We start from the raw sequence: 67,210 nt of genomic DNA, 5'->3' as shown, positions 1-67,210 counted from the left end.
GCGTTTGTTATTCTATTTCGCTTCCGAAAAAGAACGAAATTGATTTGATATGTTGAAAATGAAGAAAGTTCCAAGTGATATACAGTTTTAGGTGATCATGTATTGGAAAATTTGTTTGTAGCTTCATGTGATGGAAGTGGTATTTTGTTGGATAAATCTCGTTTTTTTGGCTGAGTTCGATGTATTTTTGTGGGACAGAGGACGATATAATGCACATAATGTTGCAAAAAAGGGATAAGGGACAGACATGGTCTTCGCCGATAGCTGGTCAGTCTCAGCTTGACCCTTACGCCACTGATCTTGAACAGAAGCGGCTTATGCTTGAGAGGTTCCAGGAGGAGGTATGTAAAAAGAGCTGCTTTACTCTTTTGGTAAAATGGTTTAACTCTTTTGCACTTATAGTTATAATAACAAAGCTTTTATTGTTGATGTGCAGAACCCTGGTTTTGATTTCTCCCAAGCTCAATTCACCGGAAACTGTCCTGATCCAAGGACCTTCATGGGTGGTATTCGCTCCGACTAACAACCTCTAGTGGTGTATGCTGAACCGATCACTTACGTTATTAACCTTTAAACTCGTGTAAATTAAACTATCAATTGTGAAAGCTCGGTTTGCTTTATTCGTTGTTCCTTTAGTCCATGCAATGATCTGTAATGAACGAGACATATGTTCTGTTCTGCTCCCTGGTTTGTTTACATATGATTTGGTATTGTAGTTTACCATTGTGCTACCTTAGTTGTCTGTCCATTGTCGACAAGTTTCAACTCTTGGCCGTGATTGGTGGCCTAGATTGTCAGTAATCCATACAAATCTTGCAAATTTGTATAAAGACGGTATTCTTTGTGCTGCAACAAAATGTTCATGCTTGAGACGAGATTGAAGTTAATAATACCGAGAGAATCGTTGTCTTTTTGCAAAACCAAGACATCAGTAATTCCATAATGAAGCCTAATAAGACATAGAGCATCAAATGCTGGCATTTTGGAATACAGAGCAGAGCAGGCAGCAATTCGCACCCCAAATTTCCCGGCAAAGCCACTTAAAGATGGGAATCCATTGTACCTGACAAGTACTGTAGTTATCTCCGGCCAACTGATTTACTCGGCAACAGAATTAGCGAAACATAAGCCTCGAGTTTGTCGAGATGAAATGTTATCAAATGATAAGTAACTTCACTCATGGAATATGCTCCCTCCGTCTCTAATGTCACATTTTCTATATAAAATACATAAAAAATATGATAATTAATTACGGACGGGAGGTAGTAGTAAATAGTATCATCAGTAAAATTGAGCAGATATAGGAAAATCGAACAATTCCTGGCATATGTAGTATCACTATTTCTGGCAGTTTGGCCAAGCGGTGCATGAAAACAAGATGCGGACGTCAACGTCGTCATGAACTTCCGTCTCCGTATTAACGTCCGTGTTTCTAAAATAATGACGAAACTTTATAACGTCCGTTTTTTACAACGGATGACGTCAGGTCCGTTTTACAAAGGATGACGTGTAAGTTGTAACGTCCGATTTTTTGTATATCTGAATTTCTGAAAGGATAAACAGAAAAGAATCAATGGCTACTGTGTTCTACAACGAATAAAGATTTTAGCTTTCTCTGCTAATACAATCCATAATCCCGACTAAGTGCTCATTGTTTGCAATGCTAATCTCCTTAATTCCATTATCTCTCCAATCTAATATCTCAATACATCAACGAGAACTTCCCTCAAAATTAACCACTCCCCATTTTCTTCATACTCGAAAATGGCGGACACTTGCTTCAACAACACGAAAAGAACATGAATCTCTTACAAAACTGACAAATACCCCAGAAATAAGTAGTGGGTACTTTACCGAAGGTAAAAAGTTGTTCGCTTGCTTCATTCAATGGACTTTACCAACCCAGTTGAGTGCACTGAAACTTACGCTTTACTACTTCAAAAATGCAAAAAGAGTAAGGATTTGGTACTGGGTTTACAAATTCATGCTCTTTTAATTGTTTATGGAGTTGAGTTATGTGCTTTTCTTGGTAGCCAAGTGTTAGAATTGTATGCCAAATCCGAGCGTGTGGATGAGGCTCGCAAGGTGTTTGAGAAATTGTGTGAGAGGAATGTTTTTAGTTGGACTTCTATGATGGAAATGTATAATGGGTTGGGTCAGTATGAAGAAATAATCAATTTGTTTTATCTGATGGTGGAGGAAGGTGTTAGGCCTGATCATTTGGTGTTTCCAAAGGTGTTCAAAGCATGTTCGAAGTTGCAAAACTATGGAGCGGGAAAAATGTTTATGATTACATGTTGAGTATTGGCTTTGAAGGGAATGCTTTCGTGAAAACTTCTTATCTTGACATGTTTGTAAAATGTGGTAGAATTGATGTAGCTGAACAGCTGTTTCAGGAGATGGAGAGTAGAGGTGTTTTCATGTGGAATACTATGATTTCAGGTTATGCGTCGAGAGGAATGTTTGAGAAGGTTTTGAAATGTATCGAGGATATGAAAGCAGAAGGTATAATGCCTGATCAAGTAACATGGAATTCCATTATTGCTGGGTATGCTCAACACGGACGGTTTGAGGAGGCTTCCAAGTACTTTGTCGAAATTGGGAATTCAAATGGTTTCAAGCCGAACGTCATCTCTTGGAGTGCTTTGATTTCCGGGCACGAACAAAATGGTCGGTTTCCTGAAGCACTGAACTTGTTTAGGCAAATGGTGATCCATGGAGTGAAACCGAATTCAATAACCATTGCAAGTGTCATCTCAGCCTGCATGAATTTAACTCTGGTTCGCCATGGCAAAGAAGTTCATGGGTATTGTGTAAAAACAGATCAGTTGGTTTTTGACTTGCTGGTGGAGAATTCATTGGTTGGCTTCTATTCTAAGTGTCGGTCCTCACATATCGCATATCGAATATTTAATAGAATGAAACAGAAGGATTTAATATCATGGAATGCAATATTAGCTGGATGTGCTCTGACAGGTAGCCGTGAGGAAGCCATGAAACTTCTCGATGAAATGGAGTTGCAGGGAGTGGAAACCGACATCATCACTTGGAATGGACTCATCACCGGCTGTTCCCAAAATGGAGATGGAGCAACAGCTCTTGAATTCTTTTGTAAAATGCTAGAGGCAGGAGTTCGCCCAAACTCAACTACAATATCGGGGGCTCTTTCGGCCTGTGCTCAAGTTAAAGATTTAAAGATCGGTAAGGAAATTCACTGTTATGCTCTACGACACCAAATTGAGCTATCAACAGGCGTCGGAAGTGCTCTACTTTCAATGTACTCTGCCTGTGATTCATTGGAAGTCGGATATTCTGTATTCAATGAACTCTCCGAACGAGATGTCGTTACATGGAATGCAATTATAGCTGCCTGTGCACAAAATGGACAGGCACTTACGGCTTTGAGCTTGTTAAGAGACATGGTAATTAGTACTAATCTTGAACCAGACACAGTAACCATGGTTTCAGTTCTTCCTGCATGCTCAAGATTGGCTGCTCTAACCCAAGGAAAAGAAATTCACCAATTCATCGTAAAGCGTGGGCTTAATACTAGTAACTTTGTCCAGAATGCTGTTATCGACATGTATGGACGGTGCGGGGCAATCCATGACTGTCGGAAAATTTTCGGTTTGATGCCCAACAGAGATATTGTCTCTTGGAACGTGATGATATCGGCTTACGGGATGCACGGGTTAGGGATGGATGCCATGAACCTTTTCGAACAAATGAAAAATATTGGAGTGAGGCCAAACCATGTAACGTTCACAAATCTCTTAACTGCGTGTAGTCATGCAGGATTAGTTCAAGAAGGTTGGAAGTATTTTGAGGCGATGAAAAGCGATTACTCCATGGAACCAGAAATTAATCAATATTGTTGTATGGTTGATTTGATGGCTCGAGCTGGCCAGCTAGACGAAGCTCTAGAAATTATAAAGAATATGCCTTGTGAGCCTAATGCTGCTGTATGGGGATCGTTACTGGGTGGCTGTAGGATTCATTGTAACCCTAAACTGGCTGAATATGCTGCAAAACAGGTTTTCGAGCTCGAGCCGGAAAGTTCAGGGAATTATATACTTTTAGCTAATATTTACTCTGCAGCTGGGAGATGGGAGGATGTTGCTAAAATCCGCTGCTTGATGAGAAATCGAGAAGTTATCAAATCGCCGGCTTGCAGCTGGATTGAGGTAAATAGAAAAGTTTATAGCTTTCTCGTTGGAGACAGTACACAACCACTGATGGATGAGGTATTGTTGAAGTTGGAAAGCTTAATTTCCGAGATAAAGAAGATAGGTTATGTCCCTGATACGAAATATGTTCTGCAAAATGTGGAAGAACATGACAAGGAATTCAGTCTATGTGGACATAGCGAGAAGTTAGCGTTAGCGTTCGGTTTGATAAGTACTTCGGCCGGAACTCCTTTGAGAATAATCAAGAACTTGAGGGTTTGTGGTGATTGCCACTCTGCTATAAAATATATATCAAAGATTGAAAAGAGAGAGATTTCTATGAGGGATGGTTATAGGTTCCATCACTTTGTAGATGGTGTATGCTCTTGTGGGGATTACTGGTAGAATTAACAAAATGAATATTGTACAGAAACAAAGAGAAGCTGTATGTAGATTGTGAACATGTTGTAAATATACACATGGACATGTTATTCATCTTAATTTAGAAATATAATCATATTAAAACTATATCAAGCTTTTCAGATTTAAATTCTTCTGAATCCATTTCATGATATTTTGCCAACTTTTATATTTTAATACATCATCAAATTTTAGCTAAATATTAGTATATCCAATATATGTATTTATGGATAAATTAAAAGAACCAACACACTTCAGAAGTCCCTGTGTTAAAAAACAATGGTTCAAGGGTCCTGTTGTTGTTAGCATTGTGGTTCGGAGGTCCCTATGTTCGTGTGCCGTGGTGGAGATATGGTGGACGGGGAGATATCATAGGAGTAAAACCTTTATTCCTGCCATGTGTCTCAGCTTGATCGATCCTCATTGAACTTGAGTAAAGTTAATAAGACAGCTGCCACGTCAATTTTCCGTCTGTCGCATCAGGCTAAATAAAGGGCAAACGAATAAAGGGACCACAAAACCAGAGTTTTACAAATACAGGGGTCTACGAACCGATTTTGGACACAGATTCTTCTAACGTAGGTTTGATGATTACAGGGACTTATGTATCCCAAATAAATATTACGAGCCTTCGATCTCATTCATTAATGAAGTTGGTGTGGGCCGTGGGGGGCACTAAAATGTATTTTATCTTAACATTAATATAATCCAATATTTTTTTTATTTCTTTTTGATAATTAATTAATATAGCCTATCGTCAAAAAAATAATAATTTAATTAATATAGTCCATTTAAAGTTTTGATAGGAAAAGATGCTTAGACTTTAGGGGACAAACGTCAACAGATTTTGCATCTTATTCAAGGACTAAAATGGAATATGCCTCCATAGTGCTTTTTCACCTCACCCATTCCATTCATCAACCACTTTGATATTCGGATAACTACATCAAGGGCTCTTAAACTATGGTTCCATCAACGATTGGGTCCCCGAACTATCAAACGCCACACACACACAACTCAAACTATGGTCCTTTGAGCTTCTGGGTCCATTCCGGTTAAGTCATAACATGTGCTTTAACGGCTTCGTTAAAGAGCGGTAGTCGGTAGATACGCGTTTATCCAGCTGGCGAGGGTGCCCCGAGTGATATTTGATAGTTTGTGGACCCCAAGCGTTGGTCCGATCATAGTTCAAGGATCCATGTGAAATTATCTCAAATATATATCAACTTTTTTTTGAGGTTAATTCATTAAGAATTTAATTTTGTACATCATTTACTATATAACTTTATGAATAGCTTCATTTATTTATTTTTGAAGGTTGGATAGCTTGATGTTGAAAGTATTATTTTCCATAGAAGAAATGTCCTTGTCCCATTTACCATTTTAATTTTTAAATTATTAACCTGAAAAATAGCTTCATTGGATTTACAATATTTTTTTAAATTTTTTTTGATAATGATTTACAATATTTTCTCCAATTTGTAAATATAGCTTGCATTAGTTGTTCTCGTTGAGAGTTCCTATATTCATGGAGCTTTTTCCTATTATGGGATGAAAAAAATAATAATTGTCAAGTTTGTAAAAATTCTAAATTTAAAAAGAAAAACATGGACTTCTTCATTACCAAATAATAATACCCCTACATTTTTTTCTGCTTCCCCTTGACCACTCTTTAAAAAGTAAATTAGAACTAATTAGTTTTAACAAAAATTTAAATTTCTTCATAGAAATTTGATGTCAAAGAAAAAGAAAAATTGAGAATTTTATAGATAAGTGAGGTGACCCCACAATTTTTTAATTCATCATCATCTTCTTCTTCTTCTTCATTAGACCTCTCTCTCAATAATACTAATATACTGGTTTTGTCTTTTTGGGTGCAAAGATTGGTTGTTGGTATTGGAACCACCTTATTAAATTAAAGTGTGTTTTCAATACCAACTCCCAAAAGATCTGTATTAAAAAAGGATTGAAACTTTAACACAGAGAAGAGATTTTTAGGATATGGGTCTCTGCATCTAGACTTTTGAAGTTGTTATCTTTGAGATTTCCAGGTGTCAGTGAAAACCCATATCAGATCTTTAAAGCTCTCCACAAAAAAAAAACCCCATTACCACACTTTGTTCATTCATCTTAAAGATTTGATTTTGTTTTTGTTTTGTAGTGTTGAGAAAGTTTGTTGTTTGAAAAGATTGTACAAACACCGTACATCCTTCATTTATGTTCTGATATACACTAAAGAAGGAAGGTGGAGGCCCACTGCTAGGGTTTGGTGGGCTTCTACAAACCAATCAGAAAAAGGAAAAAAAAAAAAAACCCTTAATTTATCTTTTGTTTTGATTTTATGATTTTATGTTTATAAGGTGTTTGTGTTATTGAAGATCACATATTGTTGCCATTGTTTGAAGGTGGTGGGGGGAGTTGAGGATTGTGTGAGATGATGAGAGGATAAGAGAAAAGAAAGAAGACAATTTGAGGTTGTACTCTTTTATGAACCATTGCTTTTATTTTTCCCACAATTGGGATTTTTGTTTTTTCTTTTCTTTTAACTAAAAAAAGGAAAAACAAAAATTTAAACTTGTCCACAAATCAAGAAAAAAAAATCCTTCTTTTCTGTGATGCTACTTTACTTGTTCTTCACTTGTGTTCCATTCCTCTTCTTTTTCAATCCACTCTCTCTTATAACTCTCCCACAATGGACAAATAGTTTGAGCTTCTTGTCTCTCTCCTTCTGGAAATCATTATCATCATCAGCTCATTTCATAAGCAGCAACATAGATTTTTCCTTTTGTAGCTTGAGTACTAGAATTCCAATTCCCTCTAGAATGTCTCTGAAGAAGAGAACGTATTGTTATCTTCGAAAGTAGAACACTTTGAGGAGAATGGTCAGTTATCCATTCTAGACATACCTGATTTGGCCTTAGAATGTATTCTTGAGAGGCTGCCTCCTTCAGGATTGTGTAGCATGGCTGGTGTTTGTAGCTCTTTAAGAGAGAAATGTACTAGTGATCATTTATGGGAAAAGCATATAAAGCAGAAATGGGTAGAGTTATTGGTCATGCTGCTTATAGAGGCTGGCATCGCCACGTTAAGGATTCTGGCAATGATGACAAACCAGGCAAGCACAGTGGGTTATTGAGACTGATCTCTCTAGTTCGAACATTTTCTTGGATTAGATCAAGGATTGATGATAATAACTTCAGCAAGCAGAGCTCTTTGCCGGTTGATTCAATCATGGGTTGGTATATTGCTCTTGAGACTGGCAAGTTTTGGTTCCCTGCCCAAGTCTATAACCGGGAGGTAGTATGCTTTACTATTGAATTCCCTTTTTTGGTTCTGTTTTTGTCCAATTGTAAATTATTTCTTCCTGTTATGCAGAATGGGCATGTTGGTTTCATGCTGTCATGTTATGATGCTGAGGTCAGTTATGACTCTCGAACCGATACTTTTCAGGCCAGGTAATTTGGAAAGATGGTACCTTTAACTTTCCCTGTTATGTATAATAGTATTGTCACCCCTCAAGACAAAGAAAGACATATTATTGATCAAGTATTTTGTTAGATATTGATTAGGAAATGAATTTAAGGCATATTTGGATTGAAAATTTCTTCATTTTTTCTGAATTTCAGGTATCCACCCCATGGAAGGAGAGCAATTGCTGTAGAAAACTGTGTGCCATGGGAAAGGCTAAGAGCACCACCTGTTGAAACTTCACCCCACGATCTTCATATCTCTGATTGTTTGAATGAGTTAAAACCTGGTGATCACATTGAGATCCAGTGGAGAAGAAACAAAGAATTCCCTTATGGTTCGTTCCTGATTGAACTTTTTCCTAACTTAATTTATCGGAGTATGCCTAAGTGAGCTAATTAATGTCACCAATACTAAGAAATAGGTTACCTTTTTCAGTGGCATAGTTTACATTCGTATTTTATGCCATTCTTTGCAGGTTGGTGGTATGGTGTTGTTGGTCACCTTGAATCATGTGATGGGAATGAACATTACTGTCGTTGTCATAATAGTGGTGAGTTATATTCATCTCTTCTAATTATTCTGCATGATTGCTAGATGGAACAAAAGAAAATAGAATTTGGAATCTTAATATAATGGGATGCTTTGCTTGCTCTTGTTTATCAATGATGGACAATATTCTAGATTTTTCCCCTTGATGCTTCAAAAATACCAAAAAGGTTTCGGTCAAACCACGATTTACTTCTTGCTGTCAGCATGCTTTTCCTTCAAATATCTATACTACTCTTCAATAAAATAACGAAATAATGTGTAAAAGGTGTAAACATCATCATTTCACAAGGGATTTTAGTCTTTCATAGTAATCAAAGAAGGGATTGATTGCGATGTTATGAAATGCCTGGAGGGTAAACGTAGAAAATGGCAAACTCAGATGCAATATGGTCACTTAACTGACATAAAACCTACTGAAGAGTGAAGACATGTTTGCTTAACTTAGGGAAAGTATGAGAAATAATGATTGAGGAACTAATGATGCAGTATACATTTGTGATAAGTTTTAATTATCTTTGAAAGCAACAATTACCTCTTTTGAATTGTGGATGAGAAGAATGTCAAGTTTACTTTCAAAGTTGAGTCCCCATCTTGGACAACTTATCTATCTAGAATCCATAATTTTCCATATTATGGCTGTATGGGTCATCTCTTTTGCCACTTAACGGGTCCCCTAGACAAATCACTGTCATGTGCCACGATATCTACCAACATCATCATAACTTGTGTATCAGTGGAATGTTTATGACCAACCACATTGAAAGAAAAAATCCAAATGGTTTTAACAAGTCTGTTGGATTCCTTTTCTCTGTGTGGGGCTATTCTGAATGTCATATTTCCAATTTATTCTGTCCTGTCTGCAACCATGATAAGTTCTAATGCATTAAAGCTTATGACAATGGCACGTCAAAGTAACCCACTAGTCCTGTTACATCACTTGAAAGTTAATATCGTCTTGGCATGGCTAGCTATGATCAAAAGAAAGATAAACGTGAAGAAATAGGTTTAAAGATAGGAAACTTCTCCTAAAGATATTCTTTAGTTAATGATTCATTCATCTATCACTGTTGACAAAGAAGTAATGTATATGCTAACCAGGGTCGAAATTCTTAATGGCCATACTGTGTGTATTCATCTGAGTTTTGTTTGTATGAGTATTCACAGACACGGTGATGTTGGAATTTAATCAGTACACCCATGGTTCACGATGGAGACTTATGACCATAGACAGGAAAGAACACAGAGAGGAAGGAAATGAGGCAGATGGTTTTTATGGCGGAATCAGAAAGCTTAAGAGTGAAGGGAGATTTCTATCTGGAAGAGACTTTGGCCAACTGAAGTCTTGGAATAAACCATTTTTCGTGGATGAATGAATGATTTCATTTCACAGCAATTCTTTGGATTGCTCGCCGCTTACTGATTCCGGACGTTGCAAGAATATTATTGTAGGGGTCGCTTAGTTGTCTTAATTTCCCGTTTTGATTTTTTGGATGGAGCTAGATTCGATCTGCAGGAAAGCCGTTCGTTAAATCCCTATCCATGTAAAAAAAATGTACTACACCATGTACGATTCCACTATAATTGAAATTTTAGTTCTTGATTTTCAATCAAGGAAATCCCTTAATTTGTTCATGTAACAATGCTTTCTGGAAATCCCGAAAATTGTTTGTTCACATTCGACATTAGATTGCAACGTAATCCAAACACCCGACATTGTTTGTATGGGCTGGTGAGTTGTATTGCCAAACAAAGCTTTCGCTAGCCTTAGTTACAAGTTTTCTTTTTTTGGTTCCTTTTTCATTTCTCTAGAATAATCCAGTTTCTTGACGGAGAAGTTATGTGGGATAAGAATCTGGAATACAGAAAATGCGGACGTTGACAGCACTAGCGATCTAAAGTGCGGGCATTCTTGAAAATGCAGACGTTGGCGTCATCAACCTTCGAAAATGGCGGACGTGATGTCATGATTTACAAATTGCCAGACGTCGCATCTGACAGACTTCCAGAATCATCTTCTCCACAAATTCTGGTTTAACTCTACACTATTTTAGGCTCATATAATGCAACTTTGTGTGAAATTCATATTTCTTTGTCAGCAAGCAATTATTTTCTTTACGAAGGTGAGAAAAACGACATTTAACTCCGGGACACAACATTTTAAGTGAAAAACAGAACACCAAACCCAATTCATTAAGCTTCCCACATAATAGTGTCCACAATAAGTACAACCTAAGATAAGAGAGTTCACTTGTTTTCTTATTTTGAGCTGCCTTTTGGAGTCTACCCTACACAAAAAAAGAACTCATTCCTAGATGACACGTTCTGAATCCCTGCAACTAATATCGAAATTAATTAGACAAGAGAGCTTCTTAGCTTATAGATGTCTATAGGAACAAACTTTTACTTTTGATAACAGAGGTATGAACAATCAATAGGAAAGTTTAGGTAAGGGAAATTGCAAATGCAATGCCCGGACGAAACAAGTCAAGAAATCATGGCTGCATATACTAATGATGGGAATTTAGTCAGATGTACCTATTTGCAAGCCCCATAATATTTAGATGAATCACGCGTCTTGGCTTTGTTCCGGTTCATTCGCCCTCACAATGTAAACCTACCAGGACAAGTTTCAATATTATTCTTCCCCTAAAGTTTCCTCACCAAAGAAGTATGACAATTGGCAAAGTCATGGCTTTTTAAAAAGAGCAGTATATAAATAAATACCTTAAGCCTGGTTGGTCCGATAACTTGGAAAACAACAGCATCCCCATCTGCCAAATCATGAGCAACCGCAAAAGCCTTCCAGCCGCCGCTAAGGCCGGTTTTCCGGGCCAAATAATTAGCTTCGGATTCATCACCATCTTCATCAACCAAGGTCACATAGCCATCGTGCTTTGGGAGGCTCGTTCTACAGAAATTGACTGAAAGGCCCTGTTCGTTTCTCATCATTTTCAAACTTCAGTCATCGCCACAAAATACATATCATGAAAAGTAGTCAACTTTGCTGATAAGCAAAGTTCAACTAGTCACTGATATAGCTACTAGAACTAAGAAATCATAAGGCAAAGGAGCACTTTACACTTGCCAAAATCCAACATGCAATATGCTAGCTGGATCGTCGGAACATCAAGTACCCCTTTCCATCTGAAAACTTAGAAAGTTAAGTAGCTATATGCAAATTTGATCAAAGTTTGGTTACACTACAATAAAAATGACTAAAGCTCAGCCTATTAGTACTAAAGAACCACTAAAATTCTTTTCTTAAATAACAAAAAACTAGATTGAACACACAATGAGAATGTCACTAGCCAAACACTAAATGAATACAATAGTAAGAAAGGGGAATGCACAATCAACTTTAGTAAATTTATTTACCAGCCAAAATCCACCAGAAACATGAGATTGAAGCATTGATTTAACAAGAGTAGGGAAACCAGCTGGTTCCAATTCTGACTCTAACTTTTCTGCTCTCTCCATTGCATCCGCTCTAGCCTCATCGGATGCATACAACCGATTCGACAAATCCCTTGTTGATCTTCCACTAGAAACCCTTCAAAACACACAACATTTAAATAAATACTACTCCCTACATTAGGCAGAAAATTGCGATAAAGGAACAAACTTTTTACAAATATCTGGTTTTTGATATACTACTACCTTCTAGTTCTAGGTTCAATTTTGACGATTTCTTTATAATCGGGTGAAGGGTTATTCGCAATACGACCAGACCTCCTGACCTCCACCACTTGTTTCTGAACTGTAGCATTACGAGGCTTCACCTTTTTCATCTGTCCAAACCAAAATACAAATAAAAATCAGTTTTTTTTATTTTTTTATTTTATAAATTCCTAATACAATCTACCTATATTTCCAAAATCCACTCCTTCAGGAACCGAAAGTCATAACCATTTGGCCACGCCTGGTTGGCAAAATGAGTTTTTTTAATTTCATTTAATTTTTGTGTGTTTCGGGGAAGGAAGATGATCTTACGAGAGATGTCTTAGGGGAAGAGTTACGGAGAGCAAGTGAGAGTAATGGAAGATTAAGAGCTTCCATCCTCTTCTTGTTCTCTTCCACTCTCTTCCGGCGAAACTCCTCGTATGAACATGACTTTGAAGCTACCATTTTGACTTTGAGAGAGTCTCTACAAGGAAAATTGGATTCGAAAAATAAAAGGTGGACAAATTTTTTTAAATAAAATTTGAGGTTAACCCATATGGCCTACCCGGGAATCAGGCTATTTAAATGGCATTAATTAATGATTAATTGGGCTTTAATCATGTTAGGAATTCATTTTTTCGGACAGATACGTCCAAATTAATTTTTTGAAAAATAAATTCTCAAACATGCCATTCATATCTTCCTATTAGAGTTCGAGACTATCCATGTATCGCACATTTTGACAGAGTCTCTACAAGGAAAATTGGTTCGCACAGAATAGACGTCATGATTAACCAATAGCCATATTATACGATTCTTTCTTTCCCGAGTTACAGGCTTGTTGACAACTCAAAACGCAGCCGTTTTTGGATCTTCACATTTGCTTTGGGCGGCAATGCATTTTGGGCCTTGTTATGGCCTATTGATAATTTGTTTAGTGAGTCTTCTTCCTCAGCTGTCTGCTATAAAACGGGCTTGAAAAATGTCTAGAGTATGTACTCACAAGTCAATTGTAGGTTCCGCTTAAATAGTTATTTTTGAAAATTATTTTTCCTATATCTTTTATTTTTTTAATTTTAGAAAATTAAAAAAATAAAAAAGTATGGGAGAGTTACTTTTAAAAAATAAAATCGTTTCAATAGTCAAAAGTTAAAAAAATAAAAAAGTATGAGAGAGTTACTTTTTAAAAATAATCGTTTCAATAGGTGAAACAAATTAAGCCATAATCAAATAAATTTTATCCGTCGATGTAACTTTTTTTTTTCTTTCGAGAGTTTCGATGTAACAAATATCATTTCTTGTAAAAGAAAGTAAAGGAAAAAATAATGATCAATTCCTTGTAAAATAAAATAAATGAAAGAATACATCATGCCCATAATCAAAAGGGTCTTAAATAATTTCCTCACATACCAACTAATCATATACTTTAGTTGTGGAGTGCTTATTTGTGCTCTCAGACACAAATAAAAATTCAAAAAAAGAAAAGAAAAATAATTTATGATACAAATATATGACCCGAAAAAAACCCAAAAATCGAAGGGGGAGAAACAAAAAAAAAAAATTGATTTTTGGTTAATTTTTTCACTTCACATATTTCATCCCAGCATGTCCTCCCATGCAAAGGAGAGCTTAAGTTGCTTATATTGACTGAGGGCCATTTGATGATGATCTGATTTTTCATCCTCTTCTTTGATTTGGGTCAATTTGACTGTAAATCGGTTCAACTTTTTCGAACCGGTTCTGATTTGACCTTTTTGCTTGTTATTCTCGTAAATAATCTTTAGCAAAAACTTTTTGATTTTACTACTTCCACTACGTTTCTTATTACTTCCACCGTGGGCCCCACATCCAATTTCAATATTATCACCGCTCTTCTCCAATCCGCCGCCGCCACCACCGCCACCCATCAATATTGTAGTTGGTTTCATCCATTTTGACTTCGTTGACTTTTCTTGACCGACTTTGACTAGCCTCGTCCTTCGACAATATACAACGCCACGTGGCTCGCTCAACTTCAATAATGGGCCTGAGTGTTCCTCTTTCGTTGGGGCCATTTCGTTATTGGGCTTTTCGATCAAGTCTTCGTTGACTTGACTTTTGGAAGAAGTAGTTCTGTAATAAGATCGTAAAGGAAACATTGACCGAGTCCGTCGATGTGTTTTCTTCTTTTTATCCTCTTGGACTGTTTCTTTAAGGCTTCCATGAAAGGGTCATAATTGTCATTCCACAAATTCTGACGCATGAACGGAAACTTAAACACCGACGTCGGAGATCTCGGACTTCCGACAAAGTGAAGACACGGAGGTGGTTTGACCTGTATCTTTTCGAGCTCCACGTCAGCGAATGACATGGCAGGTAGTGACTCTCCACGTGGCCTCTGCCTATACCCATTCCAAGCCTTTACAAAACTCTCATTCTCTTGATCAGACGAAGAATTGTCATTCTCTTTACGCTTAATTGTGTCGAATTCGAGCGGATCGTCTTCGAAACCCCAACTGATCTCGTCGGAATTCGACTCCTCTTCGTCCGATGATTTTAGAGGTCTTTCTCGGATTTGAATTTCCTTTGGCGACGGAGGTGCACTGTGATGGAAGAAAACTTTTTCGTGCTTTCTTGGGCTTGAAGGTACACTCATGTAGCCACAATTGTCAATCGTGACGTGAAGAGGAGATAGTGCCATTTTTTAAAAGTAGAAGATGATATATACGATCGATCAATTCCTGAAAACAAATGCGAAATAGAGATTAGCCTCAGTTAATTGAAATTAAGGAAAATTTATTAATGATCTTATAAAATAACTAATTAATTTTAATCACTTATATAGGAAATATTTCGTACTCGACAAATATTTAATTAATATGCCTAATATTGGATGTGTTTTGGATCTCAATGATCCGAAGACTAATGATTTGTCTTTATGTAATCAAATAAAACACATTGGATTACATATAAGATGACAATCTAGCTCCAAGATGCTTGACATTGTAATGTTCTCCAATTAATTAATTAATTAATTACCTCATTAAAGAAAGAAAGAAAAAAATTGATGAATGAATAAACTTTTAAAATTCAACGAATATGACACACACCTACATATGTCGCGATTTGTCTCGAATTATCAAATAATTTGAGACGATGTTATTTGATTTATGTCACCACCATCAAATATTATGGCGGATGATTCTAATATATATATGAATTTTGGGGAGGCCACACCTCGAAAACTTAATTTATGAGGTTGGACAATGAGGTTGGACAATCCCAAAGTTCATATATAAGTCCTACTCTGAACTTTTATGTCTTTTGCTATGTGAAATCAAAGATACCATAGAATTGCAATTAAGCTTGTAATAATCCTAAAACGTGAAAAAGAAAGGCTCGAAAACCTTCTACAAGAAAATAATTTCTGGTTTTTTCTTTGTCCTCCAAAGAAGATAATGAAAAGGGAGATTTTATTCTAGATGACGATTAAAAATTAACTCCTATTAATATATTTTTTCTTTACCCTATTTATTTAAGTAGATAGAAACCAATGAATTAACTGATTAACAACCTCAAAACAGTCTTCAAATAAATAACGATGGATAATTTCCAAAATAGTAATTTGCTTATTTAAGTATGTTACTAATTATTTTTAGTTTTCCAACTATTTATAAATCGTAAAATTAATTTCCATCAATCCAATTCACGTTTGCATGCATGATGATCTATCAACGTACACAATAGTATATATATGGCACAAGTTTGGCCCTTGATTATTTTTCTTGATAGAATTTTAGACCATTAATTAATTAACAGAAAATGTTTAACTGTATTTCAAGAAATTCTCGAATACACATTATGTATCATGTCATAATTTATACATACAAATAAAAACTTGATATGTATAATTTTGGGATGCATAATAGATTTAATTATATTTATAAATTTTATAAAGAAATTGTAAACCTTGATACGACGGATGAATTTGATGTTTTATTTCACACGAATTCCAAATATTATACAAATCAAATTTTGATATGTAGGTGTATTAATGTTGACGTATATGTACACAGGAATTTCTCCCGTATTTCACCATAAAAAATAATTCCCAAATCAATCCTCTGAAATCTGATCCGGTGGGCCTTTGTATCATATGGGGCCTTTTGACAATGGTGGGCCTTGTAGATTTTTATGAGCATTTTTTTTTCGTTTTTTAACTTCAGATTGTATAGTAGTATTAAAAAAATATCGGGTCGGGTCATCATATACTCGGATCCTCTTCATCTTTGATTTGCTATAGTACTCTTTTGCTTTGCTGTTCGTTTATTGAGAGAGAGAGAGAGAGGAAATTCTTTTAACTAAACAAAAAAAAAAAAAGAGAGAGAATGGTACATCTCTGATTTGATTTGATTTCAGACTAACATTTGCTTCGCCAATCATCTTCAATCTGATCTAGAGCTACTCTGATTCAATTTTCAACGCTTCGATCTATTGACTCACGCTCAATTGGTCGATCGGATTCGAAGCTTGAAGCAGAAGAAACAATTCCCTGTTTGTTCGGCGATTTCTCTATTCTCAGGTAATTTTCGTTGTGTTTGATCACCTATAGTAGCAGGCTAGATACGCGTTTTGTGAATTTTGAAGGCTCCGATTAATTTCGTGTAAGAGTTATAGGGCTGATTTTTTACCAGTGAATTCTCATAACTATTTGTTATACCTTCTTATTATTCTGATAGATGTATTGGTGCTTATGCTTAAGTTTAGTTGTGATTTATTGTTTCACTTAATTGCTTGAGTTGTTAGGTCGTATTAGAAGACTTGGGCAGCTTATCCTAGGGTATTAAGCTTATCTCAGCTGTTCTTTTGGATTTCTGAAGCATAAGAAAAATATGATTAAGATACATATTTTACCTGTCTTCGTTGTTGTTTTATTGTCCTTTTTGAGAATTTGTTTGGATAAGTTTTAAAGTTTCATATATAGGATCTGAAGATGATGTCTGAGCTGTTTTCAAGTCGTGTAGTATATTCTAGGCACGTTCTGAAGTCTGAACTATGATTTATGATTGTGTATCCATTTTCTTTAGGATCTGTCTCATTCATAGAGTTTTTCTATTGTCAGGTTTGTATATGGGAGTGTAGCCATCATCACAAGCTGATTAAGTGGACAATAGAAAAATCATGGGGACTGAAAATCCTGGTCGTCCAAGTTTTCCAGCAAGACCTCCACCAATGACGCCTTTTGCATCATCAGGTCCAGTGATTGGATCAGGGGGGTCTGCTTTCAGACCTACCCCACCTCCTCCTGGCCAGAATCCTTTACCGTCCCCATCAATTGGACCTCAGATGGGATCTGGCACGCCTGCTTTTAGACCCAGCCCACCTGCCAGGTTCAACGATCCGTCAGTCTCTGCTCCTCCTACTGCATATGCTCCGCCAGCAACTGGACCTTACCAACGTTTTCAAACACCGCAATTTCCACCACCTGCTCAAGTCGCACCTGGACATGGACCACCCTTGCAAGCTCCCGGGGGCTCGCCGCCTAGCTCTTATCGTCCACAGACTCAAGTCTCCTCATTGCCTATGGGAACTCCCCCTCAAAGCGTAAATTTTGTTCAACCTGCTGGCAGTGTTCCTAGACCAAACTTTCAGCTGCCTTTTGCTCATGCTGATTCTTCTTATCCTGGTCCCAGAGCTAATATGCAGCCGCCGTTGCCTGGATATGTAACTAACCAGCCTAATCCTATGACACAAGCTCCTACTATGGCTTCTTCTTTTCTTTCTCAACCAGGAGGTTTTTCACCTGCTCCACCAACATCATCGCCTCCTTTTCCAGCTCAGCCAGGAAGTTTATACCCACCTTCTTCTGCAGCTCCCATGGGTGCTTATTCTAGGGACCAAATGCAATATCCAGGGTCTGCACCTCCATTAGCTGGCATTCAAGGGTTGGCGGAGGAGTTTAGCTCGCTTTCTCTTTCCTCTCTTCCTGGATCAATTGAACCAGGTCTTGATCTTAAGGCATTGCCACGGCCATTGGATGGTGATGTGGAGCCAAAGTCATTTGCTGAGATGTATCCTCTGAACTGTAGTCCTAGATTTTTGCGGCTCACTACTAGCGCTATACCCAACTCCCAATCTTTGGCGTCTAGGTGGCATTTGCCCCTTGGAGCAGTTGTTTGTCCTCTTGCGGAAGCTACAGATGGGGTTGGTATATTTCACTTTTCAAAATCTATTAATATATGTATATGGCTATTTTAGTGCTAGACTCATTTGCTTCTATCTGTTTTGAATATTCTTTTTTCAGGATGAAGTGCCAATAGTCAATTTTGCTGGTGGCATTGTTCGTTGTAGAAGGTGTCGGACATACGTGAATCCATATGTGACCTTTACAGATGCTGGAAGGAAATGGCGTTGCAATATCTGCTCTTTACTTAATGATGGTAAGGCTCGGAACTGAAAAATATTATGCTGTTTTGAGGTGTTTGAAAGCTTCATGCTTGCAATAAGTTGTATCTTCAAAGTGAAATTTGACAGGTGATGTATTGGGATTTTCATTTAATTCAGCAATGGAGAGATATTAATATTTGTAACACTATTATTTTCAGTTCCTGGTGAATATTTCGCACATTTAGATGCCACTGGCAGAAGAATAGATTTAGATCAGCGGCCTGAGCTTTCAAAGGGCAGTGTGGAATTTGTTGCTCCAACTGAGTACATGGTGCGGCCGCCGATGCCCCCACTATACTTTTTCCTTATTGATGTTTCAATGAATGCAGGAAGGAGCGGTATGATAGAGGTAAATATTTCTGGCTGACATTACATTGTAACTGATCTACCTTTTCTCAAGGCATGCCCTGTTGATTTTCCGTTAATGTGAAAAATTTGTAATGAAAAAGTAGGTGACGGGTTTACAATGTAGCCCTTTTCTTTTTTGTGCTCTGCTCCAAAGAATGTTGCTTGTCACGTTTAAAGCTTAGATGTTCACGTTAGTGACGTATTTGTTGTATTTTAGAGCTTTTTGTGAAAAGAAAGACTAGACTTTTCTCACCTTGTTCTGGTAAACTGAGATCTCTGAGCATACTTGTATAGATAGTAGCGTTTAGGTGGTAAAGAGGTGCATTTTAAAGGAGAGAAGAACAAATAAAAGGACGACTTGACACATGGCATCCTTTTTTGCAGGTTGTGGCCCAAACTATTAGGTCGTGTCTTGATGAACTTCCAGGCTACCCCAGAACACAGATTGGGTTTATTACATATGACAGCACAATTCATTTTTACAATATGAAGGCAAGTGCCTTTTTTTTGTTTATGTGGGAACTTTTCTCCCCTTGTATCATCAAATGTGTTAATAATAACGCAAGTCACAATTCTGCTTTTGCACGTACAGTCCTCGTTAACACAGCCTCAAATGATGGTGGTTTCGGATCTGGATGACATGTTTCTTCCATTGCCTGATGATCTCCTTGTCAACTTGTCTGAATCAAAAAGTGTGGTGGAAACATTCCTTGATAGTTTGCCTTCCATGTTCCAAGACAATGTGAATCTAGAATCTGCCTTTGGCCCTGCTCTTAAAGCCGCGTTCATGGTTATGGTGTGTCTCTTTTCTAATGCCATGAAACAGTCATTTTTGAATTTATTCCCCTATTACAGAGAAACGTAGAATTTTCGGATCATATTTTGACTTCTTTGTTTATCTTCTGTTCGTCCATGCAGAGCCAACTAGGTGGAAAGTTGCTGATTTTCCAGAATACTATGCCATCTCTTGGTGTTGGACGCCTAAAATTACGTGGAGACGATCTTCGTGTTTATGGAACCGATAAAGAACATGCATTAAGAATAGCAGAAGATCCATTCTACAAACAAATGGCTGCTGATTTCACCAAATACCAGATTGCAGTGGATGTATTTGCATTTAGCGACAAATACATTGATATAGCCTCCCTAGGTATATATAATTAGGTCTTCGTGTGGTGATTTGTGCTTCTAGTTGTTGGTGCTTACATTTGTATGGTTTTGTTTAGGAACACTTGCCAAATATACTGGAGGTCAGGTGTATTACTATCCAGGCTTCCAATCAGCTATTCATGGACAGAAGTTGAAGCATGAATTATCTAGAGATCTTACCAGAGAAACTGCCTGGGAAGCTGTCATGCGCGTTAGATGCGGGAAAGGTCAGCCTTTGCCTGTTTCGCTAAAGCAGTCTTTGTCATCATATGCACCAGCTAGTCTGCGTACATGATTTTTTTAGGGGTATGCTGATTTTATTTTTTGTCTGTTACACCCAGGAATCCGGTTTACAACTTATCACGGGAACTTTATGCTAAGGTCCACAGATTTGCTAGCACTTCCAGCTACGGACTGTGATAAAGCATATGCAATGCAGTTATCACTTGAAGAGACGTTATTGACGACTCAGACAGTGTACTTCCAAGTTGCTTTGCTGTATCCTTTGAATGAAAAAATTTCAGTACCAATGCATTTCTCTTCGTGCATATCTGAATTTTGTCCAGAATTGTGTTGGTATGTCATATTTCCTTGTGACAAGGAAATTAATTTAGCCATTTAAATGTTATAATGTGCCGTCTTCCCTGGGTGAATATCCGGTGAATATCCAATTCACTTTTCCATTTAGTTTCTATCAGACTTATGTTTCTTTTCCTGATGGGTTTTTTCATTGATTTCTCTATGCAAGATTTTGTTTTCTCCCCCATAGAAAATATATTTTCTATGTTTTCTCCAATATGTAGCTGACAGAATACATTTTTTCCCCCAAACTCCGTTTTTCCTCTCTTTATCTTCTAGTATGAGGTTTGCTACTTTTACTTTGAAGTTTTAAAAATATTGTTACCTGAGAAATTCTGGGACGGAAAAGAATACAACTGTGGATGAAATTTCCTTAACAGCAAAAAGATACACCGCATCTTGTGGAGAGAGGCGGATTAGAATACATACAGCAGCAGCTCCAACAGTTGCAGATCTAGGGGAGATGTACCGTCAAGCTGACACTGGTGCAATTGTTTCTTTATTTTCTAGGCTAGGTAAGTACCAAACAGTACGTTCATTTCTACTTGTGGATTTTGATTTCTCACATTTAGTTATCATGTTATTATGTTTTAATTGATTCAAATGTTGGCAGCAATTGAGAAAACATTAACCACTAAGCTGGAAGATGCTCGAAATTCTGTACTTCTAAGAATTGTAAAAGCTCTGAGAGAATATCGTAATCTCTATGCCGTTCAGCATCGCTTGGGATCTAGAATGATATATCCAGAGACTCTGAAATTTCTGCCTTTGTACGGATTAGCCCTTTGTAGATCAACCCCTCTTCGAGGAGGGTATGCTGATGCTCAACTTGATGATCGATGTGCAGCTGGTTTTACCATGATGGCGTTATCTGTTAAAAAAATGTTGAAACTTTTATATCCCAATTTGGTTAGACTAGACGAGTATATTTCAAAGGTAAAAACTACATACCATTCTGTTGGATCATTCCATGGAAATGATAGTGGCTAAAGCTTTTGATCTTATCCTTTCTGATATATGCAGCCTTCTTCGCAAGCTAATGAATTCGAAGACGTTGTGAAGAGGTTACCATTGATGGCAGAGAGCTTGGATTCTAGAGGCCTGTATATTTATGATGATGGTTTCCGCTTTGTTCTATGGTTTGGTAGAATGCTCGATCCTGAGTTATCTAAGAGTCTTCTTGGACCAGACTTTGCAGCTGAGTTATCAAGGGTATGCTTCCTCGTTTTACAGTATGCTTCTTCTATTAGTATAAAATGTCCTTGAGTTGCTAAAATCTTATACTACCTCCATATCATAATACCAAGGATTGTTAGAACATATATTCATGGCTTTTGTTAAGTTTGAGGAAAAAGTAAAATGTTCTAACCTACCAATTGCTCTCTATCCATTTTACCCACAATGTTTTAACTCTGAAGGAACTTAAAAAATCCTTGAAATGTTGTTCTTTTTTCTGGTGCTTTCTGATTGACCGTGTGAATCTGTGTTCCTAATCAGGTAATACTTGGTGAGTATGACAATGAAAAGTCGAGAAAGCTAATGAAGATACTCGAGAAATTTAGAGAAAGAGACCCATCATATTATCAACTTTGTCATCTTGTAAGACAAGGTGAACAACCACGAGAGGGCTTCTTTCTTCTTGCCAACCTTGTTGAGGACCAGATTGGGGGTACAACTGGTTATGTTGACTGGCTTCTACAAATTCACCGACAAGTTCAGCAAAATACTTAAATCACAGGTTCTAGCATGGATGCCTTTCTTTTTTTTTTTTTTTTTTTTGTCGTGGATCTTTGGCTTGATAAATCATAATGAAGCTAGATATTAAGCATGTCCGTGGTACATAAACATTCCTTGTTTTGATTCTGCAGGGTGAACTTCATTTCTTATGATAGGCGCACGAGGGAAGGGAATTATAGTGACTGTGTTTTGATTCTCAGTATTCAGCCAGGTGTGGTCATGCAAAGTCATTGAAGGTCGACTACTTTATATGATAAAGCACATTTGTTGGTTCATTACAAGGTTCAAATAAATATGGACACATGTATTTTAGCGAACTCATTGTATTTGTCCCTTCATTTCATATTGAAAAGCTTAAGACCGATCAATTTTGTATGTGATAGCTTTTTGGCCAACAGATTTTGCTTCTTTTTTTAATTTTTCTTGTGTACCAATTTTTATTTTATTTTTTAATTTTTTATTTGGGATATAGTAGTGTTATTTTGAAGTTCCGTGGATGAATGATCTGTCAACTTTGAATCATAGTAAAGAAATTTCAAGGCAAAAGTCGTAGTTAATTTGATTTATCAATGAATGCATCGAGGCATGATTAAGAATTCACAATTCCACGAATTCATCGAAATTATTAGGCAAAAAATAGGAATAAATGATGTAATTATCCTATATTTTGCCCGGTCGATGAATTAGCAAGTTCGGTTATCATTTCTGTTTATGGGAAGCCTGCAAGATTTCGCAACTCGGGCGAGTCAGCTCACTGAGTCGACTTTTTTTCATTATGCCAGATTATGTTCAATGTTTTGACTTAATTAATTTAATCCTAATGGAGTGAGAGTGAGAGTGAGACAATGCTTCAAAAAACAGTGCAAGAAGAAGAGCTTTTTATTGGCAGAGAGGGCATTTCTCAGGACAGAAGCACATGAATTAATTTGAGTGTAGTACAAATATATTATGCAAGTAAACTACACCATCAATCTTTCTAAGAAACACAACCAAAAACTCATTCAATCCATTTGGGAATGCATAATCTATCTACCACGGATTTTGACACTAAGAGTCCAGTTAATCTTTCCCTCAGGCAAAGGGAGGGACCTTGGCAAGCGCAATGGTACCTCAAACTCCCCGAAAGTTGACAATGGTGTAGGAAGATGCACGTTCTCTGGTTCAATGCTCACACACAGCTGCCTTGCCACCTGCCAAATATCAAATGCTTCATTAGCCAAAGTCCACATCTCAACAAGAAATGTGTGGAAACAACTTCTTAAACAACATTATACCTCAGCCACAAGCTCTTCTTTTGTGACAGGAGAATACAACGCTATGGGATCATCTTCCGTAGCACGAGCCCGGAATTTTTTCTTATCAATCTGCCTCCTCAAAACCTAATAACAAAAACATGTTTTGTAGTTGCATGTAAGAGGAAACCTAATAAGGACAAACAGCTAGGAGGAGATCAAAGTAACATAATTAGACAACCAGAAGTGTAAGTTATCAAGATAGTCTACAAACCAGTCGGGCATTCTCTAAGCGTATTGCTGCCTTCTCATATTCTTTTGTGCTGTCCTCAGTAGTTTTCTTAACTACCTTAATCTCTTCTTCCTCAGGTTGATAAATCTGATCAAGTTACATAATAGGACTAGCATTAATAAGCTTCCTGTGAGCTTCAGAAACCATCCCTATAGTCTGATACTAACTAAACGAGCAAAGTTTGCTAATAGTCGATTTAATTCACAAAGACAAATAACACATATCTCAAAACAAAAAATCAATTGATAACGTAATTTATCAGAAAGTGCAAAAGAAGAAGCAGGGAAGAACCTTGCGTTGTTCCTTGATAAGATATGCATATTTGTCGATGTTTGGAACAGCAAGCAGCTTTGGCATCAAGTGGTTCCGAAAATATCCAGGAGCAACTCTCACTGTCTCTCCAGCTTTACCAAGCTTTTCAATGTTCTGAATCCATATAAACAAACCACTTGCTTATATACGACTAAATCGAAACCGATAATTACATCACTAGCGTCGGGAAATTAGTATGGAACAATATAGCTTTTTACAATCTGCTTACCGTGGTCAGAATAATTTCCAGCTTCCTGTATCTGATTCCTTGAGATGCATATAATAATGGGTTGATAATACGATCCGAAGAGCTTACTTTCGCGTCCTTCACAATATGCCTAATTGCATTTCTTCCATGTTGAAGTAATGCCATCCAGCTGTTCGACAAAATGTCGAAGTGAAAAAAAAAATGTGGCACATGTCAATAAAGTTCTCAACATTAACACATTACCCAGAACAAGCATTCAGAATTAAGAAAGAGACGTACCGAGATTGGAGAGTCGGCCTTTTTCTGCGGCGGAGGACGGTGGCGATCGGCTATTGAAGAAGAAAGGGTTTAAGACGATTTTGATTGATCCTAGTCGTCCAGAGAGAAATGAACAATACCAAGATGGAGCTCAATGGGCCTTATTTCACTATTGGGCCGGTCTAAGCTTCGGTTCATAATCCTAAATAAGATTATTGACTCGAATCAAATCTTGAACCGGTCGTTCAATTAGCTCGAACTCTAGTTAATTGTGGTTTGCGTCGATTTTTATTTGTCTGCGAGCAAAATGAAAAGAGAAGAGGAAGAAGAAGAAATAGTGTGCTTAGAATCGTTCTTCCTCAATGACGAGTAAGTCACTTTCAAGCTCAAAGGATTGTCTTTTATTCGTAATTAGTAAGTTTAAACATTTGGGGTTCCATTTTTTTTGCAGTTATCGATTGACCAAATTCACTTTTGGGTCTCATGTTCTTGAGCTCTACTGTCTTCAATCTGCTTCAAGTAAGTAACTTTTCATCTTAATGTTGCTGTTATTGTTTTTGTTTCACTTCAATCTGTTTGATTATTTCAAAGCTGCATACTTACTGACGATTTGCAAAAAAAAAAAAAAACAGCTGATTTTGATTTGACAGGGCAATTAGTATGGCCTGGTGCAATGCTTTTGAATGAATATCTTTCGAGAAATGCTCAGATGCTTAAAGGGTGTTCCGTTATTGAGTTAGGCTCTGGAGTTGGTATGTGATCATCTTTGAACACAATTTATCTAAAATATGGCCATTTGTATTGACAGTATAGTTTCTGAATAAAGTATCTCAAAAGAAGCTTTTAAGAACTTTCACGCAAGAGGTGTTAAGAAGTGCAATCAAAAAGTTTAGAATTTGAATAGTTTTCACTTCGTTGTTGTTATTATAGTCAGCTGTTGGAAGCTGAATCTTCAAAGAACTTGCTCGCAAGAGATGTTAAGAAGTGCAATAAAAAAGTTTAGAATTCGAACAATTCTCACTTCATTGTTGTTATTATAGTCGGCTGTTGGAAGCTAAAGCTTCAAAGAACTTACTCGCAGGAGATGTTAAAAGTGCAATCAAAAAGTTAAAAACTTGAACGTTTTCACTTCGTTGTTGTTATTATAGTCGGCTGTTGGAGGCTTAAATTGAGAGGGTTTATGCTCCAGCTGATGTTCAAGGATAATTTTATCTGCTAGTGAAAGCTATTTGAAAAATTACATTATCAGAATCATATTTGACTTGAAAGACTTACTGCTGGCATCTTTGCTTATATATAACTGATTTCTGTATTTTGAAATATAGGTATTACGGGGGTCCTTTGCAGCAGATTTTGCCGTCAAGTTGTGTTAACTGACCATAGTGACGAAGTACTCAAGGCAAGGTCTCCAGAAAAACTTATGTGCTGGGAACGCCAACAAATGTTATTTTTCTCTTTCGATAATTTTAAAGTTTGACTATCTATCTTGTTTATATATTTTCAGATATTGAAGAAAAATATAGACCTACATGCAACTTCCGATTATACTGGTGAGGAAAATATAATTGGTTGAAAGAAAAATTTGTGATGATGATGTCTTTTTAACATCTCGTCTGCAGAATTAGCTGCGGAGAAGCTAGAGTGGGGAAATACTGATCAGATTAACCAAATTTCAAAAAAGTACCCTGATGGTTTCGATCTAGTCCTTGGAGCTGATATTTATATCCTTCAAAAAACATTATTACTTGAACCATGTTATAAGAATATGCAAAATTTAGATTGTAAACATTGCTGGTGTTGTGGTTCATACAATCTATGCTCTATAATCTTAAAATGCTCGGATTGTCGACTGCTATCATCAGAGCGTGCATTTCGTCAAATCGTTTTTTAAATTTTTTGATAATAAATCATTTTTTTTTTGTTAATGCTATATTTTGGTAAGATGCCGAATCCGTGCTTCCTATCCCTATGTTTTTTTAAATCAATTCTTTCTACGGAAAATGTCCTTGACAATAATTAAGCTTCCAACAGGCAAGTGTTCCTTTGCTTTTTGATACTGTAGAACAACTCCTCCGAGGGCAAGGAAAACGAAAATTCATTCTTGGTTATGTATCAAGAGCTAAGGTGTAAGTGTTTTCTCGCATATTTCGTTTGGTTTACAGAAGTTTTATCAAGATTAATCATACATATTTCGTTTCGTTTGATTGTGATGTGTTTAATTAATTAAATTTGAAAGAAATTTAAAACAGTAGCTGGTAGGATCTTCCTCTGGTTTTTTTCTTTTTTTCTATTAACAAGTCCTTTTTTCTTGCTTTTGCAGCATGGATGCGTTGGTTCTTAATGAAGCTGCTCGACACGGAATGCTGATAAATGAAGTAGACGGGACCCGATCAGTTGTCGGAAATCTTGAAGGAGTTATATACGAGATCAACCTCAACTAGCAAATTCTAAATCCAATGTACAACATCAGTATTGCATCGGTCTGCTTTTATTATCGTTGAGGACCAAAAGGAGATGGTAGTGACTCTTATATTTTGTAAACCCAGAGTTTTGGTCTGCTTTTTACTGTTATATATAATATCGGATGCTGCTTAAAAGGTCTTTTTCGTCAAAGCAACTTTTACTTGAAAGATAGCTGTGTGAATGAGGGCAAATCCGTCCATCTCTGTATAAGTAGTTCACACGCTAGTAATTTTTGGCGTGTACATAGACATGTCCGAAATAAAAATTTACAATGAATGATAAAATACAAAAAGATCCCTGAGTTTTGACGTATATAATTATTTTTCCTCTCGTATTTAGAAGTGGTAAGGATCCCCCGAAGTTCTTCTCAAACCTACACTTTTTCCCTAGCCGTTAAGTTTGTTAAACAGACGTTACTAATATGCTGATGTCATGTATGGCAACGCAGCATCTTTCGTAAATGGCAAAAATAACCTTCGTTTGAATATCAAGAATGGTTAGTTAATTTAAAATAAAATTACAACTTACAATCTAATGAGATTTCCAAGAGAGTTAAGAATGAAAGCAAATGAAGCTTCTTCAATCTACATGAGAATCAATCACAGAGAAGACGCTATCGAGTACACGAGAAGCTTTCTTTCTCCATTGATTTGTTGTAATCATGATACCCTAAATAGGAGCATTCAAAGCAAATTTAACTAAGATTCTTCGTCTTCTGAGGAATTCTCAGTTGGGAGCTTAAGGCCTTTTCCATACGCAGCAATTAGTAGAGCCTCCGCTCTTCCTGCATATATAACAAATATAACTATATAAGAAGCTAAAGAGGATTCATCCGTTGAACTAAAAAAGATGTTCGTTTTTTCGTTCCTTCTTAAATGTGCTAGGTAACTACTACCATGGTCCTTTTTCCTCTTCAGTTGGGAATCCAATGATGGAAATAACATCGATGCAAGCCTCCGATTATCATCCTGTCAATAACACCAAAATGCTATTCTAAGATTTTACAGAAGAAATGAAACATAAACTTATAAGCAGACACACAACACAACATACTCCGTATAAAATAAAAGGGACAACCTTTGTGCAGCTTCGTCCTGAGAGTTTAAACTCATTCTTCCAGGTGAAGGATGGCACCGGAACAACAGTGAACCCTGACGCAACTAATATCCCTATCCATATTCCATAGTTGAATCCTCCACTCCACCATCCCTTGAATTAAAGAATAGCAAATGATCTTTGGTTCCCAATTTATTGGAGAATCAAGCAAAAAAATCTGTCTAAGAGAGTGAAATCACGAACCTGTTTCCCATCTTTTGGAAATGGGATTGATTGTTCTAAATAAACTGTAGTTCCTGGAATAATAATTAAAAAATTGGGGGAAAAATAAAAAAATTCAGATAAAAGATATTATAGGAGATGACCAAGGATGTAGTATTATTTATGTTCATAAGTACATTCAACTCACGAGAAAAGATACATATCAGAGGCTAAAACCACACTTGACATTTCATATTATAGCTGTTGCACAGTAACACACATAGATAGATAAATTGTGAAAGGGGAGAGAGAGAGAAATATGAGAATACCGATCGGAGCATTTATAGTTCGGATAAGCTGCACAATAGACTTGGCATCTAATCGTTTTCGAACACTTTTTCCGACCAGCATTCGCAAGTAAGGCGAGTCGAATACCTGTTGAGATATTAAAACGACAACAATTAGCTTTGGCCTCTCAAGTGAAATGAAGAATTACCTACTATCACCAGTTTAGGTAAACAAGGTAAAATCCTGATCAAGCAAGAGCTAGACCGATGCAACCAGTAGCTTAAAACTCATTTCGAACCCCATTTACATGACCAAAACTCTTTCCCAAATGATAAAAAATCGTAACAGAAATGGAATTACAAACATTATAACTCGAGCTACAATGAAATAAAGCTTATACTTCCTTTCTAAACTTAACCAACAGCTAAAAAAACAAACTTTCCCTCAAAATTCTGAACCTTGCAAACTTAAAAAGTAGCTTAGTTAGGCCACTACAAAGACAACATTCTCATATCCACAGCCAAAAACCAAAACTAAAAGGCGACCGAAATTTACCTGAGCAGAGCAAGAACAGCCAGAGTCATCAGGTCTCAACACCGCCAAGGCACCAGAAACATCCGGGTCAATACCCAAAACCCAGTCCGAACCCGCATTGTTCGAACTCGGGTCAGTCTCGCTCCCTTCCTCTTTCTGGGGCAAAGGGTAAGAGAGAGATTCCAACCATTTCTCTTTGAAAACACCAGCATCAGCTACCGTAATCTTAACTTTAACCCTTGTCGAAACACGAGACTTTTTGGGCCGTGTAACGATTTCGTCGCTAATACTGTTAATAGTAGTAGCAGTAGTAGTACAAAGGAGCTTGAAATTGGAGGAAGTGAAGAACGATGAAAGGGTTTTGGGTTTAAGCTTGGAAATGAACACTGAGTTCATAAAAATGGTTTTTTGATAGAATTGTTGTGGTGGGTGTTGTGCATAGAGGGTTTCCATGAAAAATTTCAGTGTGAAAAAGAAGAGGGAGACAAAGAGTTACAGAATAATTGATGTTTATGTATGCCTTTCGGCTTTCACTCGGCCAATTTCATTTCCCTTTCCTTTGGAATTTTTAATTACATAGCCTAGTTAATTTCACTGTATATATATATACCCAAGATTTTTTAGAATTTACAGGAAAAAATTTAATCTTTTGGTACAAATCAATTGTCCGAAAATTGGTAGCTTATATAGTACTCCCTCTATCTTCTTCGAATAGATATCTTTTTAAAATATTTTTTCCGTATCAAATTAAATGTTAATATAAATATAATTTTTTTATCACAAATATAAATTTTGACAAATTTAAAAAACATTAATTATGTTTTTTTATTATACCCTCATCATCTTCATCTTCATATCTCCATATACTATTCCTCACAAACTTCACTATCTTCACCCACATATCCATTATGAAGATTTTTTAGTTTATACAATCATAATTATATTAAAAAATGAACTAAAAAATATATTTTATTGATTTATATGAAATTCTCTAAATTAACATCTAATTTAATTTTGGATGGAAGGAGTAACAACTATTCAAAGCTGAAAATAGTACTTCATTCATTTCAAAAAAGGGAGCATATAGCTATTAGTTCCATTCCAACCAGAAACACATAATTTGGAGTCAGAATAACTTTCTCAAAGAACATGTCATGTGTTTGATTCAAATTTGTTACACCAACTCAAAACCAACAAGGTAGAACTACAATAGTCTTTGTTACATTAACATAAAAATCAAAGCTCAAGTCCTGTCTGACGATAAGATTTGATTGGTAATGATTCAATGTAGCAGCTTTCGGAGCTGAACTACAGATTTGATATAATAACAATTGCTAGTCCCGGTCAGCATCTTCTATTTCTTCGTCCTCAGGTACACCACGAAGATAGAGAACATTGTTGCATCTGCATAGAATATTCACCAAACCAGATATGAAGTCAGTCCGACCAAACAGGATTTAGATACTAAAATTTCTTCAAAACTGTACCGAGTACCCATACATAGCATGTAGTTAAGCCGAACATGGCAATGCCTTAAATAAAACCAATTATTACTTTCATAAGATTTTTGTTTTCTGCTTTTAAGTCTCCATTTCTCCCTCCTAACACCTGAGCAGGAGATCCACTCAAACATTGCATATAATCTCTAGCAGCAGAATCTCATGAATCATGACCAACAGCTTTTAAAAAAAGTTGATAAAAAAAGTTATGGGGTTCGAAGCATAAGCACTAAGAAGAAGCCGTATCTTAAAGCAGTGGTTAGTGTGGGAGTATAAAGCAGACTCCATTCTGAAATGACAAGCTAACAACAGCATCGGTAACCCTAAAGAACAACATACCTCTACCTAATTTTTCTCAGTATGCTTATAAACGATCAAAAGGGTATCTAGAGTCTCACTACAAGTCTCACTACAGAGTTTCTGAGCATTTACAGTGTTCCTAACACAAAGTTCGTGTTTTGAAACGAGAAAAGAAATCTAGTACAGAAGAAAAAAACATTTAGCAAGGATTAAGGAGTCTCAAATTTTGAGAAACAAACCTGATCAGAATTTCACCCAGATTTCCTGTGAATTGCCCATCAATATACTCTTCGGCATTACCCAGCTGCATATGCAATTCCGAAATGTTAGCAAACCAAATGTACAATCAAAGAGGCTCAAACAGACACGAAAACTATCTATCGCGCCTAGCCTGCTCAAGTTTCAAGATACGAGCATATGTCCCTAGTTAAAACAATACATAGCAGTAGGGTCGGCTCACTGACCATAAGAAAATAAGTAAAAGATGATTCAGCTCAAACATATTGGTATGGAGCCACTACAAATACAAATACACGAAATAAAGTACTACAATATTAATTAAGTAAAAGAGAAACAAAGGGTTTACCTGCAGATTCATGTAGGAATCCACCGAAGCAAGAAAACCTGAGTGAGTGCAAAGCGACCAAAATCAAGCTCAAGATAATTCCCAAATCCCAACAATATATGACCAAATAATTTTATAAAATCAGCAAATCCCAAATCCATCCATTAGTATAAAGAAGGGGAAACCCCAAAACAGAAAACCTCACCTTTGTATTCCATTCCCCATTTGAGCTTCACGATGACAGTTTTTCCGGTCAAATTGTTCAGAAACGGTTTAGGGTTAACTGGTATGGTCTGCGATAATTTCAAACAAAACAAAAATTCAAAAATCAAGCGAAATACATATACCCATTTGCTTCATCAAAGAAAAGAAACAACAACATAAACAACATATATGGAAAAACTAAGAAACAAATCGAAAATTTAAACACATATGAGCAAAGTACTCACCGCCATTGGAGTCTGAGAGCAAATAGAGCTATCGAACTGCGAACCGTTCTAAATAGCCGGTTTAATATCTTTATTACACTCATCATCCCTTAACTCTGAATTTTATACCATTTGGATCCCTATACTTAAAAGAGGCACGAACGGATCCGTGAAACTTCAGTCCCTGTGTCAGCTAAGTCCTTGCCATGATCCGAGCCCACTTACCCATTTTAATATATAAGAATAGGAAAAAAAAAAATAGTTAAGAAATTGATTGGTAATCAAATTATTATGTTAGAAAAAAGTAATCGGTATTTATTAAAAATAATTGTGTTTAAATTAAAAATCTCTATATTATCTATAAAATGATTGAAAATAAAAGATATCCATATCGTCTATAAGAAATCAGTGGGAGTGATCAGGATACTACAATTTTGAAAACCCTATTTTTATAGATATTTACCGCTAGGAAGCCACTGTCTGACCCAAAAAGCCGTCCAAAACAAAGCTACGTAACACTCAAGAAAGAAAACCGGCAGATTTTGATAGATTTTTTACCGATAAGTCGACTATTTAATTCTCGGTATCACCGAAAACCGGCGTAACGTTCAAGAAATAAAGATGGAAGAATCTGCTTTAACCTTGAAGTCCTCTGATTTGGATGATTACGTGAAAGACAAAGGCTTTCCCGTCGTTTACTTTTACGATCCCTTGTATGTATTTTCGGAATCTTATCCCTCACGTTTAGATGGGAGCTTGTTCTGTTTATACTGATTAACGTTCCTGGTTTTTGCTTTAGGTGTGACCATTGTGAGGAGGAGTCGACTCCATGGGTATTATCTTAATTTCAATCATTTTCGTACACTCTAAAATGTGTTAAGACCATTTTTAGTTTGATTGATATTCTGCAGTTTGAGAGGTTAGCACAGTTGTCCAATGGGGAGTTTTTTCTGGCGACAGTAAATGCACGCGTAGAAAAAGGCCTTAAAGCTCGATTTGGCATGTTTGGCTGCCCCACAATCTATATTTTCATGGATGGAGGTAAAAGGGTATGGGAATTCAAAGGTCCCAGAGCTACATATCGATTTTTGGAGTGTGTTCGCAGAATACGTTACACTTTCCCCTGTCAAGTTTCAATTGATGAACCGCTCCCTGTGGATATCAATGAGACTAAGATTGTAAGTATTTCATGAATGTAACATTTCGTTTTATGTTTATAATTTTATCCGGGTGTTTTAAATTTTAGGTCGGTTATTTTCCTAAATTCGATGGAGAAGCGTATGACTGTTTCCTCAAAGTCGCTGGAAAATTTCAGTCGGAATTTGATTTCCTTGCTAAAGTGTCATCATCTAGTCCTGTTGTTTCTGTTTACGACAATGACAACAAAGTGAAGGGATCTTTTGACAAGGTGTCCATATTTCTCAAAGTGGAATCAACATCTTTAATAGTTAAACAGTGACTTAAGTTTGTGCTTTTGCAGGAGTTCGATGTTAATGTCCTAGTTGAATTTGTTGAAAATTTTACCACACCTGTAATGTACGAGCATGATTCACGACTTGCAGGCAAATTTTTTCACAGTGAGGTTGAAAATGATAAGGTAATTCACAAACTAATCTCTAGTTTCCTTATATGCTGATTTGATTTTATGGATCAGAATAATCGTCTTGGACATTTCTGGGTCGTACATAAAGAAAGCATAATGCGATGCAAACGAAGATGTATATGATTATTTTAAATTACATTTCAACTTTAAATTAGTCTTCTAATAAATTTCAATTAAAATTGGTAGGCTATGTTGTTCCTCAACGATGACGATGATAGTAAAAATTTCAAATCAGAATATTGGAAGTTTGCTACGAGAAACCAAAGAAAAGGCATCAACATAAACTTTATGTTAGGGTACATTGAGACTAGCAAGAATGCATTTAAGGTTCGTATCTATTTTTCTGTCTCGTTGTTATTGGTGAAAGGAGCAAAATAAATTTTCCATTCTAATGACGACTTGTTTCTTTTCTTTTTCAGTATTTCCAACTTCATAAGAGGCGAGGGCCTTTCATTGTCATCAAGAAACTCATGGGCGAAATATATGTGAGTTAAAATTTGGAGAAATCTAAGTACGTTAAAAAATGGATGAGAGAGTTCAAGGTGATACGATGCATACGCCCACTTATTTGTTTATGATTAACTCTTTTTGTCAAGATTTTTTATTTTGCTTCTTATGTTCTCCAATTTGATCATGTGTTTACTATTATTGGAAAATGTGCAGGCTGGCAAAGTAGAAAAATATGAGCCACAATTGAACCTTGTCGAACACGTGAAGAAGGTTATTCCTCATACCTTTCAGAAGAAGGTTATGGACGCTGGGAATGGTGTGTATAATGTGTCATTTTCTTGTTGTCGATCATATACTGTCATGACAAAATAAATTTTTGATCTTCTGATTAACATAGATTCTGAATTCTGATACAGTTCCTTTAATATGCATGTTTGAATATTTGGAATGCCTCTGGATTTTTTAATCTAATAGATGGCACCCATTAATGAAAATTTATTGTTATTCAGCTTATAATCCCATAAATAATAAATCTTGATGCCTATGAAGGGCCTAAATGATGTTGTGACATTGTATCCTGTCTATAGAATTAAGCTCTTTAGAGTTCTTTTGATTTTTAATGGACAGTGTATTTTTACTCTTTAACTTTATGCTAAATTTTTATTTTTATATTATCATATAATTAGCATATCAATTTTACTGTGATCATAAATAAAAAAGTAAAAAAAATGCAGACTGATATGTACTCTTTGATTGTTTCCGTTAATATAAGGCTTATAATATGCTGATATTTTCCATGTTTTGCTCAGTTTTTCTGTTGTTGGGCCCTTGGTGTGATTGTGGTCATTGCAAATTTGTGGCTGAAACACTCAATGCAGTTGCGAATGAGGTTAAACAGAATAGGACTGACATTGTAATTGCCAAGTTGGTACGTCTCTATTTTCTCGAAATTGTTGTTATTTCTTGGGAATTCTTATTTAGATTGCTATTATATGTAATTGAAATATATGCAGCCAAAAACAAAAGATCTTTGTGGAGATGAAAGATGGTTTCTGAAGCTGTTTGAAGACACCAAGAAAAGTGGTACGAATGAAATTTGAAACCCTTGTACATGCTAATTTTGCAGGAATTTTGCTCGGTTGTCGATTCTCCGCATCTTCGGGAGAAAATGTTGTCCGTTTTACATAAGTTGAGCACTCTCGATCCAGGAGATGCGACATCCTTTGTCTTCAAGAGGGCTCACCAAAGCAACTTAAAGGTGTATGAACATGAAGCGATCTCAACAAAGAAACTCGTGGATTTTATTAATCAGTACGACATTCGATTTGGTTTGATTACACCAAACCAAATGACGTGCATCTTCCGACTCCAAAGGAAAAAACCTCCCTGCAATATTTATACACAAACAACTATGGAACTGTCAACTGTTCTATGTATAGCAGGGTTTAATTTCTTTATTATTACACTCATCGTCCCTCAACTCTGCTACCATTTGGCTCCCTGTACTTAAAAGATATACGGATGGATCCGTCAAACTTCATCCCGTGTGTCAGTCAGCTTAGTTCTTAGCCATCCAAGCCCAAAATCTCGTTATAATAGATTTTTGGTATTTCATAAAGACTCGATCCAGGGATAACTATATGAGGCCCAACGGCACATTATAAAAAACCTTATTGTAAATCGTTTGAAATTATATTATTTGATTTAAAAGTAAAATAAAAATAATTGAATGAACTTTAAAATGTACTTACTTACTACTCAAAGGATGCTTCTAGAAGAAGATATTTTTATAAGACTGTCCATGTCCCACGATGACAACTAAACAAAATAGAAACATTGCCGAATCCGAAAACTATGTATACAACAAATTAAAGTGGTAGATTGAAAGATGTCAGTTGAACGATTCCTGATAATTAAGTTCCAAATTCCAATTCATTACTTAACATAATCTCGCTCTAGGATAAATGCAATCGTTCTACTGTCTTGCCGGTTTGAATTGAATAATAAAATCCATGTTTTTCATAAAATAAAATAAAAACTTAAATTAGCATTAAAAATACATAATTAATATAACTGTAAAAAAATTAACTTTTAATTAACTATTAAATAGAATATATTTTATAATTTAAATTTATTCAAATAATAATTAAATATATGTCCATTTAAATAAATATAAAAATATAAAATATTATCTCTTTTGATAAAAAAAAATCATAATAATTGACTTATTAATCACTTTTTTTTTTTTTATGCTGAAGTCACCTAAAAAAACTAAAGTAAACCTAAAAAAACTTATTAATCACATTCAATACATTACTAAAGTAAGTAAGTAACATAAAAAAATACATTCCTAAATAACATAAGAAAAATTATTAATAAAAGTATTCTGTTTTTTTATTTTTTTATTTGGGTGTTAAAGTTTTCTCTCTCTCTCTTTTTTTCATTAATGAGCAATTTTATTAGTTTTTTTTTTTAATGTTAAATGAAATGAGCATAGCTAGAGTCAACAAATAAATAAGTAAATAAATAATAAAAGAAAAGGTGCTAACCTTCCAACAGAAAACTACCTACCACCAATTTTCCCCCTCTCTCTCTACTGAGAGGCAAAATTGATTTCTCAGAGAGATAGAGAGAGACACCAATCAAGTTAACCTAAAAATTTAATTTTTAAGACTAAATCACATTCAACACAACCACATATATTACTATAATATATATATATATATATATTATATACACGTTGAAGTCCTGGCCTTCACGTTTCGGTTCACCTTCTATTCTTCAGCTTCATTCATCTATCTACCATTTCTTGGCGCTTCTATATTTTCCCAGAATTCTGATTTTCTTAATCAAGAACCCTAATTTCAGGTTTGTATCTTCCTCAAGTTTTTATTTTTTTTAAGGAAAAAAATGGTTTTTTTAATCAACAGAAAAAATGGGTTTTGATTTTGTGCTGTTTTGGTGCCTGAATTCAAGTTGGTAGTTTCTGAATTCAAAGTTGACAATACTTGACACAGAAGAGGGGATAACATGTGTTGAAATTCAATTGGGAAAGAGCTTGAATATGATTGTTTCTATGGAGCATTGATATTTTTCTTGTGGTCGTCTATATATGTTTGTTTTTATCGAAACTAATTGATAGTGCAATTTCGTGTTATTGAGGTACTAGTTGGATCATCTGATGGAAATGAATTTGTGTTCATGAATATTTCCAGGTGTCAATCATCATGTCGAGTTTGGAAGAACCACTTGGTTTTGACAAGCTGCCAAGCATGGACACTATTGATAGGATTCAGAGGTTCTCAAGTGCTTGTCGGCCTACAGCTGACGATATGGGAATCGGAAACTGCTGGATTGAAGGGAGGATTTGTAGCACTTCTAATAGCTGTAGGTCAGTGATATATCATGAATAACTTCACTCCTCGTGATCGCCGTCTACGTGAATTTCTATTATAGTTGGTTATGTAAGAAAATGGCTGGATTTTTATTCGTTGCAGTGAAGATGAGGAATTCCCCTGGAGAAAACATGCAAAAAGTGCTTCCCATAATGAATCCTTCAAGCGAAGGACGCCGAGCATTGGAAGAACTCACATATATGGACAAGTTTGTGATTCATACTTCCCGACTCATCAATATGACTCACACTGTAACGACAGTGACATTAGGGATATGACAAATAAGGTATTTCAGTAATAATCTTGTCTGATCACCATGAGCCTCGATTTACCTTTTTATATGAATCATCGTTTTCGCCCTCTGCATTTCAATACTTTACTTACTTGAGTTGTTAACAAGAGTCTTTTACTTCACAAAACAGTTCTTCAGAGGAATACCTAAATTTGTGAAGATAGTAGAAGTAGGTCCAAGGGATGGATTACAGAATGAGAAAAATACGATACCTACAGCCATAAAGGTTGAATTGATTAGTAGATTGGTATCTACTGGCCTGTCAGTTGTAGAGGCAACAAGTTTTGTATCACCCAAATGGGTTCCTCAGGTAATCTGGCTCTTTTGACAGAATATATAAGTAAATTCTTCTTCTTTCAATCTATCTATCTATCAACACATGTATGTTATCTTTCAGGCAACTCAACCCCCATTTGAAATCGTTCTAACATCCTTTGGTTTATTTCATAGCTGGCAGATGCTAAGGATGTAATGGAAGGAGTTCGGAATATAGATGGAGCTAGATTTCCTGTTCTTACACCTAACTTAAAAGTAGGTAAATTCTCTCGCTGATCGAATAAACCAACACTTAAAATATTATCACTATATTTTGACCGGGATTGTCTGCATCGTCTAGGGCTTTCAAGCAGCCATGGCAGCCGGTGCTAAGGAAGTAGCTATTTTTGCATCTGCTTCTGAGTCATTTTCCAAGTCAAACATAAACTGTACCATTGAAGAAAGTTTGGTTCGCTACGAGGCAGTTACTCGTGCTGCGAAAGAGCTCTCAATTCCTGTGCGAGGGTATGTCTTATTCCTCTGTTCTGATTACTTTTTGGTTAATGTTCTATTTATTCCTATACTTCTCATTGTAATCAACTTCTGATGAAATATTTCAAATGTTTAGTCCATCGGTTACTCATGTGTATTTCAGTTATATATTTTCTGTTTCTGAGATAGGTATTACTTTCTGACAGGTATGTATCCTGTGTTATCGGCTGTCCAGTGGAAGGAATGATATCTCCTTCGAAAGTAGCATATGTGGCTAAGAAATTGCTTGATATGGGCTGCTACGAGATATCTCTTGGTGACACAATTGGAGTTGGAACCCCAGGTTGTTACTATATTTTTCACAAACTTAGAAAAAACATGACATTCTGAGAATGGTTCTGACTTTCTTCTACTCTTTGTTTTCTTTTTTCCTTTGTGACAGGTACTGTTGTCACTATGCTTGATGCTGTAATGTCTGCTGTTCCCATGGAAAAGATTGCTGTCCACTTCCATGATACTTATGGGCAATCCCTTGCAAACATTTTAATCTCTCTCCAGGTAAACTAAAAAAAAAAAATAGAATAATGTGTGTTGTCTTTCCGATACTTGGCTAGTATTCTCATGCGAAATTCCGTGTTTCATATTTGAATAGATGGGGATAAGCGCTGTAGATTCGTCTGTAGCAGGATTAGGTGGCTGTCCATATGCAAAGGGAGCAACTGGAAATGTTGCCACAGAAGATGTTGTGTACATGCTCCATGGTCTCGGTGTAAAGACCAATGTGGACTTGACAAAGCTCATGTCTGCTGGGGATTTCATCAACAAGCACTTGGGTCGTGTAACCGGTTCCAAGACTGCCACTGCATTGAGCCGTGTAGCAGCTGATCCCTCAAAGATCTGATGAATTTACAAATTACAGCGACTGAAACGTAAACCACACGATAGCACTTTCAGTTGTCATGTACTATATCATTTTCCCATTTATTTATCAGAACTACAAGGTATCCATCAATGGATCCAAAATTATCATTACTCTTATACTTATTATAAGTTCCTGTACTGCAAAAAAGTGTGCGGGTTATATCTCCCTTAAATAAAGCTTTTCCACTTAGGTTTCAACGGATGCAAAGTAAAACAGTATATTGTTTTTGTTCGAGTCTTCTCCTTCGGGTGATATAAACAAGGCTACAACTCTGTAGGAGTCTAAACAAGCCTACAACTCGGGATAAGCTCTTAACAAGACTACAAGTCGGTAGACTCCCCCGTCTACAACTCGGTAACTCTGCTTGCTGTCTTCATTTATTTAGAATGTTTCTCTCCGTTTTCTATGTTCATCCTTAAGAACAACAACACGATTATCAAAAAAAAAAAAAAAGAAAAAAAAAAGAACAACACGGAGAAAGCTATGATTCTGGCCAACAAAGACCCAACTCAATGGATAATCAATCTGCTCTTCATTCTCTCGTTAAACTGTTTTAATTTAACGCCTATATATTGCCTTTTGGTTTTTAAAAGCAGAGAGAGTAACCTAATATTATGAAGTTCCACATGGAGCTTCAAGCCAAGCAAATGAATATGAGTGTCATTCTCGTCATCTCAACACTGCTCCTTCGAGAAAAATCATCGGTTGTTTAAAATTTTTCACCAACCAGAGTTACCGAGTTGTAGACTTGGACACAACGAGGAAAAGCTGTTTCACTAACAAACTCGGTAACTCTGAAGTCGTTCATTCAGCAAAATTGATAAACAAAAATTCTACAAATCCAGAGGGAAAATTTGATTCAACATGATTAATACCGTAACGGTTATTTGACATGAAGGACCCAAATGCAAGAGAAAACTAAAGTTAAGGATCCAAGTGAATGAAGTATACATCCTAGATCCAAATCCAAACTTATGAAAAGTGTAGGGACCTGAAGTGTCGTTATCCAATAATTTAATAATGAAGTAGTTGAGATCCCAATGATGATATATCATCGTTACTTTTGACCAAAAAAGGTGTAAAAGGGGTCAAAAGATAGGGAGGGACACACTCCTAATTGCTTGGCAACATAAAGTATGTATGTGTTCGTTTCTTTCTCTGCCTTAATAATGTGTTTATATTGCACATTTGTTCTAGAATTAGCAATCTAATGAGCGAGACGATTGAATATATACAAAATTATAATAACATGTGCCGTTAGAGTTCTAATGTAACAAATCAGCTCTTGGCACGCCAAAAAACAAATGCCACGCGAATTTATCGCTTTGATGACTAGAAGAGCACCGTATTGACGTCTGTGGCACCGATTTAATGTGTGGTCGTTGTTTGTTTGGAGCATACTCAACACGTAACGAACAAAACGTTAATTATTGTGGGTCAATACATCTAATCAAAGGTGTGGCACTCTCGAGTGTCACTTATTTTCAAAGGGTGGTGTGTATATGTATGTGTGTGTTCATAATGGTAAATGGTGGGTCTTTCACTTTCTTCCTTTATAGAATTTTGTCTTGTAAGTTTCTAAGTAACTCATCTGTTGCCTAAAAGCAAAGTGTGAAATTATTTTAGATAGGAGCAGAGCAATACAATAGAATGCCTGAAAGCAGGGGAACATAAAAGTATTATTATAGCAGCTGCGTTATACAGTAATTATCAATCTCTAATGTGTCCATGAAGCTGCTTTCAACCCAAGCTTCTCTCATATACTGAATCTTGTTTGCGTAAATTAGTCGTGTGCTTGGAGCGTGTTCTGTCGTTCTCTAGACACCCTCAAAACGCGTAGTTCTTTTGCCATTTTTAGTGAAAAACACATATTTTAAAAATATTTTAAGCGAGACGGATCATGCTTTAGACACCCGACGAACATATAAAATATTTGATTTGCTCAACTATTAGTCTATTACTATTAATCTCATAGGATTCGAATTAGAGTCAACATTGACTCATTGGTCTGAATAAAATCATGCAGACCGTACAGGTTGACCCCAATCCAAACCGAATTAACCATGTTTAAAGTATTGGACGTTTACTCAAGAAAAGTAAAAAGTTTCAACTTTTACACACAACCATCCATCTTTGTCGAGCTCCACTTATACACAAGAGGTAAAAAAAGCATTCTTCATTGACAGAAATCCATGCCCTATTAAATGTGTTAGATTAAAAAAGCCTTATAATACATGAAGTAATTAAAGAAGAGATATTCATTAATCATTCTGCCAAGTTTTTCATCACTCCATTTGGGTCCCTCTTTGAAAGTTTGAGCAAAAAACCAATCAACATTCAATATGTCTTTTTTGTAGAAAATATTTTGCTATTAATTTACAGTGACTAAATCATTCATCCAGATTGATACTCAAGTTTAAAGAGTCTTGATTTTTTTATACAGAGATTTTTTTTTCTTATCAACGTGATCAAGTTAAGATGTGTCGATTATGTTCGACCTCATATGAAATTTTTAACCCTCCAACCTACAAAGAACCATAGATGACGAGGTTTTACATTCATCTATTATTAGAAGGTTACGATGCTAGTCGTGTCTATTACAAAAAACGTCTAAAGTTTCAAATACAAGCATCAAAATTGTTCATTGGTTCATTTGTTGGCCGGAGCATATGCTCGAACACTTTCAAAAGACATGTTTTTTTATTAAAGATGTCAAAAATACACTCATTTTAAGAGTGTCTGGAGATATGAACGCACCCTAATTTTGCTAGTTGAAAATTGGAATAATTTTTTTTTCCTTTCTATAATATGGACATGCATATATATATATTGAGGATATTTTTTTTTTGAGGATATATATATATATATATATGTTTTAGTCAATCCAATATATTTTTCAATTACTATGACAACAAGAGTCCAAGAAAATAGCATGTAAGGATAATAAAGCTACCATGAACTTGCAATATTTACTGTATTAAGACTAGATGACGACTATTGACAAATTACCAACACAAAAAACTCTTTCCCTGGATATATATACTACCTATTGAAAACCACTGGTAATAAAGAAAAAACTTATTGTTACATTTCTCTCTCAATCTCTCTGTGTCTCTCCCAATCTCTAAAAAATCTACGGTGAGTGCATCAGAGAGTTTTCCAAGTAAAAGAGTAACATAACATAACATGGGCATCCACCAAACAAGTAAACAACCTCTGCACAAAATTTAATTCTTCCCTGCTCTGATGCACCAAAACCTATGCAATTCAGCAATTTGACCTCTCTCTCTCCCTCTCTTCATTGACTCTTCTCCTCATTTTCAGAGCTCAAACTCTAATAAGGTCTCTTCAGTCCTGAATCCCCCATCACATAAAACCTACACCTAAACCAAATCACATACCTAGAGAATCTCTTCTCTCCTTCTCTTAGACAATTTCACAAACATTAAAAAGGCAACCTTTCTTTTGGAGACCTTCCAATCCATTCCCCAAAAAACAAAACTTTCTGTTAAAAGGGTTTCTTCCTTTATCAAATTTAAATAAAGGGTTGTTGTTGGTTCCATTTTTAATTTCACTATTCCTCTCAAAGTCTCTATTTTATATTTTTTAAAGAGAAAAAAAATGAAGAAACAATGGAGTTTGAGAATAATTAGAAGAGGGTTCGTGTGTTTTTCTTCTATGCTGTTAGTTTTGGTTTTATTTTTATTTTTAGAAACTATATTTTGGGTTGATGCATCTACAAGAATGGCGAGTACTCTCAAATCTGGTTCAGCAAGTTCTCTTCAGCAGCAAAAACAAGCTACTCTGTTTTCTTCTTATAACTCTAAATTTGGAGCAGACGTTAATGGCGATGAAGTTTTTGGTAATGACAAGAGAAGAGTACATACTGGTCCAAACCCTTTACATAACAGATGAGCTTAATTAGGATCTGTACAAGATTTTATTTCTTTTTCTTATCTCTCAAGCTACTGTGTAGTAATAATTTTTTTTCTTTTTTGGCATGTGTTGAATATTTTTAAGGAATTATTGTTAAAAATGTGGAGGAGAATTGATTGATTTTTGTAGTGAATGTTGTTAATATCTTTGTACTGTAAATGGAAATAGTGTTTTTATTTATTTAATTTCGGTTTATTATGAAAAGAAAAAAAAAAAAGCATTGCTTTCCTGCCATTAATGGAGACCTTCATTTCAACAGTGTGATTTGCTATTTCTTGGTATAGTTTGTGATTTACTTTTAAAGTGTTAGGTAAGTCAATTTAAGTTAATTGTAAGGGAGAAATTTGCGTAATAACACATACTCCCTCGTAGCTCAAAGCGATGAGTCTTAGCGCATCTAGATTTGCCGTTTAACTCTGGATGATCGAATATCTCGTACTTATGTTATGGCATTTCTCCTTATGAGGATATTGTATGCTTCATGGATGAAATTGGACTAGTGATAATAAGACAAGTTTTGAACCCTAAGCTTCTTGCATCTTGGAATTTGTTTGATACTTGACCAATAATTAAGAAGTCAACCAAACTCTCAAATCATGTTTTAACTCTGAACTACAAAAACACTAGTAGTTAGGGGGAAAAAAATCTTTAATTGAATAGTTATAGGCTTATAGCACCAATAAACGAACTTTCTTTTCCATCCCGCTATATATTTTGCCTAATAAATTCAATAAATTTCAATAAATTTGCGGTGGAACTTGGCGCACATCCGGTTCGCGTACATCTCTCATGTCATTTACAGTCCTATCCTTTACTTCTTCAATTTTTTTCTCCCATCCAAGGGTAAATTTGTCAAAAAAGCAACGGATGTATACGGATGTACAAAATCCGGATATACATGAAGCATGCCTCATGAATTTGTGGAAAATTGAGTTCGTTTATCACGTCCTCTTAATTGAAATGCTACTTCTTTCTTCTTCTTTTAGGTCAAGCTACATTTAGATGTGATCAAGTTATAGTCTTCTAATCCCCCATATTTTAGAAACATACAATTACCCCTTCTTTGATTGAAATAGAGGTAAAGTATAGCATTGATTAAAAAAACAAAAGGGTAAAATCTACGAATTTGCAAACTTTGGGGGGTAGTAAAGTTACATGGATCAAAAAACTAACAGTGTCAGAGCTTTTCTTATGAAGCCCACCTATTAATATCAGTAAGGCCCATCAGGAATATGAGGCCCATGATGGCATTTTCGTAGTTTTGTGAATTTCATAAAATCCCTTCTTAAACCCTATTCCCTTTCATCAAAGCCAAAAACCCCAAAAGCGAACCTTCTAGTCTCTCTGTGTACGAGTTTCTTCATTCAGTGGAGAAATTGGAAAATGGCTAAGCGTTTGATCCCATTGTTCAATCGTGTTTTGGTTGAGAAAATTGTTCCTCCTTCCAAAACCACTTCTGGGATTTTGCTCCCTGAGAAAACCGCCAAGGTAATCTTTTTATATCTGTTTTGCAATTGCTGTTCATTTCACCAATACCCAGTTTCTGTATTTCAATACCCATTTGCTGATATATGCTGTATTTGCAAGTGCTGCTCATTTCACTAATACCCAGTTTCTGTATTGCAATACCCATTTGCTGATTTATACTGTATTTGCAATTGCTGCTCATTTCACCAATACCCAGTTTCTGTATTTCAATTACTGATGATTCAATTTTCAGCTGAACTCTGCTAAAGTTGTTGCTGTGGGCCCTGGCTCTCGTGATAGAGATGGGAAGATTATTCCTGTTAGCGTGAAGGAAGGAGATACTGTTCTTTTGGCTGAATATGGTGGCACTGAAGTCAAGCTTGGTGATAAACAGTAAGATTCCTTTTATCTTCCTCTTTGGGGCCATACCTCATGTTTTCCTATTGCTGCCTAGTTGTTCTTTAGATCATTTGTTAGATTGTCTACTTAAGTCAAGCTGCTGGTTGCTCTTGGTAAATTTATAACTACATATCGTGTGAACTTCTGTTTACTTTGTAAACTGAATTTACTGTCACATATGGTGAAATCGATTTTTCGGGCTAGTGGTAATGTGCCGCAGTTTCTACGTAATTGCATTCCACTCGAGCTTCTTTTCTGCTAGCATAGTCTAATGTTTTGAGTTTTGACTTGGCCAGTTTATAAATTAAAGCATCTTCTTTTATTTTCAGGTATCATCTATTCAGAGACGATGATATTTTGGGCACACTCCATGAGTAATGCACCGTATGGTTCTTCAAATAAGCAAGGGGATGTTGGTCTGCAATTAGGAATTGTATTATGTTTTGAGCGTTTTGCTACTTAACGGTTGTGTTTTAATTGCAAATCAAACTTTGTTGCTAATAGATATTATGGAGGGGATTCCAAGACGCATTATGATTGAAATCGTTGCTTCCTCGAGCTATTAATAGTTGTGTCCGAATTGATTATACATTCCTTCTCCTTCATTTCATGGTACGAGATCAGAATATAAACCAAGAATGTGCATATAAGACTAATAAATCAAAATCGAGATGGTTTTTAACTATGGATTTCTGCGACTATATTGAACCTCACCCGAGGGGTTTAAAATATTTTGTCGGTGAATGTGAAGGCAAACCATGCCAATATCAGCATTTGATTGTTCTTTTGTTCTGATTGTACCAATAAAATCAAGAACTGAATGTTAATCCAACAAATTAAACCATTCAGTAGGATACATCATTTCCATTACATTTTCACGAGTTTATACTGTTCCAAACAAACATCCAGGGATCCACAGACGCACAAGAAACGCGACCTTCTTAACATCTTGAAGAGTTCAAAAACTTCCAAGCGGCATCCATGCTCAGTTCGTTGTACACCTGGAAACATTGGAGAGAAAAATTACATTGTTTGATTAACAAAGACCAGACAGAGCTAAAATTTTAATGTAGCCTTCTGAGAACAGAACATACGACTTGATGATGAATTCGTTGAAAAGCCCGGCAAAATTTCTCCGCATCTGCAGCACCCACCTACATTAAAGAAGCGCACAAGCTGAAACTCCATTTTCTCCCCTCAGAAGGTATACAAGTCGTATTTACATACCCTCAAGACCACAAATTTTCAAATTGTAGCCATAGAAAATTGGAAGGTGATATCCTGGGGTTAATTATCATGAACCTATACAGATAGAACTAGCCATAAAGAGCTACCATCCAATAATATCTATAGCACGACAAGCTCAGCAGGCTAAAGGAACTGTAACAAGCAATAAACTTACCTTCTTCTCAGCCGCCAATTTTAGCTTTTCCCAGAATGAATCTGCCCAAAGGAGCAAGGAATCACCATGAGCGAAAGTCTATATGATGTTAGCACAAAAATTAATCATAAATCTGAATCTGATACCAACTCCTTTCCCGTCATCAAAATTCAGTCACTACTTTACACAAACTGATACATGCATGCGGTAATACAACATTGAAGCTTTTCAAGCCAGAAAATCAAAAGACAGGGAAAGTTGTGAGCTGGGTTTTGCAGATAACACCCTAGTAGTTTAAGCAAACTCTCCATGAAAAGAAATCTCGTCGGATAAAGAACATAGTTAAAAGGAAACTAGGGTCAATTGGTTCATTGTCATATAACTCTGCAGGGTTGCCTGCCATAATGCCATTTTCAATTTTTTTGCAAAAATATTCAACAAGCTGGACTGAGAGAAGATGCATGTTTGACGAAATTATGATTGACGAAACAATCATTTCTGATGACCTACCATGTAAGTTGATTCCTTTGGTCCATTTGTCGTCTTGTTCCCATGCATCATGCCAGTCCTGTCACACAAATACATAGAAATATAGTGCAAACAATATATGCAACTCAAGAGGATATAACTTACGGAAAGAAAAAGGAAAATCAGAAACGCGGGGGCATGTTTATAGCAGTAGTACCTCACTGTGTCCAGAGCGAGAACTGTATTGTGTGTGAGTATCGACCTGTCATTGAAAAGAGAAATTTTCAATTAGATACCAAAAATAGAGCTAAGAACATGGCAAAGGAAGGCAAGAGTCTGTTGCCATTTGCATAAGCATATACATAAATCCCCAGAATGATTACAACCCAGTTAGAATCTCAATAGAACTTGCAGAATTTTCCAACCCAGTTTCAGATATGGGATTGTCAGAAATACTAATAAAAATTTGTGATATCTCTATAAGATTCCAGGAAGCATAAATTTTTGACATAGTTGAAGGAATTTTAAGAAACCATTTTCACTTGTTTCAAAACCTTGAACAAATTGCAGCAGAAACCCAATGGAAACAACTAAAAGGGTACAAAAAAATTCCCAGAATTCAAGGGTTTCTTCAAACAAAATCAAGCAATCCAAAACATAACTAACGGCGAACAAATATAGATACAAACAAAGAGAGAGAGAGAAGGTAGAGATTTAGAGTTACATGGTAGTCTCGAGGTCTCACTACAGGGAAAAGCTCCAGGAGGCGTTCGAATTCGTCTTCGTCCATCTCTCTCTCTCTCGCTCTGAGTTTCGTTCTCCTCCTAATTTTACAATTGTGACTGTGAATTTATTTGCGGCGTTGAATTGAGGACTTAAAAGTCATTCATTCAATTGTTGGTACTTAAAGTGAAAGTACTATAAAAGTGCAAATATGCAAATAGCGACCAAAATCGGTTCGAATAATGTTGAACCGAACCCATTCTTATTCGGCTTGATTCGATCCCGGTCCCGCCAAAATGACCTTCTTCATCCTCTGACAGCCGCCAAAATTGTAATCATTTTTCATTTGCTCCATACTCAAATCAAATTCCACATACATGATACATGTCATTTCAAATCCATGCTCGTAGCCGTAGAATCATTCAATTAGCCGCCACATTTCCCTTTCACCGCCGATTTTCCGCCGCCGGCACTGAAACTCCGATCAATCTCCTCACGCTATGCTCTAATTCTCAATCGCTCCGTCAAACCAAAGAGTCACACGCACTTGCAGTCACTAATGGCTTACTCCCTCCAAGTATCTCTCTCTGTGCTTCGCTCATTCTCAAGTATTCCTCTTTTGGTGATCCCAAAGTCTCACTCTTTCTATTTGAACGATCAGTTGGGTTTTCTCAGACTGCATTCTTGTGGAATACCCTTATCCGTGCTCTGTCGATTGCTAACGTTGATGATGAGTTTCGTACTTATAACAGAATGGTCAGGATTGGAATTAGACCTGATGATCATACCTTCCCTTTTGTCCTCAAGGCCTGTGCTGATAAATGCGAGTTTCGAAAGGGTATGGAGATTCATGGGTGTGTGTTTAAACATGGGTTTGATTCAGATGTGTATGTGAACAACACCCTGCTATTGTTTTATGGCAATGTGAAGGAAACGAGGTATGCGAGGATAGTGTTCGATGAAATGCACGAAAGAGATATCGTGTCCTGGAATACTATTATTGGGGCCTTTTCAGTTAATGGGTTTCATGGGGAAGCGCTTGACTTGTTTAAAGACATGAATTTGATGTCTGGATTTAAGCCAAATGTGGTTAGTGTAGTTAGCGCGTTACCCTTATGTGCAGGGCTTGAAGATTTTGAGATGACGGAGTGGATTCATTGCTATGTTGTGAAGGCTGGGCTGGATTCTCAAGTGACCATCGGAAATGCGTTGATTGATGCTTATGGTAAATGTAGAAATGTGAAGGCTTCCAAACAAGTGTTTAGAGAGATGGTAGATAGGAATGAGGTTTCGTGGAATGCAGTCATCACTAGTCTAGCATACACGAAGCATTACATGGATGCCCTGGATGTGTTGAAGTTGATGATCGATGTAAGGGAGATGCCCAATTCAGTTGCCATCTCTAGCATGCTGCCTGTGTTGGTTGAGTTGGAACTTTTCAGGTTAGGGAAGGAGCTTCATGGTTTCTGTTTAAGGATGGTTATCAACGACCTCTTTATTGCAAACTCATTAATTGATTTGTATTCAAAATCAGGTAACTCGACTTCAGCTACAAATGTGTTCCGGACAATGAATACACGAAATGTTGTTTCTTGGAATGCCATGATTGCGAACTGTGCTCAAAACAAGGTTGAGTTAGAAGCTGTAGAATTACTAAGACAAATGCAAGCTCATGGCGAGATTCCGAACTTTATTACCTTCACAAATGTTCTTCCAGCATGTTCGAGGCTGCGTCTCATTTCTACTGGGAAAGAAATCCATGCAAGGACAATTCGCTCAGGATCTGCGTCTGATTTGTTTGTATCCAATGCTCTATCTGACATGTATGCGAAATGCGGTTGCTTGACTCTAGCTAGCAATGTATTCGACATTTCCCTCAAAGACGAAGTTTCTTACAACATACTCATCATCGGCTATTCTCAAAGTAATGAATGTTTGACATCTTTGAAATTATTCTCGGACATGGGCGCTATAGGTATGAAACGCGATGTAGTTTCCTTTATGGGAGCTCTTTCAGCTTGCTCTAATCAATCTGCGACAAAGCAAGGGAGAGAGATCCATGGAGTAGCAATAAGGAAACATCTGAACTCTCATCTATTTGTTTCTAACTCTCTTTTGGACTTCTACACCAAATCTGGACGGATCGATCTAGCTAATAAGATCTTCGACAGGATTCCTAACAAAGACGTGGCCTCATGGAATACCATGGTTTTGGGTTATGGTATGTTAGGCGAGTTTGATACCGCAATTAACCTTTTTGAAGCGATGAAGGAAGACGGTGTAGAATATGATTCAGTCTCGTATATTGCAGTTTTGACAGCATGTAGTCATGGAGGACAAGTCGAGAAAGGGAAGAAATTCTTTGAGGATATGAAGGCTCGGAACATTAAATTTACTGAAATGCATTATGCTTGTATGGTTGATCTCCTGGGTCGAGCTGGATTGATGGAAGAAGCTGCTGAACTTATCAAAAGCCTGCCCATTATACCAGATACCAATATCTGGGGAGCTTTATTAGGTGCCAGTAAAATCCATGGGAACATAGAGTATGCCACTTGGGCTGCCGAGCATTTGTTCGAGTTAAAACCTCAGTATCCTGGGTATTACTTGCTTCTTTCGAATATGTACGCTGAAGCAGGGAAATATGAGGATGCAAATAGGATAAGGGAATTGATGAAGTCTAGAGGAGCAAGGAAGAACCCTGGTTGCAGTTGGGTTCAAGTCCAAGACCAGGTACATGCTTTTGTAGCTGGAGAGAAACTAGACAATTTTGATCCTACTTTACATTTTGGCTCCTGTTAAATTGTTTCGCCTTGTATGTACCTACAGCGCCGTATAGCCAATTACTCGTGAAAACTGGGTCATGACCACATTCTTTCTTGAATAATGACACTGTCCATCTTAATTTGCATATTTGTTCAATCGAATGGCTAACTATGCTTATCATACGAGGTTCTTGTTAGGGCATTTGTTTGTGACACTGAATTGAAATGTGTATTGTTGAAGGGGTGAACCATTGTAAATTTGTCACAACATAAAGTTTGAGAAAATTTAATTCTATATCCACATTGAAAGAAGACAAGTTTGCTAACTTCTTCAACTCTAAAGTTAGAATTGCAAAATGAAAATCTTAATCAATCAGAAGTATTGCTATTCCAAGTGATAATAATTCAATTTCTTCCTCGTATGCAAGATAGTAGTACAATTTTTCTTCAAATATTGAATATCGTGTCAGAAAGATTTCAGAAAAGGATCCCTCGACTCACAAAACTAATCAGGAATCCAGATAAGATCGGCAAAGACAAACCAGTATACTAGGATGAAGGCTGATACGCTCGATTGAAGCAAAATCTGGTTTTGAGGACGTTAATCACCCCACTAGAAGCAAAATCCAGATAAGATCGGCAAAGACAAACCAGTATACTTTGACATTTATACATGAGACATTCGCAATTGCTTCAAAGCATTTCAATACCCACACTTCCGGATTCCCCTGTGGGTGGAAATTAAGCTAGAACAATGTGTGAAGTACAGTAAATCAAATCACACAGAACATAAGAAGTGTTATGGCTGATGACAAACTACAGCGGTACAAGCAAGGTCACCATCTACAACCCACAAATTCAATTCTTTAAGTCGACTTTGAATCATATCCAGAGACATCTCAGAAGACCAATAGACCATCTTCTTCCCACTCTCTAAAGAAGATTGGTCTGCACTAATCTTCATGCCAAGACTTGTCTCTTCAACCCACTCCATCCTTGCACTACTCTGTTCCAGCAAGTTCGCAACTTTGTTCACAAATCTCCTTTCCTCTGAGGGTAACGAAACTGTATCCACATTAGCTGCCTTGTTTAAAAAATCAACAGTCCATATCTTTTTAGCAGAAGGAGAGCTTCTCAAGAACAAAAAGTCCAGGCTTTTTCCAGCATAAAAGTCGTGAGTGGGTTCAAGGGATGAAATAAACAAATTCTCACTGATAAAAAGAATGTTTGCATCCACTATAAAGGAGCTGTAACTATGATCTAAGCATTTCTTAACCATATATGCCTTTGATAGCCGCTCTTTGATAAGGCTTTCATCAGAATCCTGAAATTTCGTTGATCTGCCTGATCTGATACTGTCAAAAAAATTGGTCTGCGTCAATAACAGGATGACCTCTTCTAGCGAAATCAAACAGCATGTCAGAATGAGGGCCCAAAATTATGTAGTTCTGAATATTTAGCCTCTCGAAATGGCAGAGCAGGTTTCTTGCAATTGCCTCTGAAGCCCCAAATAGATTCAAAAGCACTACAGTTTCAGTTTTCGGTAAAGAGAGAAGAATAGCCTCAAGTTCGTCCAAACTTCTTGCGACTCTTCCAGGAAGTACTCTTCTGAAACAGAAATCGTACCATTTCACATTACTTAGAGGCCGCATTTCTAGAAAATTAAAATCAAGAGAACTTTCATCCAACAATTGGGAGTCCGGACCGGCTGTTTTCCCATAGTTAACGCCAGCATCTCTATTAGAGACACTCAGTGCTCTTTCGTGTTCAAAATTGGTGTAGAAATTATAATAACCGCGAGAATGGATGAACTTTATGAACCAGGGTGTCCATATTTTCTCCCCTAACTTCTTGTACCACCCTGTCGTCACCTGTTCGTCAACTTTAGTTCGGTTCACAATCACTTAAATCAAGTCCACCCAAACAAAAAGAGTAAATCACAGAGAATTACCATTCCATCAATGATTGGCTTGATGCCCATGGCCTTATTTTTGTCATACCACAGTCTGAATTCTTTCCAAGGTTTTGGAAAGAGGAGCTGACCCCATGTTCCAACCAACTGGTATAAGAAGAGATGTGTTCCAGAATCCAAATGTATCTTGTTTCCATGCTTACCTGTACATATCAATAATATAACCACGAATGATAAAATGGTAAAGCAGCACATTGAGCTATCGAAAAGTAGTAACTATAGGTGATAAATCACAATTATGCAACTTCAAAGCAAACCAATAGGTCTAAAGACATCGGTAGGTAATCGAAATGTATAACTAAATCAAATGGATTGCATCTAAATCTCGCTCTTCATAGAGCATCTAAACTAGGATCTTCTGCTATTTGGAATTCAATATTACTATGCTAATGAATTGGAACTTGTTGTAATTCCAAATCTCATACAAACTAGAACATCAATCAAGCAAATCCTTCACTTAAACTCCAGTTAATCTAAATCATTACTTTACCTGGTACGAACCTTGGTCTCTGAAGAGAAGCCCCATAGATGTAGGGACTAAAATTGGACTGATTGAAGTAATAATTCACAATCAACTCTCTCAAAAACTTGTAAAACAAAGGGGAAACTTCCAGATCATCCTCTACAACAAAGGCAAATTCGTGATCGGAGCTCGGCCACCACGCCTCCAACCACTGAGCCTGCAACCCAACATTCCCAGTTCGGTAATGAACAAACTTGTTTCCAGATTTCCACTCAAAACCCATCAACAAAATCAATAATCTCCGTCTGGGGAATTTTATCTGTCGGCAAATGGTCGATGTAGACGTGGAGGTGCACGGTGTCGGAGAGGTAGTCGGCGGAGGCGAGAGAGCGAAGGCACCGCGAAAGGGAGGAGAGACGGTTGAAGGTTAGGACTTTTATAATGAGAGTGAAGTTGGGCGAGTTGGTTGTGCGGGGAAGGTTAAATTTGGAATTTTGGTTAGTTCCGGCGACGGCGGTAGAGAGTGGCGAGTGGCTGTAGGAAATGTAAAGGAAGAGGATAGAAAGAGAAAGTATGAGAATGAATGGGAAGATGTGTCTTTTGGGAGGACCCATGATTATGCTTTTAGAAAGGGTAATGGAAGAAGAAGAAGAAGACATCGTCAGAGCTTGCTCTCAACCTTACCGATCTTAGTGGCGGACTGGCGGAGGAGGAAGATCTCAGATTCTCAGTGCTGGGCCAAGGAGCAACTTTTCTTTTGGGCCCAAAAACAAACCCATCTTGGCCCATTTTAATATTTTTCTTAATCATCTATGAAATTTTTTTTTCCTTAAGTTGGTGTTTTATATATAAAAAAAAATTGTCTCGATTCGATCCTCAGTTTCTACAAATAGAAAAAAATATGTTATCAATTTCCTATCATTTCGTACACTGACAGTTGGAATGAGAGATTAGTCTTACAGCGTCGGTTGTGAGAATATCCGAAAAAATCTAAAATAAAAAAATTAGTGATTTATAATTTTATTTCACAAAATACACAGTAGAAACTCTTTAAATTAATACTCGATTAATTAATAAACTCTTTTAATAATAAATTTGTCCGATCTCGACTTTGGCCAATGTAAAAAATTGAAAAACTCGATAAAATAATAAGATAATAATTTTTCGAAAAATCCCTTTATAATTTTTGGTCCCAAAAAAATCATAAATTAATAATTCATAGACACTCTATTGAAATATGATTCAATAGTTGTCTGTTTTCCTTTAAAGTTTAAGTCTATTTGGAACTCATCTCTAACTTTTTTTATTACATCCAATAGCTCAATGTGTTTTATTTTTGTATTGTATCATAAAGTTATGAAGAGTATTCGACGCCATATGAATTACGTTGAATCGGTTAAAAACTCTTTAAATTAATAATTATTAATTTATCGATAAATTAATAACTCTCTAAATTAATAAATTTCTCCGGTCCTGACATTATTAATTTATAGAATTTTAACTATAAATTTAGTGAAAATTACTCACTAAATATATATTTATTTAAATACATTTAAAAATATAATATCATTTATTTTGAGACGGGACGAGTAAGATAAATTACTTTCTTCACCGATATTTGGCCAAGAGATTTTTGTAACCCATTAAATAATGTCACAAGATTCATTTATTTATTTTGACGTTCATGTCACAAGATTATTGATAGGGAAATCTAAAGACAGCTCAACATTTTTAACTATAAGTTTGTTATCAGATTAATATGATAATGATATTGATCGAAGCCAAATCCCATATCAAAGATGTGATGCACAATATAATATGGAATATAAAATAAAACTCAAAAATCTTTTTCTTTCTATAATATAATTAGATATGAGAACCGTCTAATTTATAGTTAAAAATGTCATTTGATATATTTCTATGAATTTTATCTGTTCAAATATTGAGATTGAGATTTCCAAACTTCAAACACGAGAAAGGAGTACCGAAATCATTTTATTTTATTCTATTTTTGTGACTTTTCTTCTTTAGTGTATGAAGTTGGAATAGAAATTTGAATCTTCTAGAGATGTCATTGAGCATGTTTTATTAACGAAGATTACTAAAAATTCTTCCAAAACTCATAAAATAAATAATACAATATTTCAAATGTACACATTCATCGATATAAAACATGTATATTTATACATATATTTGCCATCTTAGAATAACCGTGGAAATCAAGAATCGTGATTGATGATATCATTTATTTAGGCTAATCTAAACTTAATTTTTTTGACCTCAAATTTGATGCCTACTTTGACTTTACAGCCTTTTTTAAAGTATTTTATCTATGCCTATTGTTGGCTTATAAGAGGGGGGACGTTGATTGAAAAGCCAACAAGTATTTGATGTTCTTGTGATCATTTTAGCAAAATAAAAGAAAAGAAAAATGTAGCTAGGGTTATTCACAAGTTGTCTTTGATGCAACAAGAAGGTCACTAACAATCATAACTACCAGTGCAATCAATCAGATATATTGAATTTAAGGTTTTAATTTGTTTAGGTCCTGAAAGAATTAAAAATCTTAATGATTGAAATATCGTCCACACAATTCAACTATTAAATTCGAAAAAAAACATTATACTTGATACAATTAAGGTGGAAATATTAGGGTAATGTATTTTTTTCTGATATATCGGATCAATCTCTGACTACTACTTAACATCTGATTAATTATTGATGTTTTTTGGATTTGTGTGGACGGAAATAGCTATGTAAAGATGGACGGCAATGGTCAACCGGTATCCGCCACCCATATAGAGTCGGGATCGAGCAGCTAAGCTTCCTCATCCAACCGTCCAATCTTTTTGAGTATTAGGAAGAAATCGAAATCATCTTTTTGAGAAATAGTATATCTTAAAATATATTTTAGTTCTTAAACGTCATCATTAGCTTAATTAGTTTATTTGTTAATATAATTAAGTTGAAATTCAAAGAAAAAAGAAGTGATAATGACATTTCAGGTCCTTTAACTTTACAAACTTCGCAACTGGCTCCTTGGAGCTATACTTTCATTATCTGGATCCCTCAACTATAGTTCCGTCCAGTATCTGTGTCTTAACGTCAAATGACCGTTACATTCAGTGACGTGTTAATTAACGGACAGTTAAGTCAGCACGTGTCAGCGAACGTGTGCAATAATCACAGAACATATGGAAAATTTGATACTTTACATGTCAGCCTGCAAAACGGTCATTTTGACGTCGAGGACCCGGATGCTGACGGAAAGTTTAAGGACCCTAATAACTTAAACTATAGTTTCGAAAGCCAGTTGCAAACTTTTGAGAATGTGAGGGACCTAAACTGTCATTATCCCAAAAATAATGATAAAAAAAGTGTACGTTTTTTGAATACTTTTTCAACTTTAGTTAGCACATCGACTCTTAACACGATTTCGTTCTAATAAGAACTCTTCAACGTTCAAAATCCAACCATGCATGATAAGCAACTCAATATGAATCTATGATCTAACATTCTAACATTCCAAAGTAATGACTGAAATTAATTTCGTAATCTCCACGACATCTTCTCTTTATATCCGCCTTAAATTTAAATTTAATGCATCGAGATTTGTACTTTATAATAAACTCTTCACAACTTTTAAGAGTAATAACTTACACATCTCTATCTATAGTAGATTCAAATAATTAAATACAATTAAATGAACAGGTAAATTATACAAAGGCCATGCTTCTGTTTTTTTTTTTAATAAATAAACTGTTCCGAAAATTTTTCATATAAAATTTGTACAGTTTCATACTTGTGGAACCCATTAAATCATTATAAGTTGTAAAGCATAAAAGCATTATTATGATTTATTACTATATATATATTGCATTCTAATAAAATCCGCAATTTGAAGCAAGAATAAGTAAGAGAGAAAAATGATTGAAATATAAATTATAAGGGCTTAAGTTTATAGCCAGGTTATTTTTTGATTAATTAGCTAAAAAATAAGTGGATTAGGCAGGTTAAGGCATGGAGTAAAAACAAACTATTTAATTCAAGGATGAATTCATACAAAAACAAAGTTATGAGGATGAAATTATATTATTTGAAAAATTAAATAAATTATTATTATTTTTTCGTTCCAAATTAAATGTTATATTTCACACAAATAAAAAAAAATTATATTTATAAATTCATTTTTTAATATAATTATGATTATACAGACTTAAAAAATCCTCCAAAATAATATAAAAATAATAAAAATAATAAAAATATATAAAAATGATAAAATTGATAAAAATATAATGAATAAATATAATTAATATTTTTTAAATTTATTAAAATTTAAATTTAATTTAATAAAAAGATTATATTTATTTTAACATATAATTTTAATTTGGTACGGAAGAAATACGATTTTTCAGCTTAGCTCATTCTCTCATTCATTCATTCTCTCACTTTCCTTTTCAAAAAGCTAAACCCCCACAACCACAACAAACACCTTTATACATGTCTTCTTCTTCTTCTCCAACAATTAGTTTCTCTCTCTCTGAAATTTGGAATCTTGAGAACAGAAAAAGGAGCAATAATCTTTGACAGCTTAACATACAAAATCTGGGTTTTATTTGTTTCCATTTTTGGATGATATTTGTAAGTCAAAGGTTCCTCCTTTTTTGGACACAGTCTTCAATTTTTTTTCACCTAAGGTTTTGTCTTGTTGAAGAGCTTCTGGTGGAGGTTTCTCAGTTTCTGTTTTGGGTTTTGTTTTTTTTCTTTTTCTTTTTAACAGTGTAAATTTTTGTTTTCCAGTTTATTTAAATTATGGGGTTGTTGCTGTGCTGATCCATGGCATACTTAGCTTATTTGGAAATTTAGATGGTGTGTATGATATTTGAATTAGAATAGAGTTGATCTGTGTCATTTGTGTGTTCTCTTTTATCTGTTTGTGCTTCTATGATCTGAAACCGATGCTGAGAAACTGATTGTAGCTCGAAAATGGTGATAAAGTATCGATATTTGGATTTGGTTAGTTGCAGCTACGAAATGTGTTGTTTGTTATGCTGGTTTGGTTAGTTTAAGTAGCTGATAGGTTGGTAAGCTGTGACCCGCACTCGAGTTTTTCTGCTGAGTAGTCTCTTTACAAGTTGTATGTATGGTAAATTCTTTGATACAAAGTTTACTTTTTGGGTTCAACAGGTTATTTAGTTAAAGAGATGACAAGGGTAACTCGTGATTATGGCGATACCATGAAAAAAGATGCAGTCTCTGCTGATGTAATGTTTTCTACTAGTCGGTTTCCAAATTACAAAATTGGAGCAAACAATCAGATCATGGATGCAAAGGATGACCCCAAAGTTCTATCCATGAAGGAAGTTGTTGCACGTGAGACCGCCTTGTTGTTAGACCAGCAGAAACGTCTTTCAGTTCGTGACCTTGCTAGTAAATTTGAGAGGGGATTGGCAGCTGCTGCTAAATTATCTGAAGAGGCTAGACTCAGAGATGCTGCTTCATTGGAGAAACATGTTCTTTTGAAGAAGCTTAGAGATGCGTTGGAAACCTTGAGAGGTCGTGTGGCAGGTCGAAACAAGGATGATGTAGAGGAGGCTATTATTATGGTTAGTATCCCATGTTCACCTTTTTGACATCTATGTCCAATGCTATCTTTCAATCCAAGCAACTTGTAAACTCCAAGTCTTGTTCTTTTTCCAGGTGGAAGCCTTGGCAGTCCAGTTGACTCAAAGAGAAGGAGAGTTAATTCAAGAAAAAGCTGAAGTGAAGAAGCTTGCAAGTTTTCTTAAACAGGTAATGTAGATTTTCAGATGTTGGGTGATTACCATGTGTCCATGTTGTTGGATATTTGTAGATTTGAATTCTTTATTGATGCAGCTTTGTTGTTAACGAGTCGAGAAATAGTGCAATGGGTCACCAAATTCGAAGCAAACTGTTTTCTTATTACTACATATTTTGCTTGCTTCTTTTTTCTTTACTCTTTTCATCATTAGTGAGTACTTAGCTAGGACTTATTTGTAGGCTTCTGAAGATGCTAAGAAGCTTGTTGATGAGGAAAGAGCTTATGCTCGTGCTGAAATTGAGAGTGCCAGAGCAGCAGTACAGAGGGTGGAAGAGGCTCTTCAAGAGCATGAACGAATATCAAGGGCTTCAGGAAAGCAGGTTGGCGTTAGTTGTGCAGTTTTTTAAGTCCCATTCCAGTTTCACTGGATATTTCCTGGCTTTGAGGGATTTTGCTTGACTTAATACTTAATACTGTTCGAATTCCAATGCTATTTGATGGATATGGGACATAATTGTTAGGTCTACAACTGCATCTTGACATATATTTGAATATGTAATCGGAATTTGGAAAGTAGGAAAATGCACATCAGTGTGCTGTTTGTGGCATTTACTGAACTCTTTTCACTTCCATCGTTCAGGATTGTAACTTTATGTTGGTTCATGCTTTATCTCTAATGTTACTTATTTCGAATGGGAATTTTAGGATTTGGAGGAATTGATGAAAGAGGTTCAAGAGGCTAGAAGAATCAAAATGCTGCACCAGCCTAGCAAGGTCTTGTCTTTTACTATTAATTGTTATATTTTTCCCAAGGCATGGCCTTGGTAATTTTCTATTTCTCTCATTCTTGTTTCTTATCAAAAATTTTGTAATGGAGTAAAAGTTGCTAGATGTCTTTCTTTGTGGATCGAATGATGAATTTTTTTGTGAGTGTAATACTCAATAGTTAATTACTATAACTTTCCATTGTTTCCCTAATTTGAAATTATGTAGTTTGACTATGTTTATTATTAGTGAATGACCTAAACTTAAATCTGTAGGTAATGGATATGGAACATGAGCTTCGGGCCTTGAGACTTCAACTTGCCGAGAAGTCAAAGCGTTCTCTTCAGCTTCAGAAAGAGGTAGTTCATTATTATATGCCACAATTGTAACTTTTAATTAGCAGTTACAACTGTACTCAGTTTTTTCCTTTTAGAGTTCTTTACTGCTCATTTATGTCCCAATTCAAAATTTTGATCAGTTTTGCCAAGTCCTTCAGCTATTAAAACCCTGTTATGCAACGTATAAAGTTGCCATATGGTGTTTTAACTCTTTGCTTTATTGAACCTCATTGGTTTTTTTTATTTGACTTGTTCGCAGTTGGCAATGTGCAAGAGAGGCGAGGAGAACATATCCCACTTTTATGAATTGGAGGGTTCTGAAATTTTAGGCTCCTTCCTACAGATTAAGCCTCCATCTGATAATGCCCCAGAGCTTGCCAAATGCTCAATCCAATGGTATCGTGTATCATCTGAAGGTGGCAAAAAGGAGCGAATATCAGGTATGTCTACTTGTGCTACTCAAGGTTCTTGCCGAATCTGAGAAAAAGGTTCAAACTTGAAGTTTCGATGAACTCGAGTTTCTGAATGTTTTTCCCATTTTAGGAGCCACAAAGCCAATTTATGCCCCGGAGCCTTTTGATGTTGGGCGAGCCATACAAGCTGAAATTATTTTGGGTGAACAGCAGATCACTTTGACGACCACTGGCATTATCGATCCAGGTGTAATTTCAAATCCATGTTTTTTTTTTCTTTCTCATTGGAGTGTATGAGAATATCTTATCTTGCTCTTCTTTCTGAAGAATACAAGAAACAATAATCCCAATCAGTACTGATGCGGTTGCTTACTAGAATGTTTCTCTTTCCTTGTGCAGCTCCTGGTTTGGGAAGCTACGTTGAGGCGCTTGTAAGGAAGCATGATGTTGAATTTAATGTAAGTTATCATCTTCCTATGAAAGTTGATTAGATATATATGGTCTTTTCAGGCATATCATTCATTTCATCATTGGCTTATTATTATGATGTACTTGCATGCAGGTGGTTGTTACCCAAATGAATGGGAATGATAATCCATCAGAATCCATTCATGTACTTCACGTGGGGAAGATGAGAATGAAGTTATGTAAAGGAAAGACAAGTATTTCAAAGGAGTATTATTCGTCTTCAATGCAGGTATAGTACTAAGTTATACTTGATTGATAATTTGCCCATCATCTTTCTAATACATACATACATACATACATAACTTGTTTTTTTTTTTTCTTTTTTTTTTTTTTTTATTATTATTATTAGCTTTGTGGAGTAAGAGGAGGGGGCAATGCAGCAGCTCAGGCATTGTTTTGGCAATCCAAGAAAGGCGCATCTTACGTATTAGCATTTGAAACCGAGAGAGAAAGGAATGCTGCTATTATGCTCGCTAGGAGGTTTGCTTTCGATTGCAATGTAAGTTGTTTTCACCCACCTTATCATAACACTTGAGTATAATAATACTTAATATGTTTCCTAAGCAAGAATTTCATTTCAGATCACACTTTCCGGACCAGAAGACAGATCTCCTCCATTACAGACCTAACAAACACATAGTAACTCCACTCCACTCGTCTCGTCTAATTGTAATTATGCTGAGCCTCACCTCACCTCACATCTTCATACTGTTGAATGTATAAAGTCTGTTTGTATTAGTATCAGATAGGGAGGGTGATTGGTTTGTTTGTTGTATTAATTAATTATCTCATTCATGGGGCGTTGTTCGATGTTTTCTTTCCTTGGTATTTTTGTCCCGACAACAACACAAGGCATGTTTTTTTTGTTGGCCTGAGTGTGTCCTAGTCCTAAAGACAGAAAAAGTGAGTGTAACATTTATCCCCATTTGTGTTTAGGGGGTGATTTGTAGTCAGATTTATGAATTCTTATGATTGATTATGGTTATAAGATATCGATGTGAATTCTTTATGCCACGAAGCCTGTCTTCTTCAAGGCGATCACTTGACTTCCAGGAGATCGTCAAGATCATCCGGTTCGTGATGTTATCACATTGAATATGCTACCATCATCATATCCTAGAATAACATATTGAAATCAATATTCCTTCCGTCCCAAATTAGATGTTAATATAAACATATTTTTTTGTCTTAAATTAGATGCAAATTTTGACGAGTTTAAGGAACAATAATTATATTTTTTCATTATATGCTAATCATTTTCACCCTCATGTATCCCATACATTCTTCCTCACAAACTTCACCATCTTCATCCACATGTCTCACATGAGGGTATTTTAGTTTATATAATTATAATTATATTGGAAAATAAGCTTAAAAACATGTTTTTATTTTTTTGTGTGAAAATGATTAGATTAACATCTAATTTGGGACGGAGGGAGTATATATATTTATATAAGTCTGTCTCCTCTTGGAGATTATTTTATGAAGACATGTTATATCTAATTGGAACAAGCTTAAGTGGTTCCTTCTTATAAACTGATAAACCAGGTCCCTCTTCCATGCTAATATCTTCCTCTTTCATTCCATCAGGCACTTTCCAGTCAAAGCAATACAAGAGATTTGCAAGTGCAAGTTCAACTACAGACACTCCCATCATAATTGCTGGACACCCTCGTCTACCGCCTCCAAACGGGAGCAGCTCGAAATGTTGTCCCTTGTAATCGATCGGACTCTCCTCGAACCTTTCAGGAATGAACTCTTCAGGATTTTGCCATATAGTAGGATCTCTCCCGATCCCCCATACATTAACTTGGATCCGGGTTCCAGGATAAACATCATACCCGTTTATCTGGAATTTCGACATTGCTTCTCGAGGAAGTAATAGTACGCTTGGAGGATGTAACCTAAAAGTTTCTTTCACTATTAGTTTCAGGTAAGATAGTTTTTCGATGTCGGCTTCAGAAACTTTTCCTTTGTTTCCGACCAAATTCCTAACTTCTTCTTGAGCTTTCTTCATTATTCTAGGATTCTTAGCCAGCTCTGCCATGGCAAACACCATGGTTATTTCTCCGGTGTCAACTCCGGCCAGAAATATGTCCTGCCGACAAAAGAGAAAAGCATCAAGATCTCGGAAACACCTTTCTCTTCTTTGATAAGGATGTAGTAATAAAATACTAATATACTACCTCCACATCAAAATAGTTTTTCACCGTTCAACCAAATGAACATGTACCTAGTGAAGATTAATGATCAATGACTAAATACATGTAGATATGAAAGAAATTAAAAATGTAAAACATCGTCTATATTTTGATAAGGATTTAGTAATAAACAGAGGAAAACAAAGTAAAAAACTTACCATAAGCATTGCTTTAATGTGATTTTCCGTAAGTTGAATGGAGTTTGAATCATTAGGATTTTTATGAAATTCTAGCATGATATCAAGAATATCATAATCCTTAAGTTTTTTAGTGTTTGAAGTCTGGAATTCAAGTGATCATGTATGAGTTTATGATAGAAAGCATCGAGATCTCGGAAACACCTTTCCCTTCTTTTATAAAGACCTGAAATCCTATCAACAATCCAACCAAAGTAAGGGAAGAAATCAGCAGCAGAGAAGCTCCCTAGCATTTCTACAGCTTCATGAACGATATTCTGAAACCTATCATTATCCAATCCTCCTCCTCGGAAACTCTTACCAAAAGCAGCTCTACAGGTTACGTCCGCTGTCAATGACAGAATCTTTTCACTCAAGTCAACCTGCTGGCCAGTCGCCGAATACTCAGATATCGAATTGATCATGAACTCGACTTCTTCTTCTCTAATGAAACGAAAAGATTGTACCCTTTTGAGACTCAACAGCTCCAGGACACAAAACTTTCTCATTTCTCTCCAGTAATCGCCATATGGCGTGAAGGCCACATCCAAATACTCGTATGATAGTCTTCCAGTGCCTATACTTAATTAATAGTACTTACATAAACTTTTCAATGAATCTAAAAAGTAAAAACGTCATCTATCTGCAGACAGATGTATTACTAGTAGTATATATAGTATTGAATTGATGAATCATTAATTAAATTACAGCAAACAAATAAATTTAGTAACCTGCTAAAGGAGGCCTGCTGCAACATTCGAGGTCGTGTGTTTTGAGAACCTGTTTTGCAGAGTCGGCCGACGAGACAACGACTGTAGGGACTCGGCCGAGTTTAAGGAAGATAACAGGACCATATTTCTTGGATATATGGTAGAGAGACTGATGAGCCAATGGACCGAGTTGGTGTAAGTTTCCGATTATAGGAAGACCGGGTGGTCCTGGAGGGAGATTAAGCTTTCTGATCATCTGATGTCTCTTCCATTTTACCAGGACAAGAAGAACAAGAATAGGAAGAAAAAGAAGAAGAAGAGGAGACGAACTAAGCTCCATTACAGTTGACTTTGGCTGAGTGAGTTTTGGGATATTTTGAGGGATATCGAATACGGGAAATTATAATTGTAATATATATTTTTAAAACGTGGTCGGAATAATGAGATTTTGGTCGGAGGTGGACGGAAATACATGTCCCGGGTTTGGCATTCTCGGGACGTCAACGCTAATTACCGTAATTAGCGTCCCGGGTTTACCATTCACGGGATTATACTGATCCCGGGTTTACCATTCACGGGACAAGGGGAGCGTGACACGTGGCGAACATGCGTGCCCCCTTGACCCGGGTTTCCCATTCCCGGGAATAGCTGTACAGTACCCGGGTTTCCCATTCCCGAGAGTAATCTGTATAACCCAGATCGCGATCCCCTTTCCTTCTTCTCCGTCGCGATTTCTTTCATTCTTTCTCAAAAATCCGTCCACTTCATCACATAATCCGGCGACTTCCTCATATATTCCGGCGATTTCATCACACTACACGGAGATATACTTATATCGAGGTAATTTTTTTTTCAAATTTCGACCAAATTTAACTTATATTGTTAATTTAGTTATTATTTTTGTCAAAATTGTGTGATGTAGAAAAAGTTGTAGGATTAGATTTGTGTGTTGTTGGGTGGTTGGTGGTTTTGATGGTTCAATTTTTCAGATTACAGTTTCGTGACGAAATTGTTGGGATTTTTGTTATTGTATATCTGTCGTAATTTTAATGGTTTTTCGGTTTGGTTTATACAATAGGTTCGATTTGATTTATTGGTTCGAATTTTCGGTTCGATTTGTTTGGGTTCGGTTTATCGGTCCGAAAAATCGGACCGATATTTTTGGGTTCGGTTTATTGGTTCGATTTATCGGTTCGGTTTGCCGGTTTGGTTTATCGATTCGGTTTATCGGTTCGATTTAAATATTAAATTTTTTAGTACTTAAATAATTTCAAATGTTTAGAGTTTTATATTTAAAAATATACTTAAACGGCCCAACATAATTAGTTGTAATATATATGTAATTAATAATCTATTTTAAATAAATAAATATTAAAAATTAATTAAAAATTATAATGAAATTTTCTGTTTAAATTAATTGTTAATTTTATTTTTTGCAGATTATGGCTGAGAGATCTTCGTGGATGCCTCAGGGACCTAGGGACGATGATCTATTATGGTTCCAGCCGCAGCATAGATCGCTCCATATCTATGCCTCCGACGAGCAGTGCGAGAGGGCGCTATTTGTACGGCGTTCATATGCATTTTTTTGGAGACTAGGAGGGAAGAAATCTACCGCATACGTCGGGTTGACGAAATTATAGAGGAGATGGGTTTTGGTTTAGTTTCGAGGATCGGTTATATGGAGTATGACCATCATCTCCTAACAGCGCTGGCAGAGCGTTGGAGGCCGGAGACTCACAGTTTCCACCTGTGCGTCGGCGAGGCCACCATCACGCTCGAGGATGTGGAGGTGTTACTCGGTCTACGTACGGATGGTTTGCCAGTCACTGGCAGAGAGTCGTATCCCAGCGACGACGACATGCCCGGCTACCTTCATACGCTTTTGGGGTTTGTTCCGGACAGGGATGGTAGGACCGGGATTAAACTTTCGAGCATTAAGGACCACCTGATCCGCCACAAGCGCCGTGTGCATATTTCAGAGCAGGAGGCCCTACAGAGGGCTCGATGTCACGTCGCCTTCTTGTTGGCTGGCTGCTTTTTCCCCGATATGAGCCAGAACAAGATCGATCTTTTCCTGCTTCAGCTGTTGGAGGATCCGAAGCATTGTTCTCAGTTGAGTTGGGGCAGCGCCGTTCTTGCGTATACATACCGCTCATTGTGCCACGCGGCCCGATCAGGAGAGAATTCCGCAAACATGTGCGGTTTGCTTGTGCAGTCTTGGGCATGGTCCAGGATACGGAAGGTTAGACCGAGATTTGGAGCCACAGGGCGCCCCCTTCGCCGCACGGTAAGTTCGCATCTGTATATGTTGTAAACTTACTTACTAGATTATTTATAACTACGATTTTGAATTTAAATATGTTCTAACGCAGGTGGACTAGACCGTTGTCCAGGACCACTGTGACCAGTCATGTCCTCCTCGCATATAGGGACCAGCTCTCCCTGATGACTCCGTCCCAGGTATGTAGTCTTACAATTCACATGTACCTTACAATAATGGATTTCTGAAATTCTTTAATATATTTCATACAACCTATTTTTGCTTATTTCCATACAGTTCGAGTGGACGCCATACGTTCAACACATGGAGTCTCTACCTGATGGATGTCGTCAGGGTGTGAACATTTGGAGGTCCAGGACAGCCCTTCACTTCTACTACGCCGTCGAGGCTCACTACCCCGATAGGGTGCTGCGACAGTTTGGTTGCACCCAATTTACTCCTCCAGCGCCCCTTCATTCGGCCGAAATAGAAAGATTGCACAGACTGAAGCGGACAGGACACCCCAAGAATTGGGCGCAAGTCCATGCAGATTACGTTGAGCAGTGGGAAGCTCGAGCCGGTAGTGTGGTTTGGGGTATCCCCACAGATGAGCCCACGACGGATGTCGATTATATGCCATGGTATTGGCGTAAGAAAGTGAAGTTCGTACATGATCCTGGTCAGCAGCCTCCACCGGCAGGTTACCACGGCCGGACCGATGCGTTGCACGCCCTGGTACGTACTTAATATTTTATACGACCGATACGTCCGTCATCCTCTACTGCATGATATTGAATCGAACAGTAATTTTATTGGTTTTGAATTGCAGAGCGTAGAGTTGAGCCAGATCATGCGGTTTACGTCCTCACTACAGGATCGGTATCGACATATCGACACAGATGCCGAGCATGTCGATAATTACGGGGTCATATCGACCAGGATTAGTTCCGCGCTGGAGGCCGCTGGATTG

General features: G+C 36.4%; 15 protein-coding genes and 2 pseudogenes across 16 annotated transcripts in view; 10 read left to right on the top strand and 7 right to left on the bottom strand.

The window, feature by feature from the left end:
* Nucleotides 1–523, top strand: part of LOC139882585 (uncharacterized) — a 973-nt gene extending 450 nt beyond the window's left edge. The window contains exons 4-5 of the mRNA XM_071866874.1: nt 199–341; nt 437–523. Coding sequence (XP_071722975.1) covers nt 199–341; nt 437–523 — 230 coding nt within the window. The remainder of the gene's footprint in view (nt 1–198; nt 342–436) is intronic.
* Nucleotides 524–1,660: 1,137 nt separating this feature from the next.
* LOC139882605 (putative pentatricopeptide repeat-containing protein At3g13770, mitochondrial) lies at nt 1,661–4,571 on the top strand (annotated as a pseudogene).
* Nucleotides 4,572–7,201: 2,630 nt separating this feature from the next.
* LOC139882589 (F-box protein At2g26850-like) lies at nt 7,202–9,957 on the top strand. The gene is given in 8 exon segments (XM_071866878.1): nt 7,202–7,426; nt 7,429–7,624; nt 7,627–7,883; nt 7,962–8,041; nt 8,213–8,391; nt 8,533–8,607; nt 9,771–9,905; nt 9,908–9,957. Coding segments are annotated over 8 exon segments (1,197 nt in total).
* A 1,295-nt stretch (nt 9,958–11,252) lies between these two features.
* On the bottom strand, nt 11,253–12,731 carry LOC139882604 (B3 domain-containing protein At5g42700-like). Its single transcript, XM_071866892.1, has 4 exons — nt 12,597–12,731; nt 12,264–12,394; nt 11,982–12,147; nt 11,253–11,537 (listed from the first exon to the last, which is right to left on the bottom strand). The coding sequence occupies exons 1-4, from the start codon at nt 12,729–12,731 to the stop codon at nt 11,253–11,255; spliced, it is 717 nt and encodes a 238-aa protein (XP_071722993.1).
* Nucleotides 12,732–17,426: 4,695 nt separating this feature from the next.
* LOC139882603 (protein transport protein SEC24 A-like) lies at nt 17,427–22,499 on the top strand. The gene is made up of 12 exons (XM_071866891.1): nt 17,427–18,449; nt 18,550–18,685; nt 18,851–19,041; nt 19,425–19,532; nt 19,633–19,836; nt 19,959–20,190; nt 20,267–20,416; nt 20,531–20,687; nt 21,156–21,283; nt 21,382–21,704; nt 21,792–21,980; nt 22,266–22,499. Exons 1-12 carry the CDS (start codon nt 17,427–17,429, stop codon nt 22,497–22,499), a joined length of 3,075 nt encoding a protein of 1,024 aa, XP_071722992.1.
* A 1,031-nt stretch (nt 22,500–23,530) lies between these two features.
* Nucleotides 23,531–24,714, bottom strand: LOC139882586 (uncharacterized). Its single transcript, XM_071866875.1, has 5 exons — nt 24,571–24,714; nt 24,321–24,455; nt 24,012–24,116; nt 23,780–23,884; nt 23,531–23,695 (listed from the first exon to the last, which is right to left on the bottom strand). Exons 1-5 carry the CDS (start codon nt 24,712–24,714, stop codon nt 23,531–23,533), a joined length of 654 nt encoding a protein of 217 aa, XP_071722976.1.
* Nucleotides 24,715–25,114: 400 nt separating this feature from the next.
* LOC139882602 (uncharacterized) lies at nt 25,115–27,248 on the top strand. The gene is given in 7 exon segments (XM_071866890.1): nt 25,115–25,176; nt 25,259–25,326; nt 25,440–25,559; nt 26,133–26,206; nt 26,312–26,528; nt 26,828–26,933; nt 27,128–27,248. Coding segments are annotated over 7 exon segments (768 nt in total).
* A 720-nt stretch (nt 27,249–27,968) lies between these two features.
* Nucleotides 27,969–30,256, bottom strand: LOC139882600 (Holliday junction resolvase MOC1, chloroplastic-like). The gene is made up of 7 exons (XM_071866889.1): nt 30,184–30,256; nt 29,371–29,735; nt 28,857–28,962; nt 28,570–28,622; nt 28,348–28,479; nt 28,166–28,238; nt 27,969–28,054 (listed from the first exon to the last, which is right to left on the bottom strand). The coding sequence occupies exons 1-7, from the start codon at nt 30,254–30,256 to the stop codon at nt 27,969–27,971; spliced, it is 888 nt and encodes a 295-aa protein (XP_071722990.1).
* Nucleotides 30,257–30,683: 427 nt separating this feature from the next.
* Nucleotides 30,684–31,931, bottom strand: LOC139882606 (probable small nuclear ribonucleoprotein F). Its single transcript, XM_071866894.1, has 4 exons — nt 31,919–31,931; nt 31,735–31,772; nt 31,388–31,452; nt 30,684–30,753 (listed from the first exon to the last, which is right to left on the bottom strand). Exons 1-4 carry the CDS (start codon nt 31,929–31,931, stop codon nt 30,684–30,686), a joined length of 186 nt encoding a protein of 61 aa, XP_071722995.1.
* An 831-nt stretch (nt 31,932–32,762) lies between these two features.
* LOC139882599 (protein disulfide-isomerase-like) lies at nt 32,763–35,294 on the top strand. The gene is made up of 10 exons (XM_071866888.1): nt 32,763–32,854; nt 32,941–32,974; nt 33,053–33,319; nt 33,388–33,549; nt 33,622–33,738; nt 33,931–34,071; nt 34,164–34,229; nt 34,408–34,510; nt 35,004–35,122; nt 35,208–35,294. The coding sequence occupies exons 1-10, from the start codon at nt 32,763–32,765 to the stop codon at nt 35,292–35,294; spliced, it is 1,188 nt and encodes a 395-aa protein (XP_071722989.1).
* A 2,127-nt stretch (nt 35,295–37,421) lies between these two features.
* Nucleotides 37,422–39,529, top strand: LOC139882590 (hydroxymethylglutaryl-CoA lyase, mitochondrial). Of its 2 annotated transcripts, none has more exons than XM_071866879.1 (8): nt 37,422–37,585; nt 37,692–37,875; nt 38,012–38,191; nt 38,332–38,412; nt 38,498–38,661; nt 38,835–38,971; nt 39,071–39,186; nt 39,281–39,529. In XM_071866879.1, the coding sequence occupies exons 1-8, from the start codon at nt 37,422–37,424 to the stop codon at nt 39,527–39,529; spliced, it is 1,275 nt and encodes a 424-aa protein (XP_071722980.1). The 2 variants fall into 2 exon arrangements, with proteins under 2 accessions (XP_071722980.1, XP_071722981.1); XM_071866880.1 differs by having other exon boundaries at nt 37,692–37,883; nt 38,020–38,191.
* A 5,340-nt stretch (nt 39,530–44,869) lies between these two features.
* Nucleotides 44,870–45,730, top strand: LOC139882591 (10 kDa chaperonin, mitochondrial-like). Its single transcript, XM_071866881.1, has 3 exons — nt 44,870–44,974; nt 45,207–45,346; nt 45,682–45,730. Exons 1-3 carry the CDS (start codon nt 44,870–44,872, stop codon nt 45,728–45,730), a joined length of 294 nt encoding a protein of 97 aa, XP_071722982.1.
* Nucleotides 45,731–46,293: 563 nt separating this feature from the next.
* LOC139882598 (uncharacterized) lies at nt 46,294–47,991 on the bottom strand. Its single transcript, XM_071866887.1, has 7 exons — nt 47,926–47,991; nt 47,419–47,463; nt 47,244–47,301; nt 47,038–47,129; nt 46,755–46,832; nt 46,447–46,506; nt 46,294–46,353 (listed from the first exon to the last, which is right to left on the bottom strand). Exons 1-7 carry the CDS (start codon nt 47,989–47,991, stop codon nt 46,294–46,296), a joined length of 459 nt encoding a protein of 152 aa, XP_071722988.1.
* Nucleotides 47,992–48,413: 422 nt separating this feature from the next.
* LOC139882597 (pentatricopeptide repeat-containing protein At1g18485-like) lies at nt 48,414–50,726 on the top strand. The gene has a single exon (XM_071866886.1). It carries the CDS (start codon nt 48,678–48,680, stop codon nt 50,724–50,726), a length of 2,049 nt encoding a protein of 682 aa, XP_071722987.1. The 5' UTR covers nt 48,414–48,677.
* Nucleotides 50,727–51,488: 762 nt separating this feature from the next.
* LOC139882596 (uncharacterized) lies at nt 51,489–53,913 on the bottom strand (annotated as a pseudogene).
* A 4,415-nt stretch (nt 53,914–58,328) lies between these two features.
* Nucleotides 58,329–61,519, top strand: LOC139882588 (stomatal closure-related actin-binding protein 1-like). Its single transcript, XM_071866877.1, has 11 exons — nt 58,329–58,730; nt 58,825–58,917; nt 59,146–59,286; nt 59,612–59,680; nt 59,947–60,030; nt 60,269–60,449; nt 60,553–60,669; nt 60,822–60,880; nt 60,985–61,119; nt 61,240–61,389; nt 61,472–61,519. The coding sequence occupies exons 1-11, from the start codon at nt 58,329–58,331 to the stop codon at nt 61,517–61,519; spliced, it is 1,479 nt and encodes a 492-aa protein (XP_071722978.1).
* An 851-nt stretch (nt 61,520–62,370) lies between these two features.
* Nucleotides 62,371–64,317, bottom strand: LOC139882595 (cytochrome P450 71B34-like). Its single transcript, XM_071866885.1, is given in 4 exon segments — nt 62,371–62,988; nt 63,250–63,372; nt 63,375–63,844; nt 63,999–64,317. Coding segments are annotated over 4 exon segments (1,530 nt in total).
* Between the last annotated feature and the right edge of the window lie 2,893 nt (nt 64,318–67,210).

This window comes from Rutidosis leptorrhynchoides, unplaced genomic scaffold (genome assembly GCF_046630445.1).
Source record: "Rutidosis leptorrhynchoides isolate AG116_Rl617_1_P2 unplaced genomic scaffold, CSIRO_AGI_Rlap_v1 contig289, whole genome shotgun sequence".
Taxonomy (NCBI): Eukaryota; Viridiplantae; Streptophyta; class Magnoliopsida; order Asterales; family Asteraceae; genus Rutidosis; species Rutidosis leptorrhynchoides.
This window is presented reverse-complemented; position numbering and strand designations above follow the sequence as displayed.

Excerpts from the sequence above, each read along its gene's own strand:
- LOC139882590 (XM_071866879.1), top strand. The coding sequence starts at position 37,422 with ATGTCGAGTTTGGAAGAACCACTTGGTTTTGACAAGCTGCCAAGCATG. Across the intron at positions 37,876-38,011 it reads TTAGGGATATGACAAATAAG|TTCTTCAGAGGAATACCTAA; the intron begins GTATTTCAGTAA and ends TTCACAAAACAG. Across the intron at positions 38,413-38,497 it reads TTCTTACACCTAACTTAAAA|GGCTTTCAAGCAGCCATGGC; the intron begins GTAGGTAAATTC and ends TGCATCGTCTAG.
- LOC139882599 (XM_071866888.1), top strand. The coding sequence starts at position 32,763 with ATGGAAGAATCTGCTTTAACCTTGAAGTCCTCTGATTTGGATGATTAC. Across the intron at positions 32,975-33,052 it reads AGGAGGAGTCGACTCCATGG|TTTGAGAGGTTAGCACAGTT; the intron begins GTATTATCTTAA and ends GATATTCTGCAG. Across the intron at positions 34,511-35,003 it reads GGTTATGGACGCTGGGAATG|TTTTTCTGTTGTTGGGCCCT; the intron begins GTGTGTATAATG and ends TGTTTTGCTCAG.
- LOC139882591 (XM_071866881.1), top strand. The coding sequence starts at position 44,870 with ATGGCTAAGCGTTTGATCCCATTGTTCAATCGTGTTTTGGTTGAGAAA. Across the intron at positions 44,975-45,206 it reads TCCCTGAGAAAACCGCCAAG|CTGAACTCTGCTAAAGTTGT; the intron begins GTAATCTTTTTA and ends TTCAATTTTCAG. Across the intron at positions 45,347-45,681 it reads GTCAAGCTTGGTGATAAACA|GTATCATCTATTCAGAGACG; the intron begins GTAAGATTCCTT and ends TTTTATTTTCAG.
- LOC139882586 (XM_071866875.1), bottom strand. The coding sequence starts at position 24,714 with ATGGCATTACTTCAACATGGAAGAAATGCAATTAGGCATATTGTGAAG. Across the intron at positions 24,456-24,570 it reads TGGAAATTATTCTGACCACG|AACATTGAAAAGCTTGGTAA; the intron begins GTAAGCAGATTG and ends ATATGGATTCAG. Across the intron at positions 23,696-23,779 it reads AAGAAGAGCTTGTGGCTGAG|GTGGCAAGGCAGCTGTGTGT; the intron begins GTATAATGTTGT and ends GATATTTGGCAG.
- LOC139882588 (XM_071866877.1), top strand. The coding sequence starts at position 58,329 with ATGACAAGGGTAACTCGTGATTATGGCGATACCATGAAAAAAGATGCA. Across the intron at positions 60,670-60,821 it reads CACTGGCATTATCGATCCAG|CTCCTGGTTTGGGAAGCTAC; the intron begins GTGTAATTTCAA and ends TTCCTTGTGCAG. Across the intron at positions 60,881-60,984 it reads AGCATGATGTTGAATTTAAT|GTGGTTGTTACCCAAATGAA; the intron begins GTAAGTTATCAT and ends ACTTGCATGCAG.
- LOC139882603 (XM_071866891.1), top strand. The coding sequence starts at position 17,427 with ATGGGGACTGAAAATCCTGGTCGTCCAAGTTTTCCAGCAAGACCTCCA. Across the intron at positions 19,042-19,424 it reads GAAGGAGCGGTATGATAGAG|GTTGTGGCCCAAACTATTAG; the intron begins GTAAATATTTCT and ends CCTTTTTTGCAG. Across the intron at positions 21,981-22,265 it reads TTGCAGCTGAGTTATCAAGG|GTAATACTTGGTGAGTATGA; the intron begins GTATGCTTCCTC and ends GTTCCTAATCAG.
- LOC139882597 (XM_071866886.1), top strand. The coding sequence starts at position 48,678 with ATGGTCAGGATTGGAATTAGACCTGATGATCATACCTTCCCTTTTGTC.
- LOC139882606 (XM_071866894.1), bottom strand. Across the intron at positions 31,453-31,734 it reads ATTCCTACATGAATCTGCAG|CTGGGTAATGCCGAAGAGTA; the intron begins GTAAACCCTTTG and ends TTGCATATGCAG. Across the intron at positions 30,754-31,387 it reads CTGGGTGAAATTCTGATCAG|ATGCAACAATGTTCTCTATC; the intron begins GTTTGTTTCTCA and ends TATTCTATGCAG.
- LOC139882598 (XM_071866887.1), bottom strand. The coding sequence starts at position 47,991 with ATGGACGAAGACGAATTCGAACGCCTCCTGGAGCTTTTCCCTGTAGTG. Across the intron at positions 47,464-47,925 it reads TGAGACCTCGAGACTACCAT|GTCGATACTCACACACAATA; the intron begins GTAACTCTAAAT and ends TTTCAATGACAG. Across the intron at positions 46,833-47,037 it reads GAGATTTCTTTTCATGGAGA|ACTTTCGCTCATGGTGATTC; the intron begins GTTTGCTTAAAC and ends AACATCATATAG.
- LOC139882600 (XM_071866889.1), bottom strand. The coding sequence starts at position 30,256 with ATGGATATGTGGGTGAAGATAGTGAAGTTTGTGAGGAATAGTATATGG. Across the intron at positions 28,239-28,347 it reads CAGGACGAAGCTGCACAAAG|GATGATAATCGGAGGCTTGC; the intron begins GTTGTCCCTTTT and ends TGTTATTGACAG. Across the intron at positions 28,055-28,165 it reads GAAGAGGAAAAAGGACCATG|GAAGAGCGGAGGCTCTACTA; the intron begins GTAGTAGTTACC and ends TTATATATGCAG.
- LOC139882604 (XM_071866892.1), bottom strand. The coding sequence starts at position 12,731 with ATGGTAGCTTCAAAGTCATGTTCATACGAGGAGTTTCGCCGGAAGAGA. Across the intron at positions 12,395-12,596 it reads CTTCCCCTAAGACATCTCTC|ATGAAAAAGGTGAAGCCTCG; the intron begins GTAAGATCATCT and ends TGGTTTGGACAG. Across the intron at positions 12,148-12,263 it reads ATTGAACCTAGAACTAGAAG|TGGAAGATCAACAAGGGATT; the intron begins GTAGTAGTATAT and ends AAGGGTTTCTAG.